Raw genomic sequence first — 53,842 nt, forward strand, 5'->3', positions numbered from 1 at the left:
TACATTGATTGTATATTAGCTAGGATTCAAAAGAAAATAGATTACCTAACAAATACAACGTTGAAGTGAAATTTCTTCATCTCCGTTGCTATAACTAATCATGAATATAAGGACGATATATTCAGTGTTGACTTGTACAAACTACAAAGGTTCAAACCCCATGAGATTTGAATATAGTCTAAAAGACGATGGGTGAGCATTGTCTTTACCTTATCGAATATATATTAATTATAGATAAGGTGAGTTTTTTTATCATGACATGGACTAGTTTTATCAGTGTATATTAATTATTGTTTATTTGACAACAACACATTGCGTTATAGAATTATAGCTTCTGAATGATAAGAGGAGCACCAAATTGTGGGCGAATGGTCATGGCTTCGTAAGGTGCATGAACATAGGAAGGAGAAAGCTCGAAGGAGAATCTCTGTAGAATCAAAGCCATTGCCATCCTCCAATAGGGCAAAATGCTGGCCGATGCATATCCTTGGTCCCCACGCAAAGGCAAAGAAGGATACTTGGCATTTTGTTGCCTTTGAAAGACCGTCTTTGAACCTCTCGGGCTTGAACTCTGCTGCATCGTTGCCCCACAGTTCGGTGTCCCGTTGGATTAGCATAATAGGTAGATTAATCTGAACCCCAGCTGGTAGTGTCAAGTCTCCTAGCTTCATCTCTTTGTCAGTAGCTCGCATCAGCTGAACTACTGGAGGATATAGCCTGAATACTTCATATAATATCATTTTCATCAGCAAGGGATCAAATCATTCAGCAAAAAAATAACAACACACAACAAAAGTACTGCTAGGTTCTTAAGTTGATTTTACATACAACTTTGAGCTGGTTAAGGCCTTCTGTATCTGGTTCTTTATCGCCGAAAAATTGCTTCACTTCTTCTCTTGCACGAACCTGCCAGTCTTGGTGTTGGCTTAACAGAACCATTGTCCAAACCAAAAGTACTGAAGTAGTCTCTTGCCCGGCGAAATAGAACATCTTGCACTCTTCTATCACTTCCTCAATGCTCAATCCATTTCCTTTCGCTTGACCCATATTTGACTCAAGAAGTATACCCAACAGATCCTCGTTTGGTGCTTCCCCTTCTTCTCTCCCCCCTTATCATTTTGTTAACGATCCCTCTCAGTATAACTTGGGTCTCTCTAGATGCTGCTTTCATCCTTCTATTAAGCTTTGTTGGGAGATAACTATGCAAACACAAAAAAAAAATTAGAGAATATGGATCATAATACCTAATAGATTGCAACACTAAAAGACCATGAGTCAAGCTCTAAAGGGATTATTCGAAAACCATAAAAGTTGAGAATTTATCTTTCTTTACCTATATATGTCCTTCTTTGTAGCTTGTATAACGAGCTCAGCTAGTTCTGCCTGGAGCTCAAATATCCTATGTCCTTCTTTGTAGCTGCTACCAAAAGCAGTTCCAGAGATCACATCTGAAGTCATATTCACAAGCCAAGGCCAAACATCCACCTCGCAAGGAAACCCTTTATTGGAAATTAACTTATCCCATTTGTCAACAACCTCACTGCAGCTATGGTGAAACGCTGGTACCATATTATATACATAAAAGCTTTCTTTGAAGTGAAAAGCTTGTTGCATGTAACTTGTTGACCATATAGATATGTATCTAATGAAGTTTTTATTTAAACTGAAAACTTTACCCAGAAATTTTTTTTTCTCATTTGCAAACTTCTACATGTGAACATGATTGGACACATGCTTAATAGTTAATACAAATTAGTAAGATTATAAAATCTGAGTCAAGGTTGCATAGTTATTACTTTTTAATATTTATACGTTCCATATATTTCTCTGAATAATAGTAACATCAAAAGGAAAAGCTGGCTAGTAACAATATATATGCCACATTTGCGGAGAGTACCACATTTGCTAACAAACTTTTCAATTTTACCGCATTTTAAAACTCCTTTTCTCCCCTACCACAAATAAAGTTTCTTAAACACACTTAGTTTGTATAAAAAATAACTCTCTTTATTGAAAGTTTAGAAAATCTCTCAAAACTAAACAACTCACAAACTCTCTTTGTGTTTCAATGTTGTTTGATACAACCTATCAAACATATTTATAGGGAACTCAACTTAGCTTCCTATTCCTATTTTGGTAATGGAAAACTACTCTTTTCCTAATCCTAAATAGAACTTTTCCTTTTCTCTTAACCCAACTTGGTTAAGGAAATCTTAGGCTGAATCTTCTAGAAGCTTACCCAACAATCACCCCCTTAAGCTTCGAGTCCTTCTTCGTGAGGTCTTGAACGCCAATCAAAATCCTCATTGTCTTCAACTGAATCCTTGCTAGGGATTTTGTTAGTATGTCTGCACACTGATCTTCTCCCTGTACAAACTCCACTTCAATTTGCTCACTTTCAACACGCTCTCGGATGAAGTGATAACGCTTGTTGATGTGTCTTCTCCTTCCGTGGAAAACGGGATTCTTAGAGAGCTCTATGGCTGACTTGTTGTCAATGTATATGGTTGTCTTCTTACAATTATTTCCCATAACTTCACTCACCAAGTCTTGTAGCCATATAGCTTGTTTTGCTGCTTATGTTGCAGCCATGAACTCGGCTTCACAACTAGATAATGTAATTGTTCTCAGCTTTTGTGAGCACCATGTAATTGGTGTTTCTCCTAGATAGAACACATGGCCCGCCGTGCTCTTCCCATCATCAGGATCCGTGTTATGACTGCTGTCACTGTAGCCAACTATCGTTTTTGATCCTCCACGCTTGAATACTAGACCACACCATAGTGTTCCTTGCAAATATCTCAACATTTTCTTCAATGCTGCCACATGTGACTCTCTTGGATCTTGCATGTATCTACTCACTACTCCAACTGATAAAGTTAGATTTGGTCTTGTGTGTAGGAGATACCTTAAGTAGTCGATCCTCCGGCGATACATGGTAGCGTCTTCTACTGGTTCCCCTTGTGTCTTAGACAGTTTTAATCCAAACTCCATTGGAATATGTGTGAGATTATATTGATCTAATCCTGCTTCCTTGAGAATCCTTCGTGCATATGCTTCTTGTTTTAACCCGATGCCATCCTTTCCTTGATGTACTTCAATGCCAAGGTAGTAAGTAAGTAGTCCTAAGTCTGACATCTCGAACTTAGACTCCATACTAGCTTTGAACTCTTGAATCACTCCCAATGAGTTCCCCTGAGTATCTTCGTGATCTTCCTCATTCAAAATCCGTTCTTCATAGGCCTTGAGTCTCCCTATGATCTCCAAGAAGCTTGTTTTCTGTAAATCCAAAATTTGTTAAAGAGATGCTATAATTTAAACGAACTTGTTCCTTGGTAGACTATTGAGAAACTTCTTCACAAGTTTTGCTTTTCATGCAATCTCCGATAGCTTGCTTGAAAAGCTATCTATTGTGTCTGAATCTTTCATCTTGATTCTCTCAAATTCAGACATAATAGTCTGAAGCTTTGCTTCCTTGACACGATTTACACCATGATGACGAGATTGGATGGCATTCCATATCCCTTTAGGAGAGTCTTGTTCACCGACTTGTAAGATAAGAGCCTCCGGGATAGCTTGAAACAATAATCCTGTCGCGATATTGTTTAGATCAGGATCCGCTGATCCTGGTTCGATTTCTTCTCATACATGGTAGATCGTCAACAAGATTTTCATCCGCATTGACCACACCGTGTAGTTAGAGGGAGTTAGCATGGGCATTGAATTGATGGTGGAGTAAACTCCTTCAGACGTGCTGAGCTTTCGTCTGCCATAACTCGGGGACGACGGCTGTACGTTCGTATGATCTTCGTCTCGGTTCTTCACAGGTCACAGGTTCCAGGTTCGTGAATAACCTAACGCTCTGATACCAAATAAATTTTCTTAAACACACTTAGTTTGTATAAAGAATAACTCTCTTTATTGAATGTTTAGAAAATCTCTCAAGACTAAACAACTCACAAACTCTCTTTGTGTTTCATTGTCGTTTGATACAACCTATCAAACATATTTATAGGGAACTCAACTTAGCTTCCTATTCCTATTTTGGTAATGGAAAACTACTCTTTTCCTAATCCTAAATAGAACTTTTCCTTTTCTCTTAACCCAACTTGGTTAAGGAAATCTTAGGCTGAATCTTCTAGAAGCTTACCCAACAACAAATACTACTTAAAAAGACAAAAATATCCTTGAAGTTATGAGTTGTTGTCGATCAATTATGTCAATATATATATTTGATATTTTGACAACACAGACGTGCATTAATTGTTTCCACTAGACAGACAAATGAGACCCATAGTGGTGTAGATTAAATTAAATTAAATTAAATTTACCTGAAGGCTACGTAGAGTTTACAAATATATCTATATGTTTTTTTCGTTTAGAGATATGGTAGGTAGAGTAGCATAAGTCTGTAGAGAAAATTAGTTATGTGGGCAAGGTTTTTCCCATAGACAAGTTGAGGAGTTTAAACTTGTCTATTAGCTTAAAGTACTTGTCCATTTGTCAATTATGTTGTCTATGAATTTTTTTTATGAAACATGTAGTACATGATATAATTAATAGTGGACAAGTGATGATTTTGGACAAGTGTAAAACTGGTCTATCGAGTAAATAAATTATTATCTTTGTAGAATAACTTGTCCATCACAAGATTAACAGTTGAAACGACCCGGCCCGTTTTTTTATATAAATAACAAATAATAATAAATACTCTACAACTAATGGTCCCATACCCACTAGTCACCTAACTACAAACACACAACCGCGGATAACTTAAACCATAGCATTAAACCAATAAATATCCAATAGATAAATAACCATTAATCAAGTATAACCAAAATCCTATAACCAAACATCAAAGAATCATAGAACCACAAACACACCACAAAACGACGACCTAGGTCGTCCTCTCACTTATATATCTCGGTCCATTGGTTTTCTTAACCCAAACCGGACTAAATCGATCATTAAAAATCAATCTGGTCGAACTAGAAGATGTTGGTGTCGACTGACACCACCTTGGTGTCGATCGACACCCATACCAAAAAGCCAATAATTGGTTCGCGGATGTTACAACAGTGGAAACCTCGTGTGTTTAATTTTTCCACCAAATTAATAGCTCTAGGGTGGTGAATGCTTTAAGAAAAAAACATAGGTGAGTTTCTGAAAGAGTCGACAATAGAGAAAAAAAAAGAGATTTTTAGAAAGAAAAGTTGGAAACATTAGACATAAAAAGAAGTTTTTGTGTTTTGATTTTGTGAATTTGGAGAGATGTGGAGATAATTAATAGAAGAAGAAAGAGATGAGAAAAGAAAAAAAATGAGATAAGTGTTTGGTGGAAATAGAGAGAATTAATGGAAGAAGAAAAAGATGATAAAACTGAAAAGACAAGGCAGCAAAACAAAAACAAAAAACTTTATTTTTGTTTTGATAAAAAGAAGAAAATGACTAGGGTTATTTTAGTATTTTCTGTTCTGGTTATGGTATTTCGTAAAACGAGTTAGCAAATGTGGTAGAACTAATGAGTTTAGTTTTAAAATGTGGTAGAATTGTTAAAAAAAAAACTTTTTTTTCACTTTACTAATAAAAAATAAGGATGGGTTAGAGTGTTTCATATATGTTCCCACATGAAATTTTAAAGGTTGAAAAAGTATAATAGAACTTTTAACACTTGAAAATGTAAATCCTTTAGTCAATTTTACTGAATTTTTGTTTCTCTACTGCTCTATACATTCTTTATATATGAAGGGTGAAGTAGCACTATTATTCTTTTTTAATTCCAATCTTGGATTTCTTAATTTCTATTATCACTTTCGTTTATGTATACCGGTTGGTTTGATAAACCGTTTACGATCATCAACACTAGAATATTTTCGTCATGGAAACACCACACACCTGAAGAATTCTGAAAAAGCGGCAAAGGCGTCAAGAGACGCATACGTGAACGTTGTAGCCTCTCTCCAGATCGCTGCCTTGGACCACAAGGAATTAACGAAAAGTGAACTATGATATCATGGTTTGTAATTGTAACGGCAGCACGGCGATGGTGAAGGACTTGGTCGGGAAAAATAGAGATGTGGCAGCGAAGACAGTCAAGACGATGACACAGAAAATGGAGAATCTCCTTTCCATTGCCGTTGGAGCCACTGTAGCTGTTGGTGGGTGAAGACGACGATGAGTACACATACCGTCGTAATGCATGTGATGATCATGTACATATTGAACATCATATTACTAAGAAGAAAGAAGAGCAGCCAGCGGCAACGAATATGCCTTTGCATCATCTCAATCTTGAGAAGGCTTAACCTGGAGAATACGATCCTATCAAATCTTGATATATATATTTTACTAATGGTTTGGTATGGCTTAGTTTCCAACGAAACTTTCTTTCAGTTTTTAGTGACTATATAGACTATTAAATTCGTCCATATATGGAATGGCATCGGCGCGCGTGTGGGAAGGTGATAGGAATATCCGAACTCTCATGTTTCTTCTATGGATGATATTAAGATATATGTATGTTTGATTGAGCTGCGTTGTCGATGGATGGATAATTTTAAAACTTGGACCCGGAAGGAGATCGTATACGGCTGAGAGATGTAATTAAGGACACTGAATCATCATCATCATCGACGCCTTTAAATCTTCTATTTTTAGCTAGGCTTTAAGTATTTATACTACAGAACAACAGGTAGTTAAATTCTCTTTACGAAATTGGATTACTGTTTCTCTGTTTGTATCTTCCTTAGTTCCTTTCACACAATCTTCCTCCTTTTATTCCTCCAGCTACCATAGAAGTGCTAAAAACTCGAGCATGCTACAAAACAAGGTTTCAATATACACTCATTCTTTTGTTTTAGTTGAATAACACAAAACTTTTATTGACTTTATAAAATTCTGAATCCAATAACACTAAATTTTAAAAAGATTTATTAAGATTAAATGACTTTTTACAAACATACCAAACTTTAAAAGGATTTAACAAAATCATAATTGAATAACAACATATTCTACGTAACATTTAAAATCATTAAAACTTTATTTAAATAAAAAACCAATAACACAACCCTTAATTAAATAAAAAATATGCTTGAAAAATATGAATGATCGCAAGTCACCTCGAGCGAGCAACATCAATTACTAACATTTTTGTAGCATATATAAATGTTTGCTCCAAAGTCTTTCTAAAAAACATGACCACCTTCAAGTCCCTCCAAGCTAGCTACTATGCACCTCACATGGAAAATTTTGCCTAGACTATCTAGTCTGAATTCTATTACTTTCACAGAAACTTAATTTATAATTATATTTCTTGTGGAAGTTACTACTATTTTTAATATCTTATTAGACAATGTTCATTGTAGATGTATACCTTTTTAATATTATCACATAGGTCGTTTTTGTCTCGGATGACTCTAACGTCATTCCCTTTCATTTTGCTTTTATCTAGTGCAGGGTTCCCTCTTTTCATAGTTTGATCACATAGAAACCATTTTTGTCCATTCTGCCATGTCCAGAATATATCAACCACTGAAGATCCTCACTTTCATTATCATAATATGATGATGTTACCATACTTGTTGCAAGAGTATCTGTTGAGCCATCTTTAGTTGTCATATAATCAATGTCAGTGACCGTATGTTTGTGAAGCCCGACTTAGCACATTTCACCTCATTAATAGAATATATCGCCTACTTGTACGCTAGGAACTGTACAAGTCCTCTTTTCATAGTAGTTTTGACCCCCATAAACCTGCAATTAGCGTCCGCAGTTGAAGTGATGTCCTTCGGGAGTTTTAGTTGGCATAATCTTCCTTAAACCACATCAAACCCCATAAAAACCGACTCTACTATCTCATGGTTTTTGGTTTCTCTCTCTGTTCAAGTTATTCTTGAATCAACAATTTTAACGTTTTCAATTGTTCTGCTATTGGCATTTTCTGTCCTACAACCGCATAATGGTTGCAGATGTTAAAATTTTTGATTCAAGGATAACTGAAGCAGGGAGAAACCGGATACTATGAGATAGTGGACTCGGTTTTGATGCGGCTTGATGTGGTTAGAGAAAGATTATGCCGGCTAAAACTCTCGAAAGGCATCCTTACAACCGCGAAAGCCAATTGCAAATTTATGAGGGGTCCAAACTAATATGAAAATGAGGACTAGTCCAGTCGATGGACTACAGGTAGGTGATATTTTCTATTATTGGGGTGAAATATGCTTAATTGGGCTTCACAAGCATACGGTTGTCGGCATTGATTATATGACGGCTAAAGATGGCTCAACATATACTCTTGCAACAACTATGGTAACATCATGACAATATGATAATGAAACCAAGGATCTTCATCGGTTGATATATTATGGACATGGTGAAACGGACAAGAATGGTTTATGATATGTTACGGTTTTGACTCACTTTGACCCCGTTTATTTGATAGTTTTGTAGTTGTTTGAGTCCTTTTCAGGTTATAATAAGAGGCTAGGAAGCTAAAAGCAAGGATTGGGACAGCATGAGCAATCGGAGCAGAAAGGAGTTGAATTGGAGCAGAAAAGCTGATTTTAGACCCAGGAGCACATGCTCCCGATTTCCGAGCACATGCTCCCAACTCTACGGTTTCATGACGACACATGGCAAGCATCTAGGCGCCGATTCCCTGCCTAATTCCCCTTATTTTAGGCGATCCTTTGTGAGAGAAAGAGGGCTGAGATTGTTTTTTTAATAGGGAGATTTGAATTTGGAATCTTTTCTTATTTTTCTCTACTTGTATGCTATTTAACTTAGGGTTTTAGGGGAGAGATTTTTGGACCTTTTCTTTTGGTTTTTGGGGAGAGCGACGTTTTGTGAGGGAGAGGAAGAGCGGCTACGTTAGAGAAGCGATTCTGAACCCTTGTGATTTTTATATTTTTATGCTATTGAATTTCTCTTCGATGTTGGCTATTCATTTCTCTATGTCTGAGAAGTTTTCTTTGCTAGATTAGGGGTTTCAAAAGGGGTTTCATGGGTTAGCAACAGAACACAAATAGGGCTTTATATAATCGATTGTCTTCACTATTGTTAGACTTAATGCTTAGGTTGATTTGATCACCCAATCTATGATTCTAGGTTTATCTATTCATCAAAAGTGTAATAGGTTGCTAGAAAAGACATTAATGGGCAAATTATCCTAGACCTGCGAAAGTTGATGTGTAGGTGATTTGTGAACTTATCATTCCTGTTCTTTAATGCTTGTCTGCGATTCTGGGCTCAAACGACAGTTTAGGGTTTATGGAACGCCGAGCATGTGCTCCGGATGTCTGAGCACGTGCTCCGCGTTTCCGCACAGAATCGATCAGATAGAGTTATTGATACCACGACAGTGGATCAGTTTATATTTATGTTTGAGTTCTAGACTGGTACTTAATCTATGCCCTGAATAGTTGTTTAGTTGCTATCTCTGAAATTCCCGAGAATTACCCCTGATCTAGTGTTTTGCTTATTGCCTTTTATACCGTTTTAATCGCGTTACTGTTACCAACCAAACCCAACTTTGAATTGTCTTAGCTTGAAATTGAACCAATAGAACCATAGAGTAAAACTTGGTCTTCGTGGGATTCGACCCCTAAGTACTGCTTCTTTGTTGTGCACTTGCAGTAGGAAAATAGGGTTTAAAACTCTATGTATCAGTTTACCTCGTGATCAAACTATGAAAAGAGGGAACCTTGCACATATACATATAGAATGAAAGGAAATGATGTTAGAGTCATCCAAGGTAGAAACGACCCGTATGATAATACTAAGAATGTATACTATGATGGACTTTATCTAATAAGATATTAAAAATAGTTGTCAATTCTAGAAAAAAATATATAATCATAACTATTAAATTCCTGTGATAATGATAGAATTCAGACTAGATAGTCTAGAAAACAAGAACCTTGTGAGGATGGAACCTACACAACACCAACCACCCTTCCTGCTCCTTAACCGATCTATAAACGCAAAACTTTCGTAAGAAGTATGGAACCGTAACATAATAATCAAAAATGTAAAAACTCGATGATATATATATGCTATTGAAACAAAGACACAAATACCAACATTTTTAAACTTTTTTTTAATCTCTCAAGGAAATAAGGTAAATCTCAATTCTGACACTAACAAGAACAAAAAGAAATAACATAAAAAAAAAATTATATACTCCCTCCGTTTCAAAATATAGGATGTTTTAACAAAAGCACGCAGATTAAGAAGTGTTTACTTTTTAAAATTTCAACCAATCAAAAATAATACTGCATAATAAATAATATTAACTTAATCAAAAAGTTGCATAGAAACATGAAAACATCCTATATTATAAAACAAAAGATATCTCTAAAACATTCTATATTATGAAACGGAGGGAGTATCATTTTGACAACACATTAATCAAGTAAATAAACAAAACAAATTCACAGCTTAAACAGAAAATTAAAATGCATATATATAATCATCAACATAAGCTGTATATAAAACAATAAAATAGTGAAACAACAAATTGAATGAGTAAAGTACCTTCACAGACCGAGAAAATAGATTTAGATTACAAAATAAGGAGCCGGAGACAAAAAGAGAACAGGAAAACTACAAATGAGAAATGGTTGAAAAATTGTTTTATTTTTCTTCGGTATGAGAGTGTGGTAGAGAGTAAATAAAAACCCTCTTTTTAAAAGAATTTTAGGATGATGCGTTAGACGAACTTTCACCGTAGAAAGTTTTAGTCATTAAAACCCCCATATTTTTTTCTTACAATTCAATGTTATGATTTACTCATTAATTTTTTTTGGGCACATTTGTCAGAAAAATCTTTAACATGAACGGAAAATATCTATATTTTCTTTTTAAAATAATATATTTTACATATGTGTAATATATTCAGCTATTTTGAAAATTTTGAATGGGTACAGCTAAAAATAATGAATCATATAATTAAATGTTAGATTGTTTTAATTTGAATACTAGTTACGGATCCACACATACCTCCGGGGTTATGTTTATAAACAATTTTTATATATATATATATAGTCAAACTCATACTAATTGAGATTTTAGTTTGATTTTTGGTTTGGTTTATTAAGCTTTGAAAATTTGAAATAATAATGGTTTCACCAGTATTTTAAAATTTGGAACGACATAACAGTTGGACTGGCAACAAACTAATTCAAATAAATAATTGGTTAGATTCTATTAAATTTGTGAACTATCAAATTGGATATATAACCGCTAACAACGATGAAAACCCGTTTATGACAAATACAAATATTTAGGGGCGGACGTAACTCTCTTTCCGTTTTGTCATTTTCCATTATGTCCTACACTCGTTCTCAAATTTTTGTTGCGTAACAAAAAGCATTTCCAATATGGGACATTCCGGATATGGGACAAATTTATATTTATGATTGAAAACGGGAGGGGAACAGACAAAAACATAAATTCTTGAACTCCCGTATAAAATAAACATAAATATAATTCATAGTATATTTCTATATCATATGTTATAATAAAAATATTACAAAATTAATTGATTTCTTTATTCTTATTATTTTATATATGGTTCACCTATATATATTATGTTTTTTTGTTTTAATATTTTTAACTGTTATAGAACCTATTTTATGTATTTTTATTTTTATTTTATTTTTAACTTATGCTAGTTCAATTGAAAATAGTAAGATTTATTCGAGAAAATTAAATGTATTTTGACCTGTAGTAAAACCTGTCAAGAATTAGAATTATTTATTTAGTATGTGTAAATATATTTATATAGTATAACATCAGTAACCCAAATTTTTGTCATTTTTGTTTTTGGTTCAGTTTCATTTTGGTTTATGAATACTTTAAGACTTGGATTAGCGGTTGGCCTGGAAATGATTAAAATAAGTTATAATAATGAGAGAACATCCTACTAAATTAATTGAGAAATACAAATATGAAACTAACCTTAAAATGTGTAAAAATTACATTCAATTGCCATTATAGAAACTTAATTAAGCTTAGTTAATTAATTAAATAAAAATAATTAAGTAAATAATAAAAAACGCTGACAATCAGAATTTCAAAATCTATTTTATATCCAAGTATACAATATAATTATTTTTAATAACTAAATTTCAAAGATTTGCTGAGATTTCAAATTATGATTCTCTTGTCATCTTTATTTTCTTTTATTTACAAATTGTTTGGAATTTTCATATAATACTTATGATTAATAAAATGCATAATTTTTTCTGCATATGTTGTGATTCGAATTTTTTAAAACGAAGATATATTATTCAATCTATAAAAAATGTGTATTTTAATTTCCACATTGGCGGGTTGGTAAAACTGAATTTATATAGATGATAAATTAATAATTTTATTTTTTCACAATTATAATATTAAAATTACTACTTCATATTTCACAAAATAATGATGCAAATACAGCAAACAAACAATATAAAACTGTAATATACGTCAAAAATAAAATACTATAATATTCTAAAATAATTATTATTCAAAAACACTAATAGATTTATAGAAAAATTTAAAATAAATATTATGTCAAACAAAATAATTTAAAAAAATAAATATAACAATAATTTGTATTATTATATTAGAAATTTTTAAAAAAATGTTGACTCGTGCTTTAAGCACCGAATATCTCCTAGTAGGCATGTATATTTTGTAATTTTATTGGCTGTACATAATTTATTTTTTATAGTGACTGTATGTTCTTATTAAATTTAAGGGGAAAATCATTAGTTTGTATCTAAAATTAAATATTATGGATATATAAAAAATTTTGTCTGAAATTTCAATCCAATAGTTTTACGCCTTTTTTTTGGCTAGTTTTTTTTTTTATTTTTTTAGTGGACTTATTATTAGGGTGACTACTTGGCCGTCAGGAAAAAGGAATGATTGAATTTATTATTTTTAAAATTTTCTGAAGAATACAATAGCCAATGCGTTAATTTATTATTTATAATCTCTTAGATCATTAATATAGTTTTTTTTGGTAGAAAGATCATTAATATAGTTTCCTAAACTATTTGAATTTATTATTTATAATTAATATAGTTTCATAAAATATAAAACATAGGAATGTATCATATATAGTTAATATAGTTTCTTAAAATACTGGAATATTTTGAATCAAATATAACACACGACTAGCTGTTTTTAGAAAACTATGAATGTTTAATATTTAATTTAGAAAACTATTTAGAAAAATGAATATATTCGAAATTATAAAAAAAATATATGTATTCCCAGTTCACAAACATGAGCCTTCTAGCCAACTAGTCCATTTCAAAGCAAGCAAAGACCGTGAAGGTTATGGTAAGCTTAATGTGTTGTTATTAATTATCTAATTATGATCCTTTATTTTTGTGCAAATCTGATAAGATCTGTTTTGCATTCATATGTGTACGTGATTATGTGTTTCTATTTTTTGATTTGTATTTGCAGAGTTGCTAGGAATAAGTACCAGATGATTCAGATTCCTCTACCTCCAAAACTCTACTTCAGTGTGTTCTTCTACTCTAATTAGTCTTACTCTAATTAGTCTCTTTGTATTATTAACCAATAACCTTCTTTCTTTCTTTTTTTTTCTCTGTCAGTTGAAAAATTAACTACATAAGTGTAACGCCTGCGAACCAAAACTCTGCGTGTTGGGAGTGGGTGTCGATCGACACTCATGTGGTGTCGGTCGACACCACTTATTTCTGGTTCGACCAGATTGATTTAATTATCGATTTGGACCGGTTTGGTTTAGGAAAAACCATTGAACCGAGATATTTATGTGGGAAAACGACCTAGGTCGTGTTTTATTTTTGTCTTGGTCGCCGTTTGTTGTTTTTGAGAGAAAGAGGAGAAAACAATTTCTAAGAGTTCTTGTGAGAGTTTGTGAGATTTGAAGGCATTTTTGGAGAGATCTTGCTGTGAGAGTGAAGATCCAAGGCTAGGAACGTGGTGGAAAGGTTTCTGTGGTGGTAGCTTCGTCCTTTGGGCTTAGATCTCTTTGTTGGCTAAGGTGAGTGCATGACCATGGCTTATTTAAGCTAAGATCTTTGTTTCTGTGATATTCTGTGTTATTTGGTTGTTTGTTTTTGGTTGTTTGTGAGTTTTTCGTAGCTCCTGAGGCTTGGATTCGTTCCTGGGATTGTGTGAGACGAAGAGGAGAAGTTTGGAGGCGAGATTCGGAGGTTTTGTTCGAAGGAAATCACTGCTCGACAGTGGTGTCGGTCGACACTAACGCGAGGACGGCTCGGGAACTTAGCGAGTGTCGGTCGACACCGTTAGGGTTTCGGGGGTGTCGAGCAGGTGTCGGTCGACACCCAAGTGGTGTTGGTCGACACCAGATTTCCAGTGTCGGTCGACACCTTCTGGTATCGGTCGACACCATTCAAACAGTAACCGGATCGTGTCGGGTCACTTTTTCATGTTCCTGGTTTGTTTTATTGTTGTTGTTTGTGGCATGAGAGATCTTATTGCTTGTGTGTATAGCCCAATAGATGGGAGGATTGCCTCACTGACTATTTATCAAATACTCATGCATCTCAATTTGTGTTTGTGGTGCAGGTAAAGGCAAAGTGTGATCGTGGAATCAAGGCAATGAAGAGGAAGATGTTTTAGGGACTCAATTGGATGTTGTCTGGCATTGCTAGATTGTTAGAGTTGGGTCTTTAGAACTTATTAGGTTGCCGGTTCCTTGGTTTACTGTTGTTTGACATTGAAATGGTTAGATTGGTTGTTGGTTATTCTAATATGAATTAATATTGGATTATTGGTTCAGTTGGTTATTTAATTGGTATTGTTATTCCGCTGTTGTTTGTGATTGTGGTTAGGTGGCTAGTGGATATGAGACCACTATTCATAGTTATTTATATTATTATTATTTATTATTAAAAAAAACGGGTCAGGTCGTTTCAATAAGTCGCAAGTCGTGTTCACCTTTGATTATAAGGTGCTGAACTATATGTGTTCAATATTTTCTTTTATATCTATGAACCAGTTTTGTTTCATTTAGCTTGTTTTGTCCGACTACAAAACTTTGCTTCAGCTTGGAAACTGCAGAAGTCAGTTTGAGCGTGGAACCAGTTCTCTGTTCAACGTCACCTCCATTTTCACTTGAGAGTTACGGCAAATGGTTTTTCCTTTGTCGCTTTCCTAGTTTGATCGATTATGGCAATGAGACCAGTGATCTGTCGTCATGTGGCTTATATTTTTGTATTGAATTGGAAAACTTACTTTTGATTGTTCTATCTTGAAAACTCAATAAAATAGAGCTTTTGTTTAATTTAATTTTGTATCATTCTCCAAAATCAGTATAAAAAACATAATCAATTCACAATGTAGAATTAAAATTTACAAATTAAAAATGAAATATCATGATATTTGATTTAGAGTTCAAGAAATATGACTTAGGGTATAGAGATTCATATTTTTGTAATTATAAATTAAGAAAAATACAACAAATTATTATTTAAACGAGAATAAAAAACAATTACAAAATGCAAAAGGAATAAAATGTTAGTGAATTTTTGAATTAGAATATAGGGTTTGAGGTTTCGGGTGTAAGAGTAAATGGTTTGAAATATATAATTTTTAGTAATTAAACAATAGAAATATAGTAAACTTTTAGATTTACGGATATAATTTTCAAAAAATTTAAGTATAGTCATTTTTTTTCAAACCTAAACTCTATACCCCAAACACAAACTTTAACCAAAACTTTTAACCCTAAACCCTAAACTTCTAATCATAAATCCTAAACTTTTAAAACCAACACTTACTTAAAATTTTGAAATAAATTTCAATAAAGAAATTTAAAAAATTGTTGTTTCATGCTAAAAATATAATTAGAATTAATAACTATTAAAAAATACAAAAAAAAAAAAAAAAACTATTAAGTGTTTGGATTATAGTATTTGGGGGCGTGAGGTAAGAATTTGAGGTTTAGAGTATAAAAATATAAGTGTATAAGATATAATGTATGTATATCAAGAACTTTTGTTATAAATTTATAAATTCCAAATGTTAAAAAATAAATTAGGTTTTTAAAAAGAACAAGGCAACAAATTTGATAAAAATGCAAAAAGAAAAGTCTGGCTTTTTATTGGCTGGTCCATATATGTGAGGATCACAGTTTTTCTAATATCCACCGTTCATAACTTTAGGTCCAACGGACACAAATAAGTTATGTTTTTTTTTTTAATCTGTCGTTTATCTTCCTCTCTTATTCTCTTCTGATCTAACAAATTTATCTTCGCCACCATCGACGATTTAAGTTTTCTCTTCTTCATCTTCTTCTCCATTGCTCACTTAATTAATTGTAAAAAGTCAGTTTTTGTTATAATATATCAGTTTTGAACCTTCAAAAACCATGTGTTCAAGATGATGCGCCAAATTCCATTCCTCAAATTGAGTAAGGCTTCTTGAACACATGGTTTTGAAGGTTCAAAACTATATCCGGACCGCGTACAATTTTTTTTTTTATATCAGTTTGTACATATTGACATTTATGGTTTGTGGTAGATCTCTGAAACTGCTTCTTGCTTGTGTTTGACAACTGTCAAGAACGAAGACAAGCTTGAGTTCAGCAAGATCCTTGAGGCATGGCAATTGTTATTGGTCTTTGCATATGCGTTATGAGTCTATGAAGAAATAGAGATTTCACACAAAGCCAAAGGCTTTAAGGTGATCTGCTGATGGAATGGCGTTGGCTGTTAAATGGTATGAGTTGGAGATCTACTAGAGTCTAGAGCTGCTTTGGTTTCTTTTATGACTTGGTTTGTTGAAGAAATGTATAGCCTTAATACTTCATATAATATCATTTTCATCTGCAAGAGATCAAATCATTCAGCAAAAAACTAACAACATACAACAAAAGTACTGATAGGTTTTAAATTTGATTTTTACATACAACTTTGAGCTGGTTAAGGCCTTCTGTATCTGGTTCTTTATCGCCGAAAAATTGCTTCACTTCTTCTCTTGTGCGAACCTGCCAGTGTTGGTGTTGGCTTAACAGAACCATTGTCCAAACCAAAAGTACTTAAGTAGTCTCTTGCCCGGCGAAATAGAACATCTTGCATTCTTCTATCACTTCCTCAATGATCAATCCATTTCCTTTCGCTTGACCCATATTTGATTCAAGAAGCTGCTTTAGATGCTGCTTTCATCCTTCTATTAAGCTTTGTTGGGAGATAACTATGCAAACACAAAAAAGAAAAAAACAGAGAATATGGTTCATAATACCTAATAGATTGCAACACTAAAAGACCATGAGTCAAGCTGTAAAGGGATTATTAGAAAACCATACAAGTTGAGAATTTATCTTTCTTTACCTATGTCCAAGGATAAAACCTTTCCGAAAAGCTTGTATAACGAGCTCAGCTAGTTCTGCCTGGAGCTCAAATATCCTAATGTCCTTCTTTGTAGCTGCTACCAAAAGCAGTTTGAGAAATCACATCTGAAGTCATATTCACAAGCCAAGGCCAAACATCCACCTCGCATGGAAACCCTTTATTGGAAACTAACTTATCGCATTCGTTAACAACCTCGCTGCAGCTCCGGTGAAACGCAGGTACCATATTCTATATATAAAATCAGAAGGCACAAATCCGAGTGAACACATACATTCATACACACATAAAGAAAAGCTTTCGGAACTAGGGAAAATAAAGCCTAAACCTTAATTTTCTCAAGGTTGAAAGCCGGATTGATGATTCTGAGGTGTTTCGCCCATTTATCACCATCATAGTTAGCGAGTCAAGTTTCTATCAATCTGAGCAAAGGGAACGTACGAAGCTTCGGGAAATCGTAAACTCTGTTGAGCACTTCCTTGATTAGCTCAGGATCCATTATAGTGATGAATGGTATAGCCGTATAGGTCCAAGCCATGTAAAGAAAGTCTTTCCTGTTCCAACCACATAAAGATAACAAAAATTGAGACCTTTTCAAGATCACATACTCTTGAATAGTTTTGTTCTAACAGATTGAAAAAAAACTACCGTGAGTCTTAAGCATTTGCAAGAGATAAGGCAAAACACGTGGTGTGATATCATCTCGTTACTTTGATGGGTTTGGATCTAGCCTCCATCATCATGCTAAAACTCTTCTTCATGTCGCCGACAAGAGGCGTGTAAGGAGTTCCGGCAAGACCCTGTCTTCTCAAGCATCTTAGGTTTAAACCAAACCCAGTTCATAGTTCTCCATACCCACCACGACACAACAGCTATAGCTACTGAAATTGTTACCGACGCTACTGATATCTCCATTTTCATTTCCCAGAGAGAGGATTTGAGAACATTCGCACTGTTAACTGTTTTGTTGTGACTTGTGAACGTTGTTGATCTTTTGCTCTACTGTCACAGTCATATCCCACTTAAAGAGGTGCAAGTAGCTTTTTTAGATTAGTTTGAAAATAAACTGTATGCGATAGAAAGTGGAGATGTATTGGGCATAAGTTGTGTTGACGTTTCTTTATCAGTTGTCACTCACCACCATTCATGTGTTTTTTTGGTTTCTCTACCAAAGAGTTGAAATGTTGTGCTTTTTTATTTTTGGCTTTTTTTTCGTGTACTATCTAAGAAAATGACTAGAATGAAAAAAAAGAAAAACAATCATGAAAAGATTATTAACGAAGGAAGTAAGTTAATGCCTACAGTATGCTTCTACTAAAAAAAACTGTGTCGGTTTTTATGAATTCGTCCCATGTCACAATACAAAAAAAAATCATAAAATAAAGGGAGAAAAACTAGATTAACCCAAATTAAGAGGTTAATTACTTTAGTAACTCATAAAATGTGAAGGTTAGATGAGTTATTTTTTTTTTGCCTAAAATACATTTTTTTGCTTTGTTAGGAAAAAAATAAAGTGAAATTTACTCTCCCAGAAATTTTATTAAAAAAATCAAAATATTTTCAAAAGTCTGTCAGATTAGTTGTGACAGATTTATTTGTGCGTGACAGATTTATTTGTGTATGACAGATTTGTTTTTGCACAACCGAATTATTTTTGTATGACCGATTTTTTATGACAGACTTCTTTTGGATGACAGATTTTTTAACTACAGTTATGATTGATTTATAATTGGTGACAAATTTATTTTTTAAGACTGACTTATTTATAAAGACAACACAGATTTTCACAATATATGACATATTTGATATAATGTCTGGCAAATTTATCTTTCACAGTTATTTCAGATTTATTTTCTTGATTAAAAATCTGTTGTAACATGATGGATTTTTTACAGAGAAATAATTACTAGGTTGACCTCTAGCGATAACCGATTTTTTTGAAGTTACAACAGATTTTTTAATTTAACCAAAAATCTATTATTTGATAACAAATTTATATCGTTTTTAAAAAATTGCTAAAACACCTATGTAAACACCATATGTTATTGAAGATTTGTTTACGTTATGACAGTTTTTTTGTTTTCTTCCAAAAATCTGGTGTTTGATAACAAATATATTTGATGTAAAATGTAAATATAGAGACAACAAAATTGTTTTAAGTTATATTTTTTTCAGTCATATTTTCATTAATTATATTTTTTATAAATCATATTATGAATCATATTTTTACACTCATATATTTACACTCATATATTTAAAGCATATTTTATACATTTTAATTTTCCTGAATCATATTAAAAAGTTTAGCATCATATTTTAAAAATCTTATTTTTATATATTATATTATATTTTCGTAAATCTTATTTTAATATTTTTATATACATTATTTTTAGTTATAATTTCATACATTATATTTTTTATAAAACTTATTTAAATTATATAATTTTAAACTTCATATTTTTAAATCATATCTTTTTACATAATATTTTTTTTAAAAAAAATGAATACTATTTTTATACATTATATTTAAATCATATTTTATTTTATAAATTATATTAAAAAATAAAGATCATATTTTTTAATCATTTTATATTTTTCATTAATCATATTTTCAAATCAAAATATTAAATACTATAATTTTTTGGTTTCTTGTTTTTTTAAAAAAGTTTTTTGGTTTTTAGTCTTTTTAAGTAAAAATTGTGTCATTATAGTTATTGGATAGGATGGAGTGTTAATCTAGCAAATTAATTGCCAAATTTGTGTCAAACTGGTATATTTTCACTAAAATTAAATAATAAGTTTATGTGGAAATTAAAGAAGCAAAATATGATGAAATGGGGTGAAAACAAAAAAATCTTTACATTAGAAATTCAAAACCATGTCACTATGTCACAATACAGAAAAAAAAACTATATATGTATTTTCAGCAGAATCATAAAACTAAAATAAATTAATTTGAAAAATATGATGAAATGGAAAGGAAAACATAGAATTTAAACATTTGAAAGACTAAAATATAGATTGAAAGATATGACAGACTTATTAATACTTATTGTTGGTAAATTTTACATTGAATGACTTTAACTGTACAAAGCGCGCGGCCACAACGAGAAACACTCGTTTTACCAAAACTCTTTCCCCTAAAAAACCAAAACCAAATCATCTCTTGCAAGAAAACCAAATCATTCTTTTATCACAGATTCGAAACAAAAATGGAACAAGTTGAAATGGTGCAAAACAAGAAAGTGATATTGAAGAAGTATGAGATGGTATTCCTACAGAAGAAGACATGGAAGTGAAGCTTGGGGAGACGATTGAGCTTAAAGCACCAAAAGGGTCTTCTTGTTTCCTCGTTCAAAATCTCTACTTGTCTTGTGATCCTTACATGAGAGGTCGTATGCGTGACTTCCACGGTTCCTACTTGCCGCCTTTTGTTCCCGGTCAAGTATATAATATTATTATACTTTACAATTTCAAGTTTTCAGTTTTTTTTGTTTTTTTTTTTTTGTTTTCTGTCAATTGGTTCTGTGATTGGTGTTTTTGGGTATTGTTTTGCTCTTTGGAAAATGAAATTTTGAAGATGGTTCTGCGATTGGTGTAAATAGTGTACTGGTGCGATAGAGAGATTTTTTGCACACCAAGTGTTCGACGTTTTGACGGAAGTTGTGAATGTGTATAGAAATGCTCCCAACTCTTGGAAAATATCTTTAAGTTGTTTTATTGATGATTTTTATTCGTATTCTTTGATGACTCTTTTTACATGATTCTTGGCTTGACCTTTTTTTATATACTCTGTATTAAGCGTACTGATAGTTTTGTGAATTTGATGCAGCGTATCGAAGGGTTTGGTTTAGCAAGAGTGATAGATTCTGATGATGTTAACTATAAGCCGGGCGACATAATCTCTGGGATTATAGGTTGGGAAGAATACAGTTTGCTTCGTAGTTCAGATAGCCTGCAGTTGAGAAAGATTCAGTTAGATGATGACATTCCACTTTCTTATCATCTTGGACTTCTCGGTATGACCTCATCCTCGCTTTGATCTAAACAGTTTGAGCTCACAATTACCATACCCTATAGTTTGTTAGTTCTCTGATTCTTCTCACTTTTGACAGGGATGGCTGGATTTACAGCATATGCAGGGTTTTTCGAGATTTGCTGTCCTAAGAAAGGGGAGAGTGTCTTTGTCTCTGCAGCATCAGGAGCAGTTGGACAACTTGTAGGTCAGCTTGCTAAGTTGCACGGCTGCTATGTTGTTGGGAGTGCCGGTAGTAAGCAAAAGGTTATTATTACTTTGTCTCTAAACTAATTTTTAGGAACTCTTGTTACTTGACTTGTCTTTGTGAAATAACTTTTTGTGGACATTATTTCAGGTAGATCTTCTTAAACGCAAGCTTGGGTTTGATGAAGCTTTTAACTACAAGGAAGAGGCTGACCTTGATGCTGCTTTAAAGAGGTAAATATACTGCAAAAAATTCAACCTAACAAATAAATTACCTTAAATAGTCTCACTCGCTCGTTCTCCTGCATACCATCATTGTTTGGGGAAATGCTTGTCTTGAGGTCATTATGGCTTCTATCTCTAGGCTTTTAAATGTGCCATAAGGAACTTAACTAGTCACCATCATTGCAACTCTGTTTACACATCTTATCAACACTGTGTCACTCTAGTTAGACAAAGAAAAACAGAAACAATCAGTAGACAACATTTCCATATAGGTAATAGTAAGATACTATAATTGTGCCACTTACAGTGATTTCTTGTGGCTAGCTCTACGGAGTGAGATATCTATCGTGCATAACTTGAATTTGTCCATAACTATTAAGCTGAAAAATGTTTCATTATCTTACCAACAGGTACTTCCCGGAGGGGATCAATATCTACTTCGACAACGTGGGTGGATCCATGCTTGATGCAGCTCTCCTCAACATGAAGGTCCGTGGAAGAATCGCGCTTTGCGGAATGGTATCTTTGCAAAGCCTCTCAAGCTCATCACAAGGAATCAACAACCTATACAACGCGATCCCTAAACGCGTAAGATTAGAAGGGTTCTTGCAGAGCGATTACCTCCATATTTTCCCACAGTTTCTTGAACACGTCAAGGGATATTACAAGGAAGGGAAGATTGTATATATCGAAGATATGTCTGAAGGAATCGAGCTCGCTCCTGCTGCACTGGTTGGACTATTTTCTGGGAAAAACATTGGTAAACAAGTTGTTCGTGTTGCTAATTAAGGAGTGATTTGGTTTCTGAATGTATATTGCATTATCTGTAATATCTTCTTGCCAACCAAAGCAAAAAGGTCTTGTGAATCCGCTTGTTGAGGAAGTGAGTTTCACGAACGTGGTCTTGTAATTTTCAACACCTTTTATTCTTATACAGTACTTCGGTCGACATTGGCAAGATCAAGATTGAGCATTTTGTTGTGTTTGATTTGATAAAGTAAAGTACACCTTTTAGTCCCTACACATGAATTTACCTATACACTAAAAGCCTATATTGATAATACTTATTCTTATATTATTTTTAGAGAAATACCCTAAAATAACATTAAAACAAGTTTTAAGGACAACTATAGCACATATTCCATAAATTTCCAAAAATAACACTATTTAACAAATTAAAATATTTAGAATTAATTTTTAAAATTTTGTTTTTTGTGTTTGGATTCTCAATTTCATATTTGGGATATAGTTTGAGAGGTAGAGTTTAGTATTTTGTATTTAAAATTTAATTTTAAAAGATTAATTGGTACTATTTTTGGAATTTTAGAGATGTTGTGCTAAGTTTGGAAAAAAAACTTATTTTGATGATATTTTTGAGAATCTCCCTTATTTTTACTGTTACAAGGTATTTTGGTGTTTTGTTTAAAACATAATAATTATTGATTGTTTTGTAACTGATTCTAAGAAAATATTAATTACAAAAATTAAATCTTACATAAAGATATATATATATATATATATATAAAAGAAATATCAAATTAGAAAAAATATCTCTTTTTTTTTTTTGTCGACAAAATAATCAGCTCAAACGAGCCAATTAGGTGGGAAATTGTTTACAAACAAAACATGATGCGGAGATACACGCGCCTGACGTGCTAAAGAATCCGTTCGTACATTTGTGGTTCGTGACACTTGAATTAAAGAAAAAGAAGAAAACTTCTCCCTGTCAATCCAAATGTCGTCTAGGTATGTTGCAAAGGCTGGCCATTCATTAGGGGAAGACACCATCTTCACCAAGTCTGAACAGTCGGTAAGGAAAACCACATCCCGGAAATCATGTCCAATCATGCACCGCATGGCCCAGATGAAGGCTTCAAATTCTGCATGTAACGGGGACAAACTCCGTCGGAAATTGGTAGCTCCTTGAACGGGGTACAAAACCATCCTGCACCTGCAAAAACATCAGCCGCCTTCCAAGAGTCATCAACATAACATCTATAACCTGTGAAAACCGGAGGAAATCGAGGAACAGTTCCAATTCCAGAAGATGAGCACATAGGAGGTGAGAGGATGTCCCCCAGCTCATCATCCGTCTGAGCCGCCTGCCAGGTTAAAGCCTCCCCTTCCGCCACCCGGACAATCTCATCAGGACGTTCATCCTGACTCTCAAAAACATGTGCATTCCGGGCTTTCTAGATAAACCACATCAGCCACGGAAACGCCGCTACCTGTGAACCCTGATTGTTGGTACCCAAAAAATGATCAACATTAGCATATACGGACTCAGTCGGAAAGAGGAGTGGCCCTACCGGGACATGGCTAAAGCCCAGACCTGTCGAGTCGGTGGACACAAAAATATGGCATGATTGCTATCCTCCACCTCCGCCCCGCACCGTGTACAACCAACCGCACAATTCACCCCCCCCCCCCCGACGGCTTAAGTTTGCAAATACCAAAATACAACCCGCCAAAACTTGCCACATAAAATGCTTTAATTTTGGTGGGCAATGAACTTGCCAAACCCTGACAAGAAGAGGAGTGATCTCAGGACCAGACCCAGGAGCCCGAAAAGTACCAAGTACGCCCAAACGTTGTATCTCATACCCAGATTTGACCATATATTTTCCCGTTTTTGTAAAGTGCCATCCCGGGTAATCTGCTGTGCAACAGCTACCTAGAGGTATAGCCTCTATGAATGGGACATCCACGGGATCAAAATACTCAATAAGCATGTCCCTACGCCAAGAATTCGTTTGGCGATCTATGAAATTTGTTAAACAAAGAGTTGGATCCTTAAAAGGACCGTTACTTAAGGCTGGTCTCGGGGATTGAGCCGGAACACAGGGATCATTCCATATAGAAATAGAGGACCCTATGCCGACCCATGTAATGAGCCCTTTATTCACCAGAGATCTAGCAGATACGATGCTCCTCCACCCATACGAGGGTGAGTATGACCGTATTGGATCCATAGGATCTGAGTGCCGATAATACCTACCTTTAAAAACCCTCGCAAACAGTGATTCGGGATGCTCTATCAACCGCCATAACTGCTTAGCCAATAAAGCTGTATTGAAATCATCAATACTCTTGAAACCTAAACCCCCCAACTGCTTACTGCAGTAGAGCCGTTCCCAAGCGATCCAATGCATACCCCCTGCCTGGCCATTTGAACTCCACCATAAATTAGCCACGGCACTAGTTAGTTTCGATGTGATTGTTTTTGGCAAATGAAAACAGGACATCACAAAAGTCGGTACTGCCATCGCGATAGACTTAATCATCACCTCCTTACCCCCTTTCGAGAGTAACTTGGCTGACCAGCCAGTTGTTCGACCCTGCAGCCGATCCCTAACAAAAGAAAAAACCTTGGTCTTGGAACCACCCAAACCTTTTGGGAGGCCCAGATACGAGCCCATACCCCCCCATATTGGTTATCCCTAGGACTTTCTGTATCTCCGTTTTAACTAGATCATCCACTGTGTGACCAAACTGAATTGAAGATTTCACATAATTAATCTGTTGACCCGAGAACCCCTCATACTGCTTTAAAATATCCAAAATCACCCCACATTGATCCTTATCGACCTAACATAAAAAAAGACTATCATCAGCAAACAGCAAATGGGTAATCGGCGGACATTTATTAGCCACCTTTATACCTGTAATTCGTTTATCCGCCTCAGCCTTCCGAATATTGGCAATAAGGACCTTCGTACATAAAATAAATAAATACGGTGATAATGGACCACCCTGTCTCAAACCCCTCTGTGGGACAATCAAACCATTTGGTTGACCATTAAGAAAAATCCTATACTCCACCGAGGAAACACAAAACATGAGCCATGAGATCCATCGATCCGCAAAACCCATCTTTCGTAGCAAAGCCTCCACAAAACCCCAATCAACCTTATCATACGCCTTACTCATATCCGTCTTAATTGCCATAAACTTCCCCTTACATGAATTGTTTGTGCACAACCCATGAAACATCTCCTGGGCAATCAAGATATTATCCGATATCAAACGACCTGGAACAAATGCAGATTGCGTCTCCGAAATAAGACCAGGTAAAAACTCCTTAAGTCATTGACTCAAGACTTTAGAGAGAACCTTATATCCCACATTACACAAACTAATCGGGTGCATCTCCGCCATCCATGTTGGCTTGGCCACCTTTGGGATGAGACAGATATGCGTTCGGTTTAAGCTCTTATCAAAAACACCTTCGACCAGAAACTGATTGACCATGGAAACAAGATCCGCTTTAACTACCGCCCATGCCTTTTTGAAAAACAAAGCAGTCATCCCATCAGGGCCTGGAGCTTTATCCAGATGCATCATAAATAAAGCCCGCTTAACCTCTACCTTAGTGGCCTGGGCCGTTAACTGATCATTATCCGCATCTGTGATGACCGTTTTGACCTCCCGTAAAGCATCATCAAAATAAGTAGGATTTATTGTAGAAAACAAATCCTCAAAATATGACACAGCCGTATCACAAATATCCGCCTCCTCCATAGACCAAACATCATGCTTGTTATAAAGCCCCACAATCCGATTACGAGCATGGCGTTGCTTAGTTTGTGCCTGAAAATACTTGGTATTCTTATCTCCCACTAGCATCCAACGATTCCTACTCTTTTGATACCAATGTATCTCTTCATCCCTGTATGCCTCGTGCAACCGGCTATGTAAGTCCGATATTAACCCCGGAGAGGACGCATCATCCGTCTGGGCCTCCGCTAATTGCCGTTTAAGATCCTCAATCAAATCCCGCCCATACAGGGCCTGTGTTTTGCGCCAACGAGAAATCGCCCGTCGACAATTCACAATTTTGTCCACAAAATTCGGTGATCCTTGGTCTCGGTCACTCAGCCAACCGGACGAGATCGCCTCCATTTAACCCGCCTTTCCAATCAAACGACGATCAAACATAAAACTTCGCCGTCCCCGCGACCGCTTCGCACTCACACTAGCTACAATAGGCATATGATCGGACGCAATCATCGGCAGGTATTCCGTAACTGTGTCCGGAAATAAATCATGCCAATCCTCATTTCCTAAGGCCCTATCCAGTCTACACCGTATTGGCTTCTTGTCTCTCCAACCCCTGCAGGAGAGACAATCCCCCAAGTATGGAAACTCTAAAAAACCACAATCTCTTATCATCGCGTTAAAAGCAAGAAAGGAAGAAGCATGACGCAACCTCCCTCCCCGTTTCTCATGATTACCAATTAACTCATTAAAATCCCCTATTACGAACCAAGAGGTAAACCAAATAGTACTTATCCGTACCAACCTCTCCCAAACCAAATCACGGTTTTTGGGAACAGGATCACCATAAAAAAAATATCTCTATAAATATTAATTTATAGATAAACTAATACCTTTAAAACTTAATTAAAATTTTCCAATATAGAGTTTTAATTTATTATTAGTAATACAATATTAATTTATAGAGGTTTTACTGAATGTTCAATTTAGTTTTTAAATTTATATAATTCTTTGTTACCAATATATTAATACCTATATATAGTCACTATTTATTATTATAACTTAATGTGTATTTTCGGATCCGTATATGATCGACCCGACCCGAAACAAAACGGTCAAAATCAGCAGAAGAAACACGTTGAATTGAAGAATCCTCCTCCTCCTTCTTCTTCTTCTCCGACTCAGTGACGACAATTCGTTTGACGCTCTTTTCCTCTTAACTAATTTTAGATCATCTTTCACGTTTGATCGATTCCCATTCTTCTCGACTCCTGCTTCTTTGTAGATGTAAGTCGTCTCCATTTTCATCATCCGATTAAAGTTTCTGATTTTATCTTAATTTCGTCGCGATCAATTTTATTAGTACCCAAGGATCGTGTTTCAGATTGCTGCTAGTATTCATAAAATGCTTTCAATCCAGTGTATCGAGTGCGAATTTCACAGTTTATTTAGGTGTTTTAGGACTTTGCCGATTTAGGACTTTTTTTTTTTTTTTTTTTTTTGAATGATCTATATCTGGGTTAAGCATCAATGTAAAATGATATATCTTATACTCATTGTGCAGATTGGTATAGAATTTGGCTTTCTGCTGGTATGTAGCTGGTTTCATACTGTATATATCTACACGTTTTACTGCAAATATGGCTTCAAGAGCGTTGCTTCGAAGGAGTAGTTACGTAGTTAAATCTCTTAGTGAACGTTTGCCTACGATTCAATGTCTTTCAAGCGTTGAGCGGCTAGGACAAGGAGGATATGAGAACGTTAGAGGGATTAGTTCTGATTTCAAGCATGTCAAGAATAAAGAGTCGACTGTGTCGTTGGAGGGTTTTTATACTAGTAGATTGCTTCAGTCTCCGAGTTTTAGTAATGGAGTTGGAAAATTAGATGTGCCTTACCCTTTGGGATATAGATTGGTTCGACAATCTATGTACTCCTCTCTAGCAACGGCCAACAAGCCTGACCATGATAAAAAGGAAGAAAAGGTTACCTCACAAAATAAAGAAGCTTCTCCCGAGGAGTGTGATGAAGCTGTTGAGGGGTTAAGTTTGGCTAAAGCCAAAGCTAAAGCCATGAAACTGGAAGAATCCCAAAAATCTGATATATCCATTATGCAACGTGTGAGGTCGTTTCTTCTGGGAATAGGTCCTGCTTTAAGAGCTATTGCATCAATGAGCAGGTATGGCTGCGTTTTCTATGTTGTATAGCTTTTGAGCGATTTGATGCTATCTATTGTTATTTATTAACATATGATCTATTCTGCAGGGAAGATTGGGCCAAGAAGCTTCGCCATTGGAAAGATGAATTTAAATCTACTCTGCAACACTACTGGCTCGGGACAAAGTTGCTCTGGGCTGATGTCAGGATTAGTGTAAGGCTGCTTGTTAAACTTGCTAATGGAAAAGGTCTCTCTAGGAGGGAACGACAGCAACTCACTCGAACAACTGCCGACATTTTTAGATTAGTCCCGGTTGCTGTTTTCATTATTGTTCCATTCATGGAGTTCTTGCTGCCGGTTTTTCTTAAGTTGTTCCCAAACATGCTGCCGTCAACTTTCCAGGACAAGATGAAAGAAGAGGTACTGTTTAACCCTATTTTATTGCTTCTCCGTTCTTTATACGTGTTTTATCCGTTTTATTTACTGGTATTGCAAATTCAGTTGTCTAAAAAAGTTATGGTGAGATGTTTCTGGTTATTCTATATATGCCGACTAGAGTACTGGAACTTTTGCATGACTATTTTGACAGACTTGATGAGCTATATTTCCACATTTTCATCTATATTTTACTCTTCCATCCCCAAGATAATGTAGTACACTTTAGGTTCAGAAGGAACATTTTCATAGACCAAATACTACAGCAATTTAGTGTTGCCAGTTACTTCTTTGGAAACTGGCCTAAGACTGTCAGGAGTCGTTTCTACCTATGTGATGGCTTTATATTCATCATGGGACAGCAAACTTTACCTTTTTTTTCCAGCTTCTGGCAAATTAGTGCTGGAAAAATTATTTTGGTTTGTTTTATTTTATGTAGTAGGAAATGTTTTTGTATGAAATTTAATCTAGGGTTAACATCAGTGTTTCAAAAGTGTTCAGTGTCTGAAAATATCCCGAACATCATAGGCCCACGTTTGATATACATGTGTAGCCTTTAACCGTTGTTCCCTGTAAAAGTTAAAAATGTTTAAACTAAGGCGTATATCTGGTACTGAAACTAGTTTTGTTTGAAACTGGTTTAGCGGTGATCGTTATTCAGGCTACCCTTAAGTGACATTATTTTGTTTTGTCAATCCAAGTGATACTTATCAATGCTAAAGAAATACAAATCATACTAATTTTATACTTACTTTACACTGATCTGGAAAGTATGGATTGGTTTGATATTTCATGCTAATGAAAACTTCACGTTTCTTTTTCAGGAAGCACTGAAAAGAAGGCTGAATGCAAGAATGGAGTATGCTAAGTTTCTCCAAGATACTGTTAAAGAAATGGCAAAGGAAGTCCAAACCTTGCGCAGTGGAGAGATTAAAAAGACTGCAGAAGATCTCGATGGATTTATGAACAAGGTTCATTTTCCTTGCTATTCTACATAACTGACTTCCTTCGGTAATCTTCTAGATGAACTGATAGCTTCGTTATTAATTGCACAGGTTAGAAGAGGAGTCGGCGTTTCAAATGATGAAATTTTGGGCTTTGCGAAGCTCTTCAACGATGAGCTTACATTAGATAACATTAACAGGTTACGCATTAGTCTAAACTGTATATCTTGGTAAATATACTGCTTCTGTCTTGGTTTGTTTTGTTTATATTATCTTCCTTATCGCAGGTCTCGATTGGTAAATATGTGCAAATACATGGGTATTAGCCCATTCGGAACTGATGCATATTTACGGTATATGCTTCGGAAAAGATTACAGGAGTAAGTTCAACATTGCTCATATTTCTTAAATGTCTGACAATGAGCCCTATTGTTCTACAATAATTTTCTCTGTTTCTGGTGGCAAAATAAGAGTTTTGTGAGCATCAATTTACTCCACGCATTGCAAAGTATACGTTCATCTAAATTTATGTTCTTCTTTCTCATATAATCATTGGCCAATGCCATTCTTTGGACTTTGTAGGATTAAAAAAGATGATAAGTTGATCAAGGCTGAAGGTTTGGAGTCTCTCACAGAAGCTGAACTGCGCCAAGCTTGCAGATACAGAGGAATGCTGCAATTAGGTTCAGTTGAAGAAATGAGAGAGCAGGTTATCGTTTATAAATCTTTGTGGAGTTGTTAATAAGTTGTACTCTTTGTGAACAAGAAGAAAGATCTTGTATAGTTTGTTGTGTTGTTCTAAAAGTTAAATTAGAGATATAGGTGATTGCTGATCTGTAAATCTCTCATTGCAGCTAAATGACTGGCTGGATTTGTCCCTCAACCATTCAGTACCATCATCCCTCTTAATTCTCTCTAGGTAATCTTCTATTGCACTTCAGTAGATATTAATACTATATACGAGAAGATTAGAAAATGATATGGCTGTGCGTATTAACAGATCATTCTCAATGGCTGGGAAACTCAAGCCTGAAGAGGCTGTTCAAGCTACTCTCTCCTCTCTGCCAGATGAGGTTGTGGACACTGTTGGGGTGACAGCTCTGTCATCGGAAGATTCTGTATCAGAAAGGAAGAGGAAGTTGGAGTACCTAGAAATGCAAGAAGAATTAATCAAGGTTTTTTTTATCTTTGTTGCCCTACTAAGCAAAGCATGATTGTGGAACTATATTTCTCTTTCCCTTCTATCGAGTCTGGAAATTCCCTTGCATGCATAAACTCTTATCTTACTTCTGATTCGGTTGAATGTAGGAGGAGGAGGAAGAAGAAGAGGAGGAAATGGCAAAGATGAAAGAGTCCGCTTCGAGCCAAAAAGATGTAGCTTTGGATGAGATGATGGCTTCTACAGCTAAAGATGCTAATGAACAGGCAAAAGCGAAAACCCTGGAGAAGCATGAGCAGCTCTGTGAGCTTAGCCGTGCATTGGCAGTTTTAGCTTCCGCATCTGTATGTACACTTTACCACACTCCCATTTGCTACTATCAGAGTTTTCATAAGTTATCAAATGGGTTAATGCTTGTTTTTTCTTTTGACTTGGATTCCAGTCTGTTAGCATGGAGCGTGAGGAGTTCTTAAAATTAGTTAAAAAAGAGGTAAATCGGCTTAAAACATTTTTCGTTTCTCTTCATTTTATTGCTTTCTTAGATTGATGCGAGTAAAATTACTTTCCTTACTTACAGGTTGATCTATACAACAGCATGGTAGAGAAAGGTGGTACAGATGATGAGGAAGAGGCTAGGAAAGCTTATTTAGCTGCTCGAGAAGATAGTGACCGAAGTGCTCAGAAAGCTATCGCCGATAAAACTTCCTCTCGGTTGTTAGATAGGGTAACAACAGTTCTATCATGTTTTGTTGATCACAAACTCTGTAGTGTTTTGTTTAATATTCTCTTTATTTATCTTCTATCTTTAGGTGGAGACAATGCTCCAGAAACTGGAAAAGGAAATTGATGATGTCGATAACAAGATTGGCAACCGCTGGCGACTCCTGGACAGGTCTGTGTAACTATCCTTAAGATGATTTCTCGCCTTAGAATATTTTGGCAATGAATCAAATCAATTTTGTTTGTACAGAGATTATGATGGAAAGGTAAGTCCAGATGAGGTAGCATCGGCTGCGATGTACTTGAAAGACACATTGGGCAAAGAGGGAATCCAAGAGCTTATCCAGAATCTTTCGAAAGATAAAGGTCACACACTATATTTTATTTCTTCCATTGCCTTAACTTCTAAACTTACTTTTTTTTCCTGATAATTCGCATTGGATTGTATGATGGAAGTTTTCTTGGGTTTTTGCTTTAGATGGCAAAATACTGGTGGAAGATTTAGTGAAGTTAGCGAGCGAGATCGAAGATGCTGAAGCTGACGAGACAGACGAGCCTACTACCAAGTCTTGAAATTGTTTCTTTTCGTGTCATCACGTAACCTGATTGATAACTAGAAACGAAAAGAGAATAAAATACATATTCAGAGGAGGTTTTTTGTTTTCGACATTACTGGTTTCTTCAAGAAGTTTTATACTTACCACGACGAAACAATGTGAAAAATGTATATCACCAAGTCGAAGAATGACGATACGATTACTACTGTTTTTGCGGTTGAAATAAAATGGAGAATATATGTGTTTGATTTCATTGAATTGTTGTATTTTGGTGTCGAAACTGCCAGGTGTCGTGAAAATCGCAATTCGAGTTCCCAAATTTGTGAAAAGTGAACACCTATTTCGATGCAAATATGTGAAATCTATTTCAAAACACAAAAAAAAAAGTGAAATCTACGTGGAGGGAGTGTCACATGTCTATCATCGTTAAAAAAACAAATCTAAACTAAAAGGAATATGAAACATTTTCTATGTCTTTTTCATATAGATGCATCATCAAAAGAAAAAAAAGCATCAGGAGTCAATCAAAGAGCCACTTCTTCCTCTTGTCGTAAACCATGAATGTATCGACATATGGTTTAGGCGTTACAATTTTGTCAATAGTTTGAAGAGTTGCAGTAATGATCGGGATATTTCTTAATATTGTAGAAAAATTCATGAAAGTTTGTCCCAAAAGAAATAAAATTTTATATATGATGAAAATTGGGGTTTTGTTCACTATCAAATGGAAGATAATTGAATTAAACTATAGAATGTTAGTTAGAAAATTACAGAGACAAAGAGGAATGAGATTTTCATATTCTAAATCTAAATTGTCAAAAAGAAAATTAAATGAAATTCTTATTAAAAAAAATAGAGTTATATTCCAAAAAATAGAAGAGCTAACATAAAAAGAAAGTGTTTATTTTGATTATATCTATTAAAGAATTAGCCAAGCTGCAATTCTTGATAAAAGAAAGTGTTAGTGTTTCATAGTATATAATTGAGAAGCGAAGATATCTAAATGTACTTAAGCTTCTTTTGAATGAATATAAAATTTATTCAACCAAAAAACTCTTTGTTACAAAATATGTATCATTAGATTAAGCTTTCATTTGGAATATGTTTTTAGAAGTTTTAGACAAGAATTATAGAATGTTTAAATCTCTCAAAACAAAGTTATTCATGAATGTATCTAATAATTCAATTACAAATAAGAAAACATATGTGAAGTATTAAAAAATCAATGTCAAAAATATATTTTTCAAGATTTCCACATTTAAAAAAACCAAAGATAAATAAAATAAAAAAGAAATTAGTAGCACAATTATTTAAAAAACGGTAAGCCATAAGCCCGCGCATAGCGCGGATATTCATCTAGTTCATTTGAGACGTGCAGTCGGCAATCCGATATTTCACATGTATTTGAATGTCATGTCATTTTTAAATGTAAAAAATAATGAGAATGAGATTTTTTACTCTTTTACTTTTGGCCAGCTATTTAATGTTCTATAAATATTAACTATTTCAAAAACAGAAATAATCATAATTTTTTTTATTCTACAAGATTTTTATGTTCAGATATGCATATAGTCAAGCAATTAGAGGATTTGCACTTGAATTGAGAGGATATATGCATTGATATTTATACTTATATGTACAATCTTTAGGTATCTAGGTGTGACTGTAGCCTCCACGACTCCACTTTGAGAGGAAAAAACAAGAATCACAATGAGAAGAGATAACATAAAAGAAACTATATATGATGTTTTCGAACTCATTTTTGTTTTCGTCGCGGTATGTTGTGATCATCTAAAGTGTTTCATGGCCGATATTTATAGAGCAAGGCCAATTTAATTATGTTATTATCTTGCTGTTATCATCTTTCATGGTCCTAGTTTCTTATATACACACACGTTATTGGCAAGATTCATTTTTAATTATTTAACTTATTACAAGTTTGAATTGCTTGGCAAAATTTACAGATACGTACGACCTATGAACCAAAAGCCAACATACGAGTATACGACCTCTTTGCCATTACATATTACTCGAAAATAACAATCATGACTAATTTATTGACTGCTAATTAAACTTAATTAACACATAATTTTGAATGCAATTGACTTAGATTTGTTACTTTCTTCCTTTTACTTTGACTATTTCATTTCTTTATTCTATTTTATTGTATTGACGAATAATCTTTCGTTTCTTTTTTCTTAAGCTTACATCATCTTTATCTACTATTTTTCTATTGCACAGAATAATCTTTCATACAAAAGTTATTTAACTATAACCGACTTCCAACACAAATAATTACTATACGCAGTTCCATGTATCATGTATGATTAATTGATTATACAACACAGGATACACATAACACATTGCAACACATAAATTACGACCAGTGGTTTTATTAACCAAAATGGACAGTCCTACTTACCATAATACATAAAATCACGACATATATTGTTTTTGTTTAACATGCATAGTATGGTACATCGACAAAAGAAACATTCAAATTTCTCACTACCATTTCCGACAAAATACCAACTAATTTCCCACAAAAAAAACTGTTGCAATTAGTCGAAAATTAATCGAAAAATTCGATGTACAAACGGGAATTCATTAAAAAGTAATTTTCTATGTTTGGATTATTATTATTATTAGAAAATATGGTCAGAAATTCAGAAAAAAAACTCTGACAAATTTCTGATGAGTATCTAATTAATAAGTTAAGTCCAATTAGTAGGTATGAGATCTTTTGGGATTAGAAAATAAGTTTATAAACTCCAACTAGTACATATGAGACATTTTGGGAAGAAGCTCAAAAATAAAATTGTGTGGATTTGACCACTTGGTCCCAAAACAGACAATATCATACTAATGGAAGAGTTGAATTGGACATGGAGAATCTAATAGTTGGTATTAGAGACTAGGTAAAAAAAAGTGTGAGAGAAGCCCTTAATATGAGACGTTTAGAAGGGTGTCTTAAGAATACTTCACAAATAAGGGGTGTTGGTGCATAGGGGTCAAGGTTTCGCTGGAAAGGAGACCAAAAGTTCATGGTCTTATGTTTGGGAGAAGGATTGTTGGGATACAAGCCAACATCCCATATCATAATATTAGAAAATGTGTTTTTAATATATAAGTCATCCAACTCTAATTACCGTGGAACCTTTTGGAAAAGAGCCTAAAATTAAATTTGTGCTATTTGACAACTTAAAACTAATTTAACGGATAATATCGTACTAATGGGAAGTTGCTTGGACTTAAGAGAGTTCAATAATTTTTTTAATTTTAGAGTGTTGATACATTTGTTTGTATTAATGATTTATTATACAAAATTAAGGTTCTATGTCAAATTTGCATCTTATGACGCAACATCTTTGTACTTTGCCATATTTCAGACTGTGTACCAGATTGACTTTTGCAATATTTTACGTTATTATTAGCTAGCAACAGAAGTTCATGTTCTTTTAAAAGAAAATGTGAGATTAATAAAGTTATATCCTTATATATGGTTTAGACATTACACACTGATTTAGACATACAGATGAGAAAGGACATTTGAAAACCATACACTTTATTTTGTCTCGCATAACCCCGAAATTCCAAAACTAAACGTGAAACTGTCTTATGGTCTTATGGAGAGTTGTAGGAAGCAGGATCAGATCTTGGAGGACGCTTACAGGGTCGGCGATACTTCTTCCACGATGCATGAGAAGCTCCACATGACTTTGATGCTGGAGTCCAGACGATGGTCCTCCTTCCATTTGCTACAACATCAAAAGAAGTTTATATTATAACCCTCAGTTTACGGAACAAAATCTTTTTGTTTGACTACCATATTTAGCTTCTGCCACCCGATGATTGTGTTTTTTTCAAATCTCTAAAGATTAGTATTTACCAAGTATGCGGCTTGTAGCCTCGACGACTCTAACTTGAGAAGAAATAGTGAAAATCAAAATAGAAGAACAAAAATATGTGATGGTTTTTTTGAACCCATTCTTTTGCCACAAGCTTTGATTTTATCATACATCATAACTATCTCTATTGACCAGTATATAGAGTAAGGCCAAATCAATAATTTTTTATTGTTGTTTACATCATTTTCGAAACTAACATATTTTATATTTGAATGACATATGTAACGCGGTTTCAAACGTTCTGTTTTGGACGACAAGTAACAACATACGATTTCTTGCTATATATTATTAAGACTGATAAATGTGACTACTAATTAGTAATGTATATGTACCTTCTATGCAAAAAGTCTCCAAAATAGGCACATACAGGTTTAAAATGACGTCTGGCGTAATTAGGAATTTAAAGTGAAAAAGAAAGATGTTTAAATTAGGAATTTAAAACTAATGGACCTTATTGGGCCTTCTTTATATAATTATGGAGATAACCACAAACCCGTTTAAGATAAAATGTTTTTGCTTTTGTGTTTGTCTTGCCAACTAAAAAGAAAAATATTACTTATAATCGTGAAAAATGCAGAACCATTAGATTAAAATATACGATGAATCAACGGTAGATCCAGATACAAAAATAGCCGTTAAGGAAACGCGTTATGTCGGTGATATACATATCGATCGGGGGGTTAAAAGAAGAGGAATCACCTAAATTAGAAACGCTTTTTTTTTTTTCTCGCTTCGGGGTTTTCGCATGAAGAAATGCTTCGATTCGACGACTGCTGTGGAGATTCACGTTGAGTAATCTTATGATATGAATTTCAATTTCTCTGTATCGCTAATTTGTTTTCAGGATTTGTATAAATTTTTGTGTAATCGTTCTTATTATTGATTTAGGGTTTTGATTTTGATATGATTCAGGCACGAAACCATTACAATCGACTGGGCTTCTTCTTCTTCCTCGTGGTGACTTGATAAGGTTTCTTCCTCCGATCCTTTGTGTTTTTTTTTTTAGGGTTTTTGAATTTTCTAATCGTTATTGTGTTGGACAGATCTCTTCGGTTAATTCAGGCACAAGACTAGTTCAATCGGCTGGGATTATTCTCCGTCGTGATTATTTGGTAATTAAGGTTCATTCCTCCGATCCTCTCTTCGTGTTTTTTTTTGTTTGTTTGTTAGGGTTTTCAAATTGACTAATTGTTCTTATGTTGTACAGATCTAGGGTTTGTTTGTTTTGATTCGGCACGAAACTATTTAATCGGCGGCTTGGTTTCTTCTTCCTCCTCATGGTCAGATTTCTTCCTCTGATCCTCGCTTCGTGTGTAATTTTTTTTTTTTTTTGCAAATTGATTTGATTCTCTACTACTACGGAGCTTATTGAACTGTTTTTGATTCAAATGTTTTATTCACTTAGTTAGTGAGAACTCTATTCTTTAGCAGGGATTATTTTATGGCTTTGTTTGCGTTTGTATTTTACAGAGACGAACTTTTCCATTGTGTATGGTCATGTAATTCTGATTATAAAGATGACACTAAATCAGGTTCTTCGAATCATGATACAATGATTTGTAAATCAGGTTTTTTTTTTTTTTTTTTTTTGTGTTTTCAAGTTTTTGAGGACTGAAATCAAATGGGGTATACAATGATTTGTAAAGATGACACTAAATCCGGTTCTTTGAATCATGATACAATGATTTGTAAATCAGGTTTTTATTTGTGTTTTCAAGTTTTTGAGGACTGAAATCAAATGGGGGTACAATTGATCAGTCCACTTCTGTTCGGATTTTTTGTTTTTTTTTTCATATTTAAGCAATTGACTTTTGTATCATTGTGATTTTAGAATCAAGATTTTGTTTTGTTTTTGTGTTCTTGATCCAACAACAAAAAAATATTCACTTTAACAAGAATCCTGATCCGTTTTTGGTTTTGGTTACTTGGTCTGCGGATTCTTAGTTTTGGGGCTTTTAAGGTTTGATGTTTTTGTTTTCTTTTAAAACCCAAAACAGATCATTGACAGACATTAATCTAATAGTGTTCTGTCAGATTCTATTTTGGGAACATTGTCCCGAGCAAAATCGTGGATCGTGGACTGTTGGCTTGGTAGTGCATGCATGTTGGGAATTGGAAAAGAGGTTGCGATTTATTGGATTATCCAACGGCTAAATAAGTCTTAAACAAAAGACATAGAACCAAAGAGTTCTCAAAGTTTGGTACCCTCGGCTGGTAAAAACCATAAGACATGAAGAAAGAACCAAAGAGTTCTCAAAGTTATGTACCCTCGGCTGGTAAAAACCATAAGACATGAAGAAAGAACCAAAGAGTTCTCAAAGTTTGGTACGCTCGGCTAAATAAGTTTTAAGACAAAAGACATAGAACCAAAGAGTTCTCAAAGTTCGGTACCCTCGGCTGGTAAAAACCATAAGACATGAATAAAGAACCAAAGAGTTCTCAAAGTTTGGTACCCTCGGCTGGTAAAAACCATAAGACATGCAGAAAGAACCAAAGAGTTCTCAAAGTTTGGTAGCCTCGGCTGGTAAAAACTATAAGACATGAATGACTGACCTTGCGGCTTAATGACTGAACTTGGACCAACGTACGGCTTAAAGAAGTTTAGCCCAACGAGGTAAGTATATGACATTCACATAAATTGTAGACTAACAAATTCTTTTTCCTTTTTCTTTCAGGTATGTGCTTCTCAAGTTACGGTGTTCAGATTGTCAAGACTTTTGATAGGTATATGCTTTCAAACCTTTTTATTTTTGTTTAAGTGCTTTCCAAACTTGTTTGTAATTAGTATATGAAAATCACAAGTGAGAGACACATACAGCATCCTGAACTCCAAAGAGGTAGTTTCTACGCAGTTGGGAACAGATTCCACAATTTGAGAGACTAGGTATTATTTTCAGTTTGAAAATCATAAAAATTTGCGTTTCTAGATGAGTACATTGTGTATTATAATTTTACTATTCTCTATGTTTCAGTGCTTGTGTATCATATGCTCTTTTATCCTAGATTAGTACATTGTGTATTATAATTTTACTATTCTCTATGTTTCAGTGCTTGTGTATCATACGCTCTTTTATCCTATATAGTGGATGTAGAGTCTCTCGTATATATTTTACTTATATGTAGATTGTGTTTGTGTTCCTTGAACCTTGAAAGTATTTTCTTTGCCTTCTACTCTAAAACTTTGGTGATTGTTTTAAACATGTGAATGACATCCTAGGATTTTGCACCATCCACTGAGTAAAGGTTCATTTTACTTTGGCTTTTGAAACAGTATATTGTGTGTTGAAAATACTTAATATCTCTGTTTTGGTGTTTGTATGTATAAATAACTTTTTTCATTTAATGAAATAGATGCATCTTGGGATCTACTGTAGTTACTTATGGGAATAATATTTAAATTGTCTGTGATATTACTGCACAGTATGGTAATAATATTATTGAATATCGAATGTCTTTGTTTGCGTTATGCTCTAAACCCTTGGTGATTGTTCTAAGCAGGTGAAACCACATTATGGAATTCTGCATTTACTATATCTATACACTAACTGAATTATGGTAATAATATTAATCTTGAATGTCTTTGTTTTGCGTTATGCTATAAACCCTTGGTGATTGTTCTAGTCATGTGAAACCACATTTTGGAATTCTTCATTATACTCAAATGAATACTGTGTTAGATTCTATAATTTATACCCCTTCGCTTGAGTGTTTCCTATATCTATACACTAACTGAAAATGTCATAAATTCTCTTGTTTTACGATATAGATGAACATAGTTGAGACTCGTGCAGCTTATGATAGTATTTTAGTTTAATCATGGTATGGATTTGTTTCTGTTATGTTCTCAATCCTTGGTGATCGGTACAAACATGTTAACTAACATTCTCAAAATTTGCATCATACACTTGTATGATTATTATGTTAGTTTTTACCACTTGTTGTACTCTCTGCCTTAAATCTTTTTACAACACTAGTTAGTGCCTATCTTTTGGTCTCTTAGTCTTTGCGCATGGAACTCTAGTCTTTGCAGTTGGAACTCTATCGAATGATTGGTTGATTTAGTTAGAATGCAATGTGTATTTCTTTATTCCGTTCTATGCCTTTTGTTTTAATCACACTTTTCTCTATGGTTGATGTCAAAATTCAGTTGTAGCCTTTCGGTATATATCTATTCCATTTTGACCTTTCAATTTTTGTTGTTGTTGTTGTTGTTTGTTTGTGTTAAACGCACAACTTGAATTTCAATGTTAGTTTTGTTGAAAAACATAGTTTCTGTATGGTCATGAACATACATAATATATAGTTTTTTAGCTTTGTGTTAGATTATAAAATATGTATGGTCATGAACACTGTTCCTGCATTTTGGTTGGTAGTCCGATAATTCTTTTATCATCATTCTTTGGATGATATATTGATACGCCCAAAATTCGAGGATCACTCAGCCGGATTAGAAATGATAAAAACTCGCCAAGGTGCAAGATGCAACAAGGGAGATTTGATGGATTGAGGGGTCGCACAATAGTTGCGGAAGACTGCTGATATTTCCAACTCTAATCGCTGCTAGATATATCACACTAGTCCAGCAAGAGGAGGCTGTTGCTTGGATATTACACACCAAGAAACAAAGAAATGTTCTAGACAAAGAACAAAGAGATAAATTCTTAAAATAAAAAAGAAAATTGATTGATTATTCTCAAATGAAATTACATGAGTTTATATAGAGATATAAAACTTGGTCACAAAGCCAAATATTATTCTTGAAACTAAAACACAATAAAGATAGATAGTTGAATGAAGGTTCAACTCTTTGAAGTTTGTCTTCCCAAGGTGTTCTTCCCAAAGTGAGTTGAACTCCATTTTCGTCATCCCTCTTTGACCACAAAATAAAGTAATTATTTTGAGCTTTCTTGGACTTGAATTAGGCTCATAGTGGGCTGGACTTAATAGGTATCATCTCCAATAGTATCTCCCATGCTCTCTTTAGCCATAAGCTCTTGAACTGACCCATTAAGGGTTTCTTTGATCTTTTCTCTCTTTGACTCTTTGGTCCAACTTGCTGATAAGAAACAACATGGGTTGTACCATTTCTTCACATTGCGCTTAGTAGAAACACCTCCTGGTTGCCAAACATAATTCTGGAAGCAACTAAACCAACTGGACCTAAAATTCTTCATGTGAAGAACTAGGTTGACCTCCTTTCGCAAATGAAGCGTAACTTTGTGGTTTGTTGGCCAGATCTTGTGTTCTTGGGCTTGTTGGAAACATAAGAAATCCATTAACATTCTCCAACCGATTTCGTGTCGAAATTGATGCTGAGTTAGTCTGTGTAACACGATCTTTGGCTCATACGCGAAACTGGGACTGGGGCAGATCCATTGATTTGAAATATCCATATCTTTCAAATATGAACTGATTTTAATGTGCTTCCAATTCTCAGTGATTCTAGGATGGATCAAGATTCTAGAACATTTTGGTTCATACCTTGAATCCTTTTGAATTGGTCGGAATCCTCCTTTGAATACTCGTAGGTCCAAATCGCGTAGCCATGAGTTCACCTGAGTTGTAAAATGAATAACTTCTTCATCTGAACTCCTTTGAATACTCGTAGGTCCAAATCGCGTAGCCATGAGTTCACCTGAGTTGTAAAATGAATAACTTCTTCATCTCAACTCTGATTGGACTAATTCCACCTCGATATATGCTCTAGATGAGGTAAAAATGTATCCCAAATAGTAGTTTAGCTGGAAGAGTTGACCTTTGACTTCGTTCGTGGTGAGCAAGACTCAAGGGTCGTCTTGGATGGTCTCATGATCACATCATATATCATTTTGCTTTTTGAAATAGTTAGTGTGGTAAATTATACCAAATTGAAGATATACTATTAATTTTTATAATTGGTTATGAGGAAGCAGATAGGGCTTCAAATTTTAATCGTTTGTTTAATGCTTGGTATTTTATATGATTAAACGTATAACTTGAGGTTGAACACTAGTGATACCACTAGATTTAAGTTAGATATTCAAAGAAACTTTTATTCATATTAGGAGTGGGTATTTTGTTTCGGATGTTTTCATATTCCATTAGAAGATGGAACCGAAAACATAATGAGTTTTTCACTAAAAAAATTAAAGAGAAAATAGTCTAGTTTTTCCACACAAACTTATAAAATTGTATAAATTTATATCTATTGATAAAACATAAAATCAGGATGATACTATAAACTCTAAAATCTATATGTTGAACTCTACTTAAAAACTCAAACATAAGTTGCCCCAAAACACATAAAACATAATAGTACTAGTGTCATGGCCCGTGCGTTGCACGACCTAATTAAAAATAGTGAATTTTAACTTTAAATTAACATTAAAAAAAGAAATAAATAATATGTCTTTGTTTTCCTTCATCAAATTATCATCTTTATCTTCTAATCTGATTCTCGTCTCATCGGCGCCCACCGATCTCATGCTCTCCATCTCCAATAGAGTTAAATCATCCACCGAATGTTTCAATTTCAGCAAAGGTACTTGATTAAATAAATCCAAATTTCATATTACAACTCCCAAAATTCCAGCAAAATTAACATTAGCGATAAAAAGCTTTAGCAGGGATCCATCGAGAGATCATCCTGAAACGGGGAAAAATTATACAATGGGGATGCTAATTACTAATTAGGTAAATATATCAATTTCTTTTTATCCTCAAATTCTTTAATTGAATGCCATAGATTTGATGATTGTATGATAAAGCAATAATTTCTTTCATTTTTTTTTCTTAAATTTTGATCTCAAAAGGAATTCCAGAACGCAAGTCCAATCATTCTTTTTAAAGCAAGGTTAACAACTTTCACCGTGAAGATGACTCTGTTGCCATTACCCATTAGTCGAAGGTATGGTTTCTTCTTATCTGTTTCTACCTGCTTAAAATCATCTCTTAACATGGATAATATGTTTTTAAGAAATAAATACACGAATACAAAACGTTGCATTGTAGTAAGCTGACTGATAAATAAAGAAAAAAAAAACAGAAATGATTTGAAGCTTTTTGATTGACTAAACAACATAAGGGTTCTTGATAGTAGGAATTGAGATGTTAGATAGGGAGAACTGCAACTCAAGCTTTAAAGCACTCATCTGCACCTTGAATAAGTGAAAAAAAAAACTTATTAGAAAATTTTCAATAAGTACTATATATACGAATAAAGGATACTTATAAGAACTAAGTAGTTTTCTATCTGAGTGATGTAGGACATACCTCATATGTTTTGGAATATTTCTTTGTACACAACGTTAGTTGTTGTGTTCACCCTTTCACCATTTTCATCAACGATAAGAATCTTCAAGCCCTTCCTACTCTTGATTCTTGACAGTGCAACATACAATTGCCCATGTGTAAATACTGGTCTCGGCAAGTATATCCTGACATGGGAGAAACTTTGTCCCGAACTCTTATTAATTGTCATCGCAAAGCAAGGAGCTATTGGGAACTGTCTTCGCTGAAGCCGGAAAGGCAATCTAGAATCTGTAGGCATTAAGAGCATTCTTGGAAGATAGACTTTGTTGCCGATGTTAACTTTTCCTTCAATGACATGTTTTCCAAGTTGAGTTATTTGCAGCCTGGTTACATTACATAATCCGTATTGCTGGTCAATGTTTCGTAGCAACATAACAGGAACTCCCTTCTTCAATTTCAAAAGATGGTTTGGCAATCCAGAACACTTAATTGAATTAAGGTATTCTGTTGAGAGACCATCATCTCTCTTGCTGGAAGAATCTGAACTGCAGATCTTATCTGAACTATAATATTGATGTGATTCCCCTGGAAGAAGATCCATCATATAATTGTTTACTTCATCAACAACATCATTTGTAGGACATAGTATCGCACGTTCCTTGAAATAATCCCCCTCATCAAGATTGTGAAGCAAAGACGGATATGTGCTAAGTGCGATTGAATTAATTAGATCCAAAGAGTCTTTCAGAAGCATATCTTCAGGTATATCAATCACTGCTTCACCGCTGTTTGGCTCAGATAGTTTACCATCTCCAAGTTTTAGTACCCACTCAGAAAACTCTTTGATGAGATCCACTTCTAATGGATCTGACTCCACAATAAGTCTCATGTTTTTTTGTTAATGTAAGAACTTGGCAAGAGTTCCACAAAGACGAAGAAGATAATGAAGCTTGAACAATCTGTTCTCTACTCCCCCGAACCGCGAACCACGAACCTCAATCAAGTTATCGATAGAACTTGATCACGAGCTTAAGGTATGCTCGTGAACAAGGAGATCTTCGAACAGAAAGGTGTTTAATCTCGGATGGAAGTAAGAACAGAAAGGCGGTTTAGGGTTTTAGAGTTTTAGGGAAGGAGAAGAGAATCGGCGGTTGCCTTAGGGTTTTAGGGCTAGAGGCTATCTTACTGATAACGTGTTGTAAACTAGAGAGTTTAGGGGGACGAAATCTCTTGTCTTATTCTTATTATTAATCACGAGGTTACACATATATATAGTCAAGGGCAAAGCCCAATTACATTAGGATATAAACCGACCTAGTCTAAAAGCCATGGCCGAATGGGCCTTATGGCCTTGGACGTATACGGGCCATATACGGGCCGTGTATGGGCCTGGTTATGGAGTCCATCCATTAAGTGGTTTATAACATTTTTGATTATTCTATATATCACTTCAGGAAGGTTTTTGATGTGGTAGTTTATTTCACTCAAGATTTTATTCATCCTAAATCCATGAATTTCAATTTCCATGGTACGGTGGTTGCTTATTTTAGATGGGTGATCATATCTTTGGATTGAGTTCGTTAGCAGAGCAGACTTGTCTCTCTAGATGATTAGGCCTAATATAGTTGCTTTCTTGGTGAATTTTCACTTAGCTAGAAGCAATTTTGAAAATTGAATTTTCAAGTATTGGATACAGCTCTTCTAGGGGTGCTTTTGGACATCACACAAAGTAATTCTTCAGTAAGTTTTTGTATCTCCATCATATGTTCCAGAATAGGCACTTTATCTGTATGTTTTTAATTTTTGGTAATTCCGTTGATGTTAACTGTCATGGTACTGTGACGGTAAAGATAAAGCGAATGTAGAATTCATGTAAGGGATTCCACCAACGAGAGTTTTATCCTAATCATTTCTTGTAAAATAGACAAGTTATTACCGAATCTTCGATCTTGGGCTTTGGTTTGATTAGGCTGACGATAGACAGACCGTAACATTTTAAATATGCAAAATGGATCTCCGGTAAGGTGAGCAATGTTGTTGATGAAATGGTATAAGTATAATGATGTAAACGATATGGGTAAGAATGGGATGGCTGGCTATGATGTTCGACGCAATTTTGAGCTACACGAAGAGTGGTAACCGTGCCTGGAGGGAACTCTGCTGTCGTAGCTGGTAGAGTGGGTTGTTGCCGCACCACCTTTTTATTTTATTTTGAGTTTTATTTATTTTCTGTAATAATCATTATTATTCTTTTATATCTAAGAAATTATAATTAAAAAGTGCAAGCACCAAAATAGAAATCCAATATCTTATTTTGTTCCCTTCTTCTTTACTAGCTTCCTTTTCAAAGGTCTAGTAGCTAGTGTGCATGTGGAGGTGGACACGGACGTGGACGTGGGCATGGACGTTGATAATGGTATGATCTTCGAGAACCACTTCCTTGGCTACCGCATGAACAAGATGGAGTTGCAGCTATCTCTTTACTAGGTTCTTCTACTGTGGATATATCAGTGAGGACTTGATGTTAGAAATTATGAAAATATCAATTTTAGGTTTTTAATACAGAATGGTAGTAACAAAAATAACGATAGAAATTCTGGAGAAAACTAAATTACCTGTCAAAAATAGAAAAACCCAAAAAAAAGACTAAACTAATCCTACAATTTTTGTGTGTAAATAGTGCATGGTTCTTGCTAATTTTGTAATTGTAGTAATAATATATTAAAAGAAACAGTAATATAAATTAACTTTGAAATTAGTCTATGATTTATGGTTATTGCTTTAATTTCATACATCAATGATTTATAATAATTGATCATTTGCTAGTGTTATTAAGGGACTACGTACGACTTAAAAGAATCCTTTAAGATTACCGATCTTCTTCTTTACTGAAGAAAGCAAATTCAGTTGTATATAGCTTGGGCTACAATGATAAAATAAAACAAGAGAATATAAACAGATATAAGAAGGCATGCACTAACCTATCCTCCGGTGAGTTGTCTCAATTCCTCCAAATTCAGAAAAGAGACAAAGAAGTAAAAGAAACAAAGATAGAAGAAGAGCATTGCTTGACATTTTCAAACCCATTCGTAATCCAGAATGTACTTAATTAACAGTCTATGTACATATAATTTCTTTTTTTCTTAGCAATAGTGCTGGACTGGTCTATATATAAGCTATTGTGATTAACTCTTTTATATAACCCAAGTATGACTTTCTTTGCAAGCAATTTCTTGGCACATACGTTGTATAAATTAAACTATCCTATAGAGTACAATAAGGGACAAGTCGACATCGAGTATTTTCACCATCAACGTTATATGAATGAAAAGCAAAGACTAATTCAAATCAATTAAGAGCCACTAACTTGTTTAATATAACACTAAGAATGAACATTTATATAAATTTAAAAGCATATAAACAAATGTTTTTCCTTCATGGACACTTCATCATCAATATTTTTCCAATATATATATTGACTATAAAGGTTAAATTGATTTGTTTTTGATTTTAGTCAATATGCCATTACTATCTTCAATCAGTTTAAGTATATGTATTTACGAATTTTCAAGGGAGCCATGCTGAAGTAGAAGCTCTCATTTGGGCGATGCGTTGCATGATTGGACATGATTATCGGGACGTGGTTTTTTATACGGACTGTTCTGATTTGGTGAAGATGGTGTCTTCTCCTCATGAATGGCCGGCTTTCACACCCTACCTCGACGACATCAAGATAGATCAAGCGGAGTTCTCTTCCTTCTCTCTATCTCTAGTTCCACGTAATGCGAATGTCAAAGCAGATTTTCTGGCACGCCAAGCGCGACTGTCACCGCAGCATGTTTTGTTTGTAAACTCTTTTCCTCCAAATTGGCTCGTTTGAGTTGATTCTATTGTTGTCAAAAAAAAAAAAAAAAAAAAAAAAAATTCAAGGGAGATTTTGTAATATAACCTAGTAGTTTATTAGTTTTGAACTTTATGTTGTGTAAAGTTTGAAAATTGACTTTTTAATATACATTACTCCATCCGTTTTTAAATATTAGATATTTTAACTGAAAACAAGCATATCAAATGTCTACTTTTATTTTTTTTTACCATTTCTAAAACAAACTGCATAATATAATTTATTAAAAAATATTAAGGTAATATCTAATTTGAATAGAAATTTGAAATCACCCTATAGTGAAAAACAAAAAAAAAACTTTAAAATAGGGGAAAAGTAGAAATAAAACATCTTATATGAAATAGAAGGAATATAAAAGAATATAGACAATAAATATGATCATATATTTCATTCTCAAGAATATAGACAATACATATGTGGTTAGACTTTTCTGTATATTCCGAAGATGAGTACACTTTTTCTAGGATCGTTTTATAGGTTTCTTTCTAACTATTGCGTCGTTTCGTGGAGTCATTTTAACTACTGAACACGATATCGTGTTTTAGTAATGGGAGCGTACAAGATTCACGGTGAGAAGAGTAAGCAATGTAGGATTTGTGAAAACCTGATTTTTATTAATTAGAATAAAATAATGGGATTACAGAATTCTTTAACTTCAGTTCAAAAAGTTAAAAAAAGGAATTATAAAATTCTGGCACAAAGTATTCAATATCTCGAATCGATCCCTGATAAGTTTGAGACAGAAAAAAATGTATATGAGACGAAGGCTAGCTCGAACATTGTGGACAATGTCGACCGGTATATGGTTTCCTGAAAAAAAAGTTATGACAAATGTAGCATTAGTTCGACGTGACATGATGAAAGTCTTAGTAAAGATGTTAGCAAGCTGATAAGGAGTATGAACATATGATGTTTGAATGATGCAAGATGAAAATTAATCCTGATGTCTTTTGTTCCTTTGTGAAATATTAAAACTTGTTTTTCATGACTGACTGATTGTTATAGTGAAGAGCTATCAAAACTCATTGGAGAACTGAAGAAGTGCATGAAGGCATTTAACTAACTTCCATAACAATGAATTGCTTCGTAGTTTTCCAACAAATGAGAGCCCACAAAAAGAGGATGATTCCACAAAATGATGCATAAATTTTTTTCGGGATCATTGGACTCTAGCTGAACTGACTGATGACTTTTTGACGTACATTGAAAAAATAACAATGACTAGGACACATTTTCGATTGTCTTGACGATAGACACTAGAATCATGAAGGATTTTGTCCCTCCAATACTTTGATTAAAGGGTTTGCTTCAGTGTTGGTTTGTGCGTTTACTCATCTCTTTTAGTTATTATAGATTCTTTTAAATTCTGTGTAACTCTCTATCTTATGATGTAAATACTTTAATTTTGAGTAGTAAATTTCATATTCAAAGAAACTAAAAAAAACCTTCTTCTAGTCGAATACTACACAATCATGTGGATGGAAACCTATTACTCACCTTCATTTCATGGAGTTTTATTATTTTCTGTATTAATTATTAAAGAGAACTACTGTTTATGATAAACATTTTTAAATAAATTGAAAGCACCTAAATCGAATTCTAATATCTTATTTGTTTTTCTTTCTTCTTTACGTCCCTTTATAGGGTCTCTAGCGTGCATGTGGAGGTGAGCAAGGACGTAGAGGTGGACGTGGACATGGATCTTGACGTTTGCCTCCTCCGCACGAACAAGATGGTGATACAGCTAGCTCTCTAATGGGTTCTGCTAATAAGAATTAATGCAGACTTTATGTTAGAAATTATGAATAAGATCAATTTTAATACAATATAAGCGTAGAAAAAAACCGAAAAACATGTAGGGAAGTGTAAACTATCTATCACGAAAAGAAAGAAAAAAAATACCAAAAGAGAAAAAATAAAATAAGCCTACGATTTTTTGGTGCAAAAAATTATAGAGAAGACAAAATAGAGAATTCATAGATGTTACAAAAAGAAAGAAAAAAAGGGAAAAACATTAAGAGAAGACTAAACAGTCTAAAGTCTAAATTAATCTGACGATTTTTGTGTGCAAAAAATTACTAAACTTATTATATTACTTACGGAATTAATATATCACGAAAAGAAAGGAAAAAAAATGATAGTTTACACTTCCCTATATGTTTACACTTCCCCAAATTAATATGTCGTACATGGGCTTGACATTCAAACATTCTTCTTCTAGCATGTACATATAATTTTCGTTTTCTTCGCAATAATGCTGGACCGGTCTATATATAAGCTATTGAGATTAACTTTTTCTAATAACCCAATTATGACTTACTTTTAAATTTGGTTGATATAAGAAAATTATATAATTATTTGTTTATCAAGAGAAATATAAATATTTTTAGAAGTGTATAAATTGACGCATATTTATAGAATAACTTTAATATAATAGTTGAAAAAATATTTTATATTACTTTCATACATCTATGATCTATAATAATTGATATTTTTGGTAGTTTAATTAAGGAATCATGTACGACATGAAGAATCCTATAAGATTACGGATCTTCTTCTTTACGGAAGATTAAGCAAACTAAGCAGATATAAACAGATATAAGAAGGCATGCACTGACCTATCCTCCGGTGAGCTGTCTCAATTCCTCCAACTTCAGAAAAGAGACAAAGATGTAGAAGAAACAAAGATAGAAGAAGAAAACTGGTTGAAATTTTCAAACCCATTCTTCTTTAAGCATATATCTAATTAAGTATGCATGTTCTTAGCAATAATTCTGGACCGGTGTATATATATATATAAGCTACTGAGATTAACTTTTTTTTAATAATCCAATTATGTCTTTCTTTGCATGCAGCGCAGGTAACGTTGATAAATTATCCTATAGAGGTAATAGGGGACAAGGTCGGCATCGAGTGTTTAATAGTATAATGAATCAAAAGCAAAGACTAATTCAGATCAATTAAGAACCACTAACTTGTTTAATATAACGCTAAGAATGAACATTTATTTCAATTTTAAAACATAGAAACAAAAGTTTTGCCTTCGTGGGCACTTCATCATCTATATATATATTTTGACTATAACATTAAAAATTGATTTGTTATTGATTTTAGAAGGGATTATTGGTTATATGATTTTAATGGATTTGGAAATCCAAACAAAAATCATATGTTATTCAATCATTGATTTTAAAATACTTATCAAAAGATAAACTCTAGAGCTACTCAATTATACTTAGTCAATATGCCATTAGTATCTTTAATCAATTTAAGTATATGTATTTAGGTCAAATGTTTTAGTTGGATTTTGAAAGGAGGTTTTATAAAATAACCTATTATTACTTGGTTATACTTGGAAAACAATTCATGTTTCAGGAGTTAGGTGAAACAAACCGACCCGTTTTTTTTCTTCATAATAATAATAATATAATTAAATACCCTATAATATTTAATTACAACCCAAACAATAAACCAACAACAATTCAACCTACACAGCTGAAGATAAACCAAACCAACTCCAATTTAATATAAATATCATATCAATTATAACCAAATAAAGTCATCAACCTAACATGCTTCTACACAAGGTTCCAATATAAATAACATAATCAAGAACACACAATCAAGACCCTAGATCATCCTCCTCCTCATCGCCATGATTCCACGCTACACATTACCTACACCACAAACACAATGACATGTGTGAGACGATCCTCCCATTTACGAGCTATACACACAAACAAATCAAGAGTACAACCACAAATAAAACATAACAAACCAGCCATTAAACTGAAAACCCAATAACACATTCACCACACCTAAACATCATCAAATAAAACAAGTTATACAACCCAATCACTTAGATAAGCTCATGATCACGCACTCACCTTATCAAACTGATTATAACAATAAATACAACCAGTTGAGACTCTCCTAACGTCTGAAACAGCCCAGAAACTCCCTACAACAAACCACACAACCAAAAACGACTTTATAGCAAAACTGGACAAAAACATCTTAAAATAATATTCTTAAAGACGAACCCCTAAAATAAAAACCAACCGTTAACTATTAAATCTTTCCGGTGCAAAGCTATCCCTATACGTGACGACGCTTCCCACAAAATTTCAGCACGATCAGATCTCAGGCGAAATCGCAATCGATCCCGAAACACCCGCTGGTTTCAATCCGCGACTGAGAAGAAACGCCTCACGAAACTGCCGACATCTCTTAGAATATTAACTCAAATTCACTTCTGTAAAAAGGATACTGTACGAAAATATCTTAGCTATAACCGTACCAAAAATCAATACCTTTCGAGACGATTTGAGCAGTCGTATCCTCCTTCTCCCAAACTCTGACAGTTCTATTTCTCTCTTTACTCTAATGGAAAAGCTTGTTCTCCTTCTCTCTGAGCATCCAGCGGCCAAACCTCTATTACTGAAGAGAACAGAAGCCTGATCCTTGTAGAGAAGAATTAGGGCCTTTTTGGTTTACTTTAATTAAAACAGAAAATAGCTAAACCAATAATTAATTAAACCATCCTTTTGGTTAATCAATAAATCGACCAGCTTAGTAAACCAACCGGAAATTAAACGGACTTCACTCCAATTCTCAATATAAACTTCAATATTACATATTTTTCAGGACACGGGCGTTACATTTGAAAATTGACTTTCTTATCAAAAAATCATATTCATGCATTTTCAAAAAGTTTTTATTTTTTATGTTTTGGTAAACATGTGAAGATTCAAACCAATTTTCAGTTTTTAATACAAGAATTCAACAAAAAAACAGGAAACCAAAATCTAAAACATACAACATTACAAAAGAACACTGTAGAACTCGAGGAGACAAAATGGAAGGTGCAATCGCTGGAGGAGGAGGAATCTCAATTCAATCGGTTTTGCCGCGAGTCTTACTGCATCCAAGAGACATCCCTCAAATACTCTGACGATGCAGGCTTACAGCTTTTCTGAACGCAAAGTTCACCTTTCATCTGCATGGAAAAGCCAAATTGGTAGAATTCAAACCAACAGGAGCCCCCCCCCCCCCCCACCTCAGAGAAACACACTTCAGACCACTGGTAGCAAAGAAAATTCGAACTACAAAAGTAAAACCTAGATCGATGGAGAACTAGCTTCATTACAGCCTATGCGCTGATAACTTTAAACCTACATCAAACACGCCACAACGATTAGACAGCCGCTGTTTCGCGAGAAAAAATCTAAGTCATCGCCATTGGTCTCTGAACAAAGAACCCGTCCGAGTTACATTGTGTCCGCCACAATGGTGAAACAACCCAAACTTTTTTTGTTTTTTACACCCTAATATCTAGTGATCCCATACTCACTAACAACCTAACCCTAAACAATACAATCAGGGGACAACATAAACCAATACAATTAATCTAATAACCAAATAACGAATAAACGAATAAAACAAAAGAATCTATCCAACAGCGTCAATAAGATAAAAAAAAGTCATAAAACAATGAAGTAGAAACCTAAAAAACCATTCTAGACCACATCGTTCCATTCTAGAAACCTTGTAGTAGCATAGAACAAACACTCGAACCTCTAGAACATCCTCCTCTTCATCGTCTTGATTCCACAATCACACTTTGCCTTTACCTGCACAACAAAGAACAATTGAGATGTGTGAGTATTATCACAAATACTCAGTAAGGCAATCTATTGGGCTAAACACAAAAGCGAAAAACCAAACACAATCAATGCACAAAAGCAAGCAAACCAGATAACTCTGAACATATGCGTCGATCGACACTACTCGTCATCACGGTTGACATTGCGCCCTTGTGTTGACCGATGCACTCCTTACGTCGATTGATGTAACCTCGTGTCTCCACCAAATCCCTAGTTGCGTCGACCGAGGACTCCTTGCATCTATCGATGCAGTCGCGCGAAGCATCGCCAAACATGATCTCTCCCAACTCCTCTCGGCTCCAACTGTCACCACAACGTCCATGAAGCCAAAACCACCCTCAACAGGCCATGAACACCACGAAAAACACTCACAAACAAGAACACCAGAAATCAAACACACAAAATCACAATAAATTTTAGCAAATATTTATTAATCAATGTACTTTAGCAAAAAATAAAATTATAAATAATGTATAATAAATTTTAATATTTTTTATTAAATTTAGTTTTATTTACAAAATTTTAAACTCTCACATCGGACAGGTCCTTATCTAGTGTATTTATAAACAATACATTATCATTATTTAGGGTGACAAAGATACAGAAAATATATTCTGAAATATTTGCACCTTTTCCTAAATAGAAAGACTGATTCAGTTACCTTCCAGAAGTTTTAGAAAGAGATTATGACATTTCTGCATAAATTAGTCAGAATTTGGAATTGATCCATTGATGAATTCAAGACAGGGGAAAATTGTCTGTGAGATGAAAGGTTGTGGATAGTAATACTATCGACCGGCATATGATCTTCTGGAAAAAGTTGTGACATATGTGGTATGCGTGTATGCGTCCGTCCATTGCCA

At 34.2% G+C, this 53,842-nt stretch overlaps 3 protein-coding genes, 2 long non-coding RNA genes and 1 pseudogene across 17 annotated transcripts; 3 read left to right on the plus strand and 3 right to left on the minus strand.

Moving 5' to 3' along the window:
* Positions 1 to 325: 325 nt before the first annotated feature.
* LOC104750324 (cytochrome P450 72A15-like) lies at positions 326 to 18,387 on the minus strand (annotated as a pseudogene). The gene is made up of 5 exons (XR_015583652.1): positions 18,009 to 18,387; positions 17,689 to 17,914; positions 17,343 to 17,591; positions 831 to 1,199; positions 326 to 748 (listed from the first exon to the last, which is right to left on the minus strand). The product of XR_015583652.1 is annotated as a cytochrome P450 72A15-like (transcript).
* Positions 18,388 to 20,378: 1,991 nt separating this feature from the next.
* LOC147925482 (2-alkenal reductase (NADP(+)-dependent)-like) lies at positions 20,379 to 22,826 on the plus strand. 3 transcript variants are annotated; one of them, XM_087490266.1, is made up of 5 exons: positions 20,379 to 20,805; positions 21,193 to 21,379; positions 21,476 to 21,642; positions 21,734 to 21,816; positions 22,218 to 22,826. In XM_087490266.1, the coding sequence occupies exons 1-5, from the start codon at positions 20,650 to 20,652 to the stop codon at positions 22,594 to 22,596; spliced, it is 972 nt and encodes a 323-aa protein (XP_087346392.1). In that variant the 5' UTR covers positions 20,379 to 20,649; the 3' UTR covers positions 22,597 to 22,826. The 3 variants fall into 3 exon arrangements, with proteins under 3 accessions (XP_087346392.1, XP_087346393.1, XP_087346394.1); XM_087490267.1 differs by having other exon boundaries at positions 20,433 to 20,800; XM_087490268.1 differs by having other exon boundaries at positions 20,443 to 20,752.
* Positions 22,827 to 23,651: 825 nt separating this feature from the next.
* On the minus strand, positions 23,652 to 24,779 carry LOC147925483 (uncharacterized). Its single transcript, XM_087492638.1, has 2 exons — positions 24,330 to 24,779; positions 23,652 to 23,999 (listed from the first exon to the last, which is right to left on the minus strand). The coding sequence occupies exons 1-2, from the start codon at positions 24,777 to 24,779 to the stop codon at positions 23,652 to 23,654; spliced, it is 798 nt and encodes a 265-aa protein (XP_087348764.1).
* A 2,582-nt stretch (positions 24,780 to 27,361) lies between these two features.
* Positions 27,362 to 32,527, plus strand: LOC104753559 (uncharacterized). The gene is made up of 15 exons (XM_087491315.1): positions 27,362 to 27,591; positions 27,869 to 28,480; positions 28,567 to 28,879; positions 29,719 to 29,865; positions 29,950 to 30,038; positions 30,126 to 30,218; positions 30,421 to 30,547; positions 30,693 to 30,757; positions 30,839 to 31,013; positions 31,147 to 31,341; positions 31,440 to 31,487; positions 31,575 to 31,721; positions 31,807 to 31,889; positions 31,968 to 32,083; positions 32,196 to 32,527. Exons 2-15 carry the CDS (start codon positions 27,945 to 27,947, stop codon positions 32,288 to 32,290), a joined length of 2,229 nt encoding a protein of 742 aa, XP_087347441.1. The 5' UTR covers positions 27,362 to 27,591; positions 27,869 to 27,944; the 3' UTR covers positions 32,291 to 32,527.
* Positions 32,528 to 36,849: 4,322 nt separating this feature from the next.
* On the plus strand, positions 36,850 to 46,178 carry LOC104750326 (uncharacterized). Of its 10 annotated transcripts, none has more exons than XR_015585431.1 (9): positions 36,857 to 36,969; positions 37,095 to 37,152; positions 37,226 to 37,294; positions 37,390 to 37,462; positions 38,217 to 38,766; positions 38,858 to 38,906; positions 42,665 to 42,702; positions 42,779 to 42,854; positions 42,974 to 43,203. It is a non-coding gene; the product is annotated as an uncharacterized LOC104750326 (long non-coding RNA). The 10 variants fall into 10 exon arrangements; XR_015585433.1 differs by having other exon boundaries at positions 42,788 to 42,854; XR_015585434.1 differs by lacking the exons at positions 42,665 to 42,702; positions 42,779 to 42,854; positions 42,974 to 43,203 and having other exon boundaries at positions 36,850 to 36,969; positions 37,226 to 37,303; positions 38,858 to 40,880.
* Positions 46,179 to 47,906: 1,728 nt separating this feature from the next.
* Positions 47,907 to 50,086, minus strand: LOC104750328 (uncharacterized). The gene is made up of 3 exons (XR_761591.3): positions 49,932 to 50,086; positions 48,901 to 49,075; positions 47,907 to 48,123 (listed from the first exon to the last, which is right to left on the minus strand). It is a non-coding gene; the product is annotated as an uncharacterized LOC104750328 (long non-coding RNA).
* Between the last annotated feature and the right edge of the window lie 3,756 nt (positions 50,087 to 53,842).

The sequence above is a fragment of the Camelina sativa genome, chromosome 16 (genome assembly GCF_030686135.1).
Source record: "Camelina sativa cultivar CO46 ecotype springtype chromosome 16, ASM3068613v1".
Lineage (NCBI taxonomy): Eukaryota > Viridiplantae > Streptophyta > Magnoliopsida > Brassicales > Brassicaceae > Camelina > Camelina sativa.

What these genes read in the sequence shown, in the direction of transcription:
- LOC147925482 (XM_087490266.1), top strand. Translation starts at nt 20,650, where the DNA reads ATGGAAGTGAAGCTTGGGGAGACGATTGAGCTTAAAGCACCAAAAGGG. An exon ending in CGCCTTTTGTTCCCGGTCAA is followed by an intron (nt 20,806 to 21,192) that starts GTATATAATATT and finishes AATTTGATGCAG; the next exon opens with CGTATCGAAGGGTTTGGTTT. An exon ending in TTATCATCTTGGACTTCTCG is followed by an intron (nt 21,380 to 21,475) that starts GTATGACCTCAT and finishes CACTTTTGACAG; the next exon opens with GGATGGCTGGATTTACAGCA.
- LOC147925483 (XM_087492638.1), bottom strand. Translation starts at nt 24,779, where the DNA reads ATGGATCCAATACGGTCATACTCACCCTCGTATGGGTGGAGGAGCATC. An exon ending in TCACTCCTCTTCTTGTCAGG is followed by an intron (nt 24,000 to 24,329) that starts GTTTGGCAAGTT and finishes TGGTTTATCTAG; the next exon opens with AAAGCCCGGAATGCACATGT.
- LOC104753559 (XM_087491315.1), top strand. Translation starts at nt 27,945, where the DNA reads ATGGCTTCAAGAGCGTTGCTTCGAAGGAGTAGTTACGTAGTTAAATCT. An exon ending in TCCCTCTTAATTCTCTCTAG is followed by an intron (nt 30,758 to 30,838) that starts GTAATCTTCTAT and finishes GCGTATTAACAG; the next exon opens with ATCATTCTCAATGGCTGGGA. An exon ending in GAATCTTTCGAAAGATAAAG is followed by an intron (nt 32,084 to 32,195) that starts GTCACACACTAT and finishes TTTTTGCTTTAG; the next exon opens with ATGGCAAAATACTGGTGGAA.